The sequence below is a fragment of the Pinus tabuliformis genome, chromosome J, assembly GCF_031772625.1.
Source record: "Pinus tabuliformis cultivar Carrire ecotype Pingquan chromosome J, CPIR1, whole genome shotgun sequence".
Taxonomy (NCBI): Eukaryota; Viridiplantae; Streptophyta; class Pinopsida; order Pinales; family Pinaceae; genus Pinus; species Pinus tabuliformis.
Window position 1 is genome coordinate 777,303,466 of NC_142295.1, and position 72,089 is coordinate 777,375,554.

Consider the following 72,089-nt stretch of genomic DNA (forward strand, 5'->3'; position numbering starts at 1 on the left):
ATTGAGATTGGAATCAAAATTCATGTATTGTTATGCTGTCAAGATCTTTTTTGAGAGAGATTTTGAAGAGCTAGGAGATGGAGGAGGTAATGTTGTAGCTATTCATGGTTGTAATCTTCCTTCATTTACTTAATATATAAATATACCATGGTTTCTTCTAGATTATTCTCTAATATTTATGCATCTTGTGTTTATTTTACAATGATTTGGATTATGGTCGCTTGATGATTAATTTAATAATGTTTGTTGCTGAGTTGTTGATGATTTGAATTGATAAAGTTTATATGTTGTCAGGATTGTACTTGTTCACTTTGTGTATAAGATTCACCCTTGGAGTTGGCTGGGAACACTTATCAACCACACTGATTTCTCTAGTTGATATTTGTGAAGGGATAAGTAGGTTATCTCTCACCTCCACTTTGTCAATTTACACTTATTTCTTACATTGTTAAATATATCTAACCATAGTATAGTAAATATCTTGATTTTTCCACGTTAGGTTCTGGGAAAACCTCAAAGGTTTTCTTGTTTGTTCATCCGAGCATAAATCCCTATAGCAAAATTGATGACCCCACTAGGGATCGTTTTGATTCTTGTTTTTGTTTTTATCTCCTAGATCCTAAATCTCTTGATCCATATTTATGCAGGAATGGAATAAAATACATATTCAAACCAAAATGGAGAGATACAATGAGATAAATTTTCAATTAATAAAATAATAACTACTGAAAATTGTTTACATACATAAGAGAAACAAGCTAGCTCGAGATATGGTAGCTTATCTCTAAGAAGAGATGTGATGGCTACATGTAATTTTAACTATGTTACAATGAGGCTTAGAGGCCTTTTTATTATTTATAAACAATGAAAATACCTAAAAATCCAAAAACATAACCCTAGGAGATGAAAAGCCAAATGTTTGTGGGCCCAGTTGGGGTTAGTTGGCACATCAACTTCCCAGGGTCGCAACTGTGGCATACGATCTCCATTTGCCACGCACAATACCTTATTAGAAATGTATATTCAAGGAAAAAAATTTCCAGTGAAAACCTATGCCACAAGTTATTAATCTTCCCGTTTTCCAAAAAATGTCGTTTAGGGCCTCAAAATGGCTCAGAAAGTTCAGGACCCGAAAAATTGCCAAAAATAATAAATTGTGCTAGAAATTAGGAAAATGAAAAGAAATAGTGTTGGGGTTCTAAGTGGAATAAGATGGTGGCCACCAATATCCACCTAGGTTATTCTTTCCCCCTTAGGAAGCACTAGTCACCATTGCATTGAGTGCTTCCATGAGATGGGGAATGTTCTGCTGAACTTGGTCCCCTGGGAGCCACTTGCCTTGGTGCAAGATATGGATGACTTTGATGATCTAATACAATTGGATCCTATATTGGTGAGTGTTATTAATCTATGTGTCCATGATCTGGCCAATCATGGTATGTTCAATGTAATCTGGTTTGAGCTCTGTTGGTGTCAGCTTCTCAACCATGTTTGATGTGTCCAACAATGGTGGAAAGTATGGCAGAAGCATTCCACATTGAACACTAGGTGTGGTCCAAGGAATGGGGGAATGTTGAGCTCGAAATAATTGTTACCCATGACCTTGGTGATGGTGTAAGGTCCATGTCAGAGTGGTGTAAGTTTTTGATGGGCTCCAGTAAGGTGTTCCCTCTACAAAGGCAACCAAACTTTGTCGCCCACTTGAAACTTATGTGGCACTCAATGCTAATCATGATGTTGTTTATACTTGGAATTGGATTTATCCAGGATGTCATGGACATGCTAGCGGATGTGTTGGATGCATTCAATAAACTCGCTAGCTTTATCAACTTTGGACTAAACATGTGTAGATTTTATCTATGTAGTCGCAAGAGGCATTGCAACATCAATGGGACACAATGACACAAGGGATTCACTCAATGAACCTATGACATAGCATGTGTGTTCGTGGCATACTAAAAAAAACTGTTAATTTGACGATATATTGGAAAATACCTATAAATATAACTTTGTTTAACCCCCTACCAATACAAACCCAATAAACCTTCCCAATTTATAAAAACCCCACTTTCACTAGATATTGTAGGTATCCATTTTTTCATTAACATTTTTTTATACCCCTTTATATTTATATCCCTAGTATAGTGACATGTTGTCTCTCTTATGGCCCCACATGCATTCGACAATGCACCTTTCCTATTTTTATATACATTGTAGCTGCATATTAGTTCTCCCACAAAGAAATTACTCAACCCATAGGCAACCACATTGCAATATGATTTGTGGAATTTAATGGTGTAAGGAACACAAAGATAAACTATGTTTTAGGAAAATTGATTATGTGCATGTATATAAAATGACATATAAATTGATCTATATGGTGATGAAAAATCAATTTATGAATCTTTATGAATACATTTGCACCAAATAAGTTGTTCAAGCACAAGTCTAGACCCTCTAGATGAAAAAACACTACCTACAACCAAGGTTGGGGCCCCAAACTCAAATCCATATAAAGCAATGGGTTATACCGACATCACTCAATTAATCATTCACTCACTATCTCTCAAGAAATGGAACTTATTATAACCTATTTGGGTCTCTAGAGAGGAATAAAGAGAGCAACCTCCTTATGTGTTATTGCAATGCATATCTAAGAATCTTGTTATACTCATGCATTCATGGTGAATTATGATGGACATGAAAAACCACCCTTATTTATAAGTAACAACCTTTCTTTTTATAGTATTTACAAATTACAAGATATAGACAAGAGAAATTCACTATTTTTGGCAAATGTTGTATATACAAACTATGGTATAGGAACACTAAACTAGATGAAATATTGTCTAGTCTCTACAATGATGTGGTGTGCTCCTTTGTAAATTCTCAATAAGATAAATATTTTATTTTATTTACCAAAAAAAATTAATGGGGTCCAAGTTGCTAAGTCAAATAATTGTGTTGTATTCATAAGCATGTGTGCTTGATTAAGTATTGTATTTTATGTTGTGATTTTCCTAGTTCACTTATAAACTAATGCAAAATATCTAGCACATATTGAATGTGAAATCACACTCCAACAACATATAAAAATGAAAACTCTATCAAATTCTAATGACAAATGGAATTCACATAGAGAATACCTTATTGGAAGTTACACTCCAACCTTCAATTATTACCCTCCCTTCTTGAATCCTCTAGCATGGATTATTCCTTCTTCAATGTGAAATCTTGCTCTAACATTGATCTATAGATGATGTGACCATGACCTATCCATCTCATAAACACGATCACTTTCATGGAATTAATTAAAAAAGTGTGTTCTTAATCAAGTTAAGTTCAAGGATTCTTTTCCTACAAGGATGAATGAGTGGCTCTAATTGGTCAAGAATAGTTGGCTTGGTTCACTACTTTTATTTCCAAGGTCGAGGATTATTCAAGAAATGAAAGAACCATATATTTAATGGTCAACAACTAAACAACTCTATTGTGTTAAGTTAATAAATGTAGTCTAATTTTTAATGTACGTTCATAACACTTCACTCCATCATTCCTCTCCTCATTCACAATATAATTAATTGATGAACAACTGCATGGCATTGAATTTATGGCATTACTCAAACAATTGTTTTCCCAAAACATGTGGTTGTATCTTGATATGATGCAACAAAATCGTGATCTAATGTTCTAGGAAATAAACCAACATTGATGTAATTGAAGAGACCACTTGGAAACTTGGGTGATTTCTAATTTATGGGAAATGTGTAGCCTTGAGGGAAAATTTCTTAGTTTCATCTCACATACACAAGTACATTGTCATGACCAACATCATGATAAGCAAGGAAAACAAATCAAGCACCATAAGCATATCCATCTACCATCGCCAAGGGCATCAAATCACATGAAAAATCTCTCATCAATACATCCAAGCTCATCCAACAACTACTCCAATCTATGAAATCTCATACAAGCTAAGGGGTAATAGGGTCTATTATCTATAATGTGTTTATTGTCAGCAATTTCAAGCCATGTGAGCCATTTCACTTGGAGTAATCTATTCCATTCACACATTTAGAGGCTTCCATTTCATAATTTTAGCCTTCTCTTTCTAAAGATGTTTTTCATGATGTCCATATCAAGACTAGTAGGTGACATCAAATTAAAATCTCTCCCTTTTGATTAAAAGCTACAATTGATGGAGTTGTTCATGCACCTTCTAAATTTTCAATGACTTTGGGGTTCTACAACCATTCAAACATGAAATCAAAGAAATAATTTTCACTATATAATACATTGAAGATACAATAATAATATCTTTATCTTAATCACAAACTAATTTTAATTTTAATTTTTATAATATAAATATATTATTTTTTATTTATTTTTAAATTATATATATATAAACTCAGATTTATACTTCTCAAAGAACTTCAATGCACAATTATTATTTTTTTGAATACATTATTATATATGTGTGTTATTTTAACAATTGAAAACATCACAGTAAGATTTATACCTTCTCAAAACACTTTTATGAACAATGATTACTTTGTTGAACACGGTAAGGGATTAAAGTGTCTACATGAACCTAGTAATGATGAAGAGTAAGGGATTAAAGTGTCTACATGAACATAGTAATGATGAAAACTATTGAAAGAGGGAACAAAACAATTGTGCATGAGCTTAAAAAAAAAATGGCAAATGTATCCATACATAAACAAATACAAAAATAAAAAAATGTGGTGCCATATCTTCAATGGAGTAGAAATGGAATTGTTTTTTTACTCTCCATCTCAATTTAAGGGATTAAACCCATTTTTTTTTTTTTATCATTTTTACTATGTAGCTTTAACGGCTGAGATGTTAATGAATTTTTTTTAAATGTTATAAAATTTATTATAACATATTTATTAATGCTTAATTAAAAAATCATTATTTTTAAAATTTACTAAATTAAATATTTTTAACAAGGAAACCAATATCACCTGAAATACTTTTTATTCTATATTTTAATTTAAAAGGGACAGAAAATAAACTTATTAATTATAAAATAAATTAATTATATATATATATATATATATATTCTTTAAATACAACTAGGGAAGCATGATCTAACCAAAAAGTAATAAAGCTTGGAAACAAAATATTTACATTTGCCTTGTTGTTTATAGAACACTCACTCATGAGCAATCCTTAGGCTTCAAATGTTTTAAATTGTGAACTCTCTAAAAGAAAATGTAATATTTAATAAAATGAACCCATACTCACATTAAACATGAGAAAAAAAAATGGATTCGTCCACATTAAACATAAAATAACTAATTGTACTCGAATCTTGTAGATGAGTGGTTTCAGAATGCCACCAGAGGAGGCCTGACAAAATGGATACTGATACCACTTGGAAAATTCTTAACCCCGCAAAGGACTCATATATTCTCTCCTTCAAACCTCAACACCAACCCATTGTCCATTCAATCTTATCCTTAGATCCGATTAGAAAGAAAAATTAAAAAAGCACCAACAAATTAATTCAAGTTTCCAAACAAGTGAAATTATGGATAAGCACAGAAATGAAAACTGAAGTTTAAACCAGGAAATCATCCATGAGAATCTTACTTTACATTTTGTGTCTATAGTATTCTACTCAATATTGACCTCAACTTTTAGATTTGTAGCTAGGTTCTTCTGGTATGATGTGATCAGAGTTTGTTTACCAAATTGCTCATGTTCTATTCAAGACTCTAATTCTGCCTGCTTTGAGGATGAGTACACAAGCCTGATATCAGATGTAACCCCTGTAGAAGTAAGATTATATAAGTTACAGTAAATGATTGGATATTGTTAGAAACAAAAGAACTAGACTCAATTTCTACTTAAATAATTATATTATTGCAATTATACTTCCTCTATTTACAAGTCTCTAGAACTCACCATTGGCAAGACCAAGCATAAAATCAACAGGATTCATAGCTAAAGAAGGTGGGTACCCAATGGAAAAAAAATAATTAATAGCTTCAAAAACTTGCCCATAATATATAGGGCTCCCCTCTGAAAGAAAAATGACTTTGTTGAACATGTGATATAATATACCAGAGGGTTGGTGTATTATAGTAATCACAGTCCTAGAGGGTTGGTGTATTGTGGTAATCAAAGTCCTAGAGGTTTGGTGTATTGTGGTAATAACAATCCTCCCTCTAACAAGATTTTGCAACATTGATATAATTATGTGTATTAGTTGAATACAAACGAGAAGTTGGATCATTTAGCAGAAGGCGGTTGGGATTTATTAACATCTCTTGACCAATGCTAACTATTTTTCTTTTTACTCCAGAAACTCCTCTAAGCAGAGGTCCTCCAATTATAGTGTTTCTGCATCTAGTTAACCCTAGTTCTACTATGACAGAATCTACCTGCTCTACCTTCTATGATTTGGATAAGGTTTTAGGAAACTTGAGAAGAGCATCACATGTCATTGCTTCTATGATAGTTAGATGATTCTCCTTTTATGGAATTTTTGAAATTTTGTCCGTTGAAAAGGAATTTTTCGGAGATTTTGGCTTGAAGCCTTCCACCCAATTCACTGAGAAGAGTGAATTTTCCATTCCCAAAGGGTCCTAATATGGGTAAGATTTCTCCAAGACACATAATTCCTGTTATGCATGTTAGCTCTGCTACATGTTGCTGATTTTCAGAGAGTGGAAGTAAGCTTGGTCCCAGGTTTCTTGCTCAGAAGAGGTCTGCACTGGTTTTTGTCCTCCTCCTTCACCTCGCTTACTCCCTTTTGTTGGAAATAATACTGAGAGGGGGGGGGTGAATCAGTATTATCAGATCAATAAAACCTTTTCAATTTCACACTCAGAAACATATACGCGACTTCAGTTAAGTGAACCCGCGTGTACACGCGACTGTGTCTAAAGCAACTAGCGTATATGCAGATATCTTATGATTCAGTTAATCTTATCTTCAGTAAATGCATCAGAACATTATTAAGCAATTTAGCAGTAAACAGGTGCAGTATAACAGAACAGAACATCACACAAGAGCCACACACATGAACACCATGATATAAGGTGGAAACCCAATGTGGGTGAAAACCACCTGCTGCAATTCGTCTCTTTCTTCTTTAATGAGAAACTTCTTTTACATTATACTGGTGCAGTCCTTTACCAGTATGCAGGCTACAACCTGCAGAGGGCTACAACCCTCTCTCTCGTTTTCCAACTACTTTTGGAAGGGAGCTACAACCCCCTCAGCTCTTGTACTAGCTGATCCATTTACTAGTACGTAGGTGCTGACCCTACAACCTTCAGGGACCACGTTTCATCAATTTTCAGACTGGATCCAAGAGTACAAAGCAAACATTACCGCAATACAGTCATCAACTTATACTTGCATCAAAATTCATTAAACAACCCAATACCGAATCACTGAAACCCTGTCATCAAGAACACAGAACCCAAACCAGAATCTAGAACTCTGAAACAACCACCAGAATCAGCAACAACCTGAAATATCAACCCTTATCATGCATACGCTACTTCACTGTACCAAAACCGCGTGTATACGCGCTTTCTCCAAAGGCAACCCGCGTGCAGATCTAGAAATGATTACTTCTGCCTTTGCTGTCAGATCCGACCCTTGCCAAGCGTCCCGAACAGATAACCAGCAATACCAGATCCTCTCACTGCGTCAGACACCCACACACACTTATCTTTGCCTAGTGATCTTCTCCTTATATAGCCTTAGGCCTTGTTCAATACCAAGAGCCAAAACCATAGAAACACAATACCATCAACTTCAAAACTAGGGATCGACACGCCCGTCGAGACACAATGGTCCAAAACCATAGGCACAACTTCCAAGGACTAACCGCCATGGACCAAAGGTACTTTTCCACATACACGCGCTTTTTCTGAAGTCAACCTGCGTGTACACGCGACTTGGGCTTAACAAACCTGCGTGTATGAACTTCCTTGGTAAGCTGTACTAGAATCTGTCTTCTGATTAAGTTGCCATTACCTGTACCAACTTCTGAGCATCTGTACCAACCTCTGAGTGAGTTGCCATCAAGGACAACACTTGAATCATAATGCCAACAATCTCCCCCTTTGGACTTGATGGCAACCACTACACCAAGTCACTCTCCCCCTTTGACATCAAGGGCAAAGGGCGGACCAAGATATTCTCTTCTTTGGTATACCTTCTGCTGTCCATACTCCCCCTGAGTACTTGCTGAAATCTCCAACTATGCTCCCCCTTTGTGTATGCCAAAGTGTACCAATCTATCCATCCTGCTCTTGCTGAATTGTGCTGTTCATGCTCCCCTTGACTGTAGGCAAGATCTGCAAAAGATGTTCTTCAAGAAGAACAAGGACTTATACATTATAGAAGACCTTCCTATCACCAAAAGACTCAACATACATTCATTATTCATCCCAGGCATAGTGGGGAAACCAACATAGGCCGTTACATGACCTTGACACCATAAAAGAGATATCACAAGAGATACATGACATAGAGACGAAATATCTAGACCAAGACTTATGAAAGCCACCAACAGCATCATGATATAAGCATCAGCCTGCAATACCATTCCTAAACAGTAAGATGTATCACTTATCTTCATAGACTTTATCAACAACTTCTAACCATAATGCCAACAATGCATTATTTGAAGAATATTCTCCCCCTGAGTGTGAGCCAACCATGTCTGAACCATTTCCTGAGTCTGTTCTGCTCCCCCTGAGCCTGAGCCAACCATGACTGAACCTGGGTCTGTTCTGCTGCCCTTTCTCCATATAACCATCTGTTCTGCTGCCCTTTCTCCATATACGCGACTTTGCAGCATGTAACTCGCGTATATACGCGACTTGTCTTCATTATCTCAGCGTATGCAGGATGGAATACTGAATCTCATCACTTTCAGATTCCCCTGTGTCTGTTATGTCAGCTGACTGAGTTGTCCCACACCTTTCTGTCTCTGTCTTCTTCAATTCCTGCAACTGTGATGATGTATGGTCCCCTTGTCTTGAATTTTGAAATCTGCTTCTGCATTCCCTTGCTTTATGCCCATAGTTGTTGCATGTATAACACCTTATATTTTTCATGTTCCTTCTATCACAATCAATTGCTTTGTGTCCATATGCATTACAGGCAAAGCAATACCCTCTGAAATACCTGGGATGAGATGATCTTTCTTGAACCATTCTACTTCTGCATCTGGCTGCAACATGTCCAAGATTATGACATACATAACATTCAACTTTATTCAGCGGAGGAAATAATCGTCTATCACGTCCATAGTTAGGAGTAAAGGATCTTCCTTGAGGAATTTCTTTTCTTGGTTGTTCCTTGAGCATTTCAGATTTCTCATTAGAGTTTCTTGTCTCACCTTGTGAACTAGATTCACCTTCAACATATTCATGAAAACCAAGACCAGTCTTGATAGCAGGAGATCTTTGACTATTAAGAATATCATCCAAGACTTTAGAACTATCTTGAAATCGTAAAAGCTTATCCTTTTCTTCTAGTTTACCTTTCAAGATATTTACCTCAACTTGATGTTGTTCTTCCTTTTTCAGATACTGCTTCCTTAGGTCTTCTTCAACTTTTCTCCCTTCTTCTACTTGTCGCTTTAGTTTGATCACTTCATGTTCTTGATCTTCAAGATCTTCTTTTAGAGAGAGGATCTTTGATTCAAGTCTCTGAATAGTTGTGCTCTGATCTTTTGCTATATCCTGCAATTTCTCCCTTACCCTGGTTTCTGTTTCCAATAGTTCTTTTAATTTGGCAGCTTCTTCAGTTTCTGCATTCTTCTCTTCATGTGCCATGAGACTTTTAATATCCTCGCTATCATTGGATGAAGCATTCTTCTTCTTGTGCGCCATGAGACTTCTAATATCTTTACTATCATTAAATGAACTTTTAATATGGGAATAATAGCTTCTACCATCTTCTTCATATATCCCTTCTTTGTTATGAGGACATCTAGCAGCATAGTGACCAACTCTACCACATAGAAAACATTTGAAAGGCAGCTTATCTTTGAATCGTCCAGTTCCCCGTTCAAGATTCTTGACAAAATTTACCTCATCTTCTTCCTCTGACACTTCGAATGCGGCCTCTGGTGGTACCTCTAGTCGCATTTCAAAAGCAGTTAAGATCCCGTGAAGCTGTGACATGGTAATTTTTCGCACATTCTCCTTTTCTTCTATGGCAGATACTTTAGAATCAAATTTAGTAGACAGAGATCTCAAAACCTTTTGAACTAAGACAACTTCCTCAAATTCTTCACCCAGATCCCTCATACAATTCACAATCTCATCCATACGCAGGAAATAATTAGCTACGCTTTCATTACTTCGCATCTTAAGAGTTTCATACCGGATTCTGAGAGTTTGAAGCTTTGCTATTTTTACCAGATCATCTCCTTCGTAGCTTGTAACGATTTTGTCCCATATTTCCTTAGCTGATTTGAGATGCATGATCTTCATAAATTCTGATTGAGTCAAAGTACCCAATAGGACATTAACTACTTTGGCATTGAGCTCATATTGCTTTTTCTCTGCTGGATCTGTAGGAGTTGCTGATGGGAATTTGTATCCTCCTTCTATGAGTCCCCAAACTTCTGCTCCAAGAGACTGTAAATATGCAGTGGTTCTTATCTTCCAGTGAGTAAAATTGTTCCCGTCAAAGACTGGTGGCCTGATGTGTGCCTTTCTTTCTGGATTAGCCATTTTGATGGATCTTTTCCTTCAAGCGATCAAGCTTCCTCTGAAGGACCGGCTCCGATACCAATTGTTGGAAATAATACTGAGAGGGGGGGGGTGAATCAGTATTATCAGATCAATAAAACCTTTTCAATTTCACACTCAGAAACATATACGCGACTTCAGTTAAGTGAACCCGCGTGTACACGCGACTGTGTCTAAAGCAACTAGCGTATATGCAGATATCTTATGATTCAGTTAATCTTATCTTCAGTAAATGCATCAGAACATTATTAAGCAATTTAGCAGTAAACAGGTGCAGTATAACAGAACAGAACATCACACAAGAGCCACACACATGAACACCATGATATAAGGTGGAAACCCAATGTGGGTGAAAACCACCTGCTGCAATTCGTCTCTTTCTTCTTTAATGAGAAACTTCTTTTACATTATACTGGTGCAGTCCTTTACCAGTATGCAGGCTACAACCTGCAGAGGGCTACAACCCTCTCTCTCGTTTTCCAACTACTTTTGGAAGGGAGCTACAACCCCCTCAGCTCTTGTACTAGCTGATCCATTTACTAGTACGTAGGTGCTGACCCTACAACCTTCAGGGACCACGTTTCATCAATTTTCAGACTGGATCCAAGAGTACAAAGCAAACATTACCGCAATACAGTCATCAACTTATACTTGCATCAAAATTCATTAAACAACCCAATACCGAATCACTGAAACCCTGTCATCAAGAACACAGAACCCAAACCAGAATCTAGAACTCTGAAACAACCACCAGAATCAGCAACAACCTGAAATATCAACCCTTATCATGCATACGCTACTTCATTGTACCAAAACCGCGTGTATACGCGCTTTCTCCAAAGGCAACCCGCGTGCAGATCTAGAAATGATTACTTCTGCCTTTGCTGTCAGATCCGACCCTTGCCAAGCGTCCCGAACAGATAACCAACAATACCAGATCCTCTCACTGCGTCAGACACCCACACACACTTATCTTTGCCTAGTGATCTTCTCCTTATATAGCCTTAGGCCTTGTTCAATACCAAGAGCCAAAACCATAGAAACACAATACCATCAACTTCAAAACTAGGGATCGACACGCCCGTCGAGACACAATGGTCCGAAACCATAGGCACAACTTCCAAGGACTAACCGCCATGGACCAAAGGTACTTTTCCACATACACGCGCTTTTTCTGAAGTCAACCTGCGTGTACACGCGACTTGGGCTTAACAAACCTGCGTGTATGAACTTCCTTGGTAAGCTGTACTAGAATCTGTCTTCTGATTAAGTTGCCATTACCTGTACCAACTTCTGAGCATCTGTACCAACCTCTGAGTGAGTTGCCATCAAGGACAACACTTGAATCATAATGCCAACACCTTTCACCCCGCTACCTTCGTCTTTTCCCTTGACGTCCTCTGATGCGATATTGCGATGTGATCTAATCGCAATCCCACATCGCTCGCTGCCTCCATTTTTCCCCTTGACGTCCTCCAATGCGATATTGTGATGCGATCTGATCGCATTCGCACATCGCCTGCTGGCTCCATTTTCCCCCTTAATGTCCTCCGATGTGATATTGCGATGTGATCTGATCGCAATCGCACAGCGCCCGCTGCCTTTGTCTTTCCCCTTGTCTTCCAACCGATGCGATATTGCGATCACTCCTCTGCCATCCAATCAGTCCCGACAAAATCCAATGGCATTCACTTCCCCCATTCTTGCAAACCAACCACACATTAACTCGCGTTCAAAGTGGTTTCATTCCGCCACACGTCGCACGATGATTGTGATCACTAGCCTTTATACGTTTACCACCCATTTCCGAAAAGCGGTGCGAGCAATACTGCTTACCGCTCGTCCTCCGTCCCCACCCTTCAAACTCCCCACATCTCTTCCGCCCTATGACCGTTGGATCTACTTGCCTGCGATCCAATAACTATTTTCCACTCCACTGCTATATTTCCCGATACTTCCGCTGACCAGATCTTCCACCCGCCATGTAGTACACCACTTTTGATTATTCTGTGCTCCCGAAGGACAAAGTGGTCATCTGCCAATACTCAACGCATTTCATCTCCAACCACTGCATTAAAAAAATAGAATGGCCGAGAACGAGAAGGACCAGCCTCGAGCAGATCAGAGCATTTATCAGTTATGGAGCTTCATCCATATTACATTCCACCTGTTCAGGAAGGACAACAGAGCACCAGAGAACGTCAAATTCATTCATTAAAGCAAGCAGATTGTAGCAGAGACTCCATTAGAGAGTTAAAGCGGTTGGTGGTCCATTATGACCCCTCCATGCATAGACCAACAGAATATCTTTGTAACCAAACTCTATATATACCCAGAAAATAGATGTAATCTGGGGGATGGGTTGATAGTTGTGTATTGATGTAAGGTTCAACTTCTAGAGACTGTAACTACCTTTATACTTGCAGCGCCTGGTCTTCATTTTCAGCTAATACAAGTTTCTTTTGTTGTTAATTGCTCACTTTCCATTTCTACTCTGTTCTAGGCTATGCCTGTTATGCATTTGTTCATGTGCTCTTGATGTTTAGCATTAGAGGGGTTGTCATCCCACCTCTGTGTTAAAATCTTGTATGTATCATTGAAGGTGTTATTCAGGTTTTTTTTACTTAGTGCCAGAGAGTTGTCATCCTGTCTGTGCATTAGGAAATAGATTCGCAGACCTTTTTACTAGTTGTCGCCGGCCATCACAGGGCCCTGTGCATTTGCTGGGGTGGTCAGTATTCTCCGTATTCACCCAATCCTCAAACTGTGAGTAATTGGTGGTCTAAAGCCTTGTAGTCTGGGGGTGTTCACCCATGTCTGGAGTTAAGCATAGTAGAAGTGGTTATCTGGCTTGGACAAGCATTATTCCTTCCATTCATCCATTCCCCAACATTTTGTTGAGTTTTTGTAATGTTCCCCAGCATCTCCGAGATACAACCTAGGAGAGTTTCTTGGGGTGATAACAATGCCATTCAATATGATATTTTAAAATTATTTATGCTTTTAATTATGTGCAACATAAAACAACATTGATGCAATATTAATCTCCCATGCAACTAGAAATGTCAACCTGCAAGTTTAATTTTAAACAACATCACTATTTATTTTTCCAATGGAACAACGATATCTCAAACAAAAAGGAGAATACTTGATTTACATCCTAACTTGTAAATGCATTACCTGTATCTCTTTCAATCTCTTTATAAAATCGCTTGAATGCAAAAGCAATAGAGAAGTGAAATGGAAATTTACATGTAGAAGTTTTCCTTTGAATTATTAGTCCCACATATCACATCTATATCCAAACTCTGTTTTACATTTTTCATCACTTTATAACCTACAATTTTTGTTTTTATTTTTGAATAGAAGAACATTTCATATCATTCTGCTTTGGGCTGTAATTTTAGCCTGTAATATAATCTTGAAACTACAAAACAAAAATCCAACTGAAAACATCAGAATTTATACCAATTGTAAACATCAAAATTTATAGGATCATAAATTGTAACAATCATTGCTAGCCACCATGTAAAATAACAAAGAAAGCTTTCCAAAATTAACCCACAATGATAATGGAAAATAAATAAAAATTATTTATTGCTAGACAAGTTTCTACAAAACCCAGATAGAAGCAAATATGCAAACATAGATTTTGCAGATGATAATTCTATATAGGGAGCTCTGATGCAGGAGCATCCAGCTCAGGGAAGGACATGGCGGGAGTTTGTCTTGTTCAAAATAGTTTGATTTTCATTAGTTTTTTTTATTTTCTAGGAATGGCTATCTTAGCCAATGACAATGGTTGCTTAGGTAATTGTTTTTTTTCTCTTAGTTTTATTTAGAATTTGTTTTAATTTACAAAGCAAGAAAACATAGTTATTCAAGAACCGTTTTAATGTAAGGACTGGCAGTTCTTCTAATTGCTTCTCTACAAAACAAAATGAAAAAGCAACAGATGTAATTTTTTTTTTTGCCATCATAGAAGACATACAGAGAAAACACAGAAATATTTTCTGAATACAAGAATGTCTGAAACCATGCATGCTACAGTCCTAAATTCATTCCTATTTTATACTTTTGAAATTATTTCTTTTTTCCCATCAACAAAGCTAAAAATACACAGGTGAACAACAAGCATAAAGGAAAAGAGAGCTATCGGACAAACCACAGTGCCAACAGAGTGAAAATACGAAGGGGTCGAGCAAGCTATTGTTACAGAGACAAGCTTCAGCTACAGAAACCAAACACATTCCAAATTTCCATTGCAGAATGTAAGCAAATGAATTTCTAGTAAAAATACAATCATATATATATATATTTGTCAAGAATTCGAAACATTACAGTGCATTGGTCAAGGACCAACAAATAGTGTCAAAATAACCAGATTACAAAACCCTCGCAAGTCCATTACAGGGCCATTTATGATGGGGCCAACCCACGTGGTCCCGCCTTGCCTCAGCTGATGTGGACTTACGTTATTGAACTGGTTAGATGCGCGTTAATTGGAAATTGATTATTGTTTAATTTGCAGTCAACTTGGCATGTACTCTCATTACTCCTCCGTTGGACACCTGTTCTCCTTGGGATCCTGGCAAACCCTACCTTGTTTCTGTTACCCGGTTCGCGCCCTTACGGTCATTTCTACCTTCGGTGCTTGGTCTCGGTGGCCTCTGTGTTGTTTGGTTCCGCCTCTGGTTATTTGTCTGTGATGAAACCCTTTGGGTTTCCGCCTGTTCTGTGGTGATATGATGAGGGCCCAGCTATACTCTGTCGTTCCTGTGTTGGTTTGTCTGTCCGGCGCTTGGTTTCTGTGGTAAGTTATTACGGTTCCATCATATGCTCGTTTCATTTTTCATGGCTGTGAACACTCTCCTTTGTTTGGTTACGTGGGTTCTGTCTGGTCTGGTCTTCTTGACAATTCTTTGGTTAACTGCTATGGCGTAATGGTGCTCGGTCCGCTCAGCTCGACAGTTACCCAGGTCGATGGAATTCCGGGTTCTTTCTTCTCCGGCGCTCGGCTATTTTGACAAGGTATGTCACAGTTCTATGCTGGAGTTTCTTTACCTTTATTTGCACAGAGACTAACGTTCTTCGGCCCCTCTGTGGGCAGGGGTCTCTGGTTCGGGTTCTTTTGGCCTACGGTTCCGGCTCACTATAAGGTATGGTCACTCTCTTATATCCATGCTCAGGGTTTTCGTTTCCAGGCTTTACGGCTTCACTTCTTATGCAAGGGTTTTATTTAAAAGAAACCCTGACCTTCCGCCTTTTGTGTCTTTTGCAGGTGTGGCCGTCCTCTGTGTCGTGGCAGTGGCACTCGTCGACTCCTTCCGGGTAGTCCTGTTCTTGTTTTGCTTTTCTGTAATGAGTCTTGGTCCTGGTCACGGATTATGGTCGCTTGTTATGTGGAATACCTGTTTAGTTGTCGTGTTTGGAATTTCTGGGTTTGTCAAACCCTTGGCCGTAACTTAGAAGGGTTTGTGGTGTCGGTTGCAACGCTGTTAGGTTGCACTATGATGAACTGTTCTATGTAATTTTTATGCTGAGAAGATACATTGTAAAATTAAGTAGAAGATAGACTCATTCACTGCCAGTTCTGGTCGCTTACCTGGTGACTGTGTTTGTTTGGTTTGAACCCGTAGTGGGTGCTGGTCCTTCCCGCCTCTTGTTCGCTTTCTTCTCTGCCAGTTCGTAACTCTTCGAATACTGTAAAGAATTTTTGATATATGTAAATAAAAGTGAAGTATTTATACAGCACTGTACATACAGGCTTTTGTTACTGAGGACACATATATGAATAATCTGTTTGCTTGTGCACTGAAATAAAATGAAGGAAATGTATATTGATTTTCTGTTATTCTCTTGTGTGTGCTCCGCTGCTGAACCCCATTGGGTTTGCTTGCTTGTCTTTTTATACAATGTTTCCAGGCAATTTGATAACTGCTGGTAGTTGCTCAATTAGAGTTTTAGCAGTTACTACAGACATGACTCTCTTTGACTATTAACTAGTTTACTTAGTCTGCTCTTTACAATAGGAATTTATTGTTAACTGTCTAATGACCCTAACCTACTATTATCGTTTCTAATTAGAACCTATTACAGTAATTCAGACATAATGAACAGAAACCAAAATAACAACGGTTAACAATGTAGCTGACAAAGAAAGAAAGAGAAAAAAAAAACATAAGAACGTGACAGACTTGCTGTCCGTTCAGTGAACTATTTCTCGTCCCCAATCTTTTTCAGAAACTTTGTCCGCCCTCCCTCGGTCTTCACCCTGTTGACCAGATGCTCCTGCATCAGGCTTCCGGGGTAAAAGAGAACTCATGGCTCCGTCCCATGAGCTCCTCCACCGAGTAACCAGCCTTCTGAATCTGCGCCGCGTCGAGCCATGAGCTGTCCTCCATTGGACGGTCTCTCCACTTGACGAGGTAACGCAGATACTCCTTCCTGCGCGTCTTCTTGGCTACCTGGGTGCTGAGGATTCCTTCAATTTCATGGGTCCGGACCGAAGGCATCTGCTTCTTCCAAAGACTGCTCTCTAACTGGGTGTCCCGTTGTGGCTGTACCATCCTATCATCTTCCGCCTGGGCATGATATGGGAACAGGTCTGCCACGTTGAATATAGGTGATATGCCTATATCAGGTGGCAGCTGAATTTCATACGCATTAGCCGAAAACTTCCGCAGAATTTTGCATGGACCGATTTTCTTGTATTTCAACTTGTTATATGTGCCCTTAGGAAACCGTTCCCGGCGCAGATGCGCAAGGACTTCGTCTCCAACATCAAAATGTACCTCTCGTCGCTTTGTGTCTGCGTGCTGTTTGTATTTCTGCGTGCTGTCCTGCAATCTTAATTTGACCTTTTCATGAAGTTCACTCATTGCTTCAGCAAAATCTTCTCCATCTGCACTTCTCCGTTCTAGCTGTCCCAAATCTCGTAGTTCATGTACCCCTCGAGGATGCATACCATACAAAATCTGAAATGGGCTAAATCCGGTGCTCCGATTGGGCGAATCGTTATAAGCGAATTCTGCCTGGGCAAGAGCTCGATCCCATAATCGTGAATTTTCTCCTGTCAAACTTCGTAATAAGTTTCCTAAGCTCCTGTTCACCACCTCTGTCTGTCCATCAGTCTGCGGGTGATACGCAGAGCTGAAATTTAACTGCGTGCCCAACTTTTTCCACAGGGTGCGCCAAAAATGTCCCGTGAACTTCACATCCCTGTCTGAAACAATAGTTCTAGGTAAGCCATGTAATCGAACTACTTCTGTAAAAAACAGGTGTGCCACATTTGTGGCGTCACTAGTTTTTCGGCAAGGAATGAAATGAACCATCTTTGAGAACCTATCTACCACCACCATCACTGAATCATATCCCCGCTGCGTTCTGGGCAATCCTAGGACAAAATCAATACTAACTGAATCCCACGACCTACTTGGAACAGGTAGGGGTGTGTACAGTCCAGTGTTCTGGCTGTGTCCTTTCGCCAGTTGGCAGATTTTACACCTGGTTACATACCTCTGCACGTCCCGGCTCATTTTTGGCCAATAATAAAAATGCCCGAGCTACTCCAACATTTTATCGATGCCAAAATGTCCCGCTAGTCTGCCACTGTGTTTCTCTCTTACTAAATTTTCCCTCATCGAACAATCCGGAATACATAGCTGTCCACCTCGAAACAATAATCCTTCCTGTAAATTGAAATCTAGCCATGGGCTTGTATTCCTTAATACGGGATTTTGGCATGCTTCAAAAGCTTCCTTGAAGTCCGCGTCCATCTGGTACAAATCCTTCAGATACTCAAATCCCATCACCTGTATGCCACTTTCTTGTAAGAGCAAGGCTCTTCTGCTTAAAGCATCCGCCACTTTGTTGGCTTGCCCACTTATGTGTTTTAACACAAAAGTAAAACTCTGCAAGTATTCTACCCACTTGGCATGCTTATGGTTCAATTTGTGCTACTGCGTTACATATTGTAATGCTGAATTATCAGAGAACAAGACGAACTCATTGCCCAGTAAGTAGTGCCTCCAATGTTTCAAAGCTTGGACCACTGCATAGAACTCTTTGTCATATGACGAATACTTCTGCCGACTCTCATTCAGTTTTTCACTAAAAAACGCCACTGGTCTGTCCTCTTGACTGAGCACAGCGCCAATAGCTGTCCCGCTTGCATCACAACGAACCTGAAAAGGTTTACTAAAATCGGGCAGTCTCAAGATCGGCCTCTCCGTTATTTTCCGCTTCAGAAGTTGGAAACTGTTTTCTGCCGCCTTGGTCCAACAAAAAGGTTGGCTGGCCTTTTTGATGGTCTCTAGCATTGGTGCGCAGATCTCACTGAAATTCTTAATGAATTTTCGATAAAAACTTGCTAAACCGTGAAAGCTACGTACCTCAAACAAATTCTTAGGTGACGGCCAACTTATGATTGCCGCAATCTTTTCTGGGTCCATCTTTAACTCGTTCTCTGCAACTACAAATCCCATATAGATCAACTCCTTCTGCAAGAAAGTGCATTTCTTCAAATTTATCAACAGTTTGTTCTGCTGCAGCTTCTTGAATACCCTTCGAATATGCTGAAGGTGCTCTCTTTTCGTCCTGCTGAAAATTAAAATATCGTCCAGATAGACTATCATGAATTTTCCAATAAATTCCTTTAACATTTCATTCATCAATCTCATAAAAGTACTCGGAGCGTTACTCAACCCAAATGGCATGACCAGCCATTCGTACAGTCCTTCGTTGGTCTTGAAAGCTGTCTTCCATTCGTCTCCCTCCCTAATTCTGATCTGATGGTACCCACTCTTTAGATCTATTTTTGTAAAGTAAGCTGCCCCACTAAGACAGTCTGTCATGGCGTCCATTCTAGGCAAGGGAAACCTGTATCGAATCGTAATTTTGTTTATAGCCCGCGAATCCGTGCACATTCGCAATTCGCCACCTTTCTTGGGTGTAAGTACTGTTGGTACTGCACAGGGGCTCAGACTTTCTCTGATCAGTCCCTTATCCAACAACTCCTGCACTTGTTTGCGTACTTCTTCATTGTCCTTTGGACTCATCCTGTACGCTGCCTTGTTCGGCAAGCTTGCCCCTGGTATAAAATCAATGTGATGGCTGATACTCCTTTTGGGAGGCAACTTATCAGGTAACTCTTCAGCCGCAATGTCTTGGAACTCTTCCAACAGCTCCTGTATTTCTTTGGGCAGTTCTAATTTCTCCAAGTTCACCAATAATGGCTTCATCCTCCTCACAACTGCAAAATTAACTTCATTTTCCTCAACCTGTTTTACAAACTGTTTTCCTCCAATTAACAGCGCCTTTGTTTCGCTTGATTCTGCTGTGTCTTCCTCTTTGATGGGTACAAGTGTGTGTTTGACCCCATCCTTTGTAAATTTATAACAATTGGTCTTTCCATCGTGTGTCACCTTCCGATCATACTGCCATGGTCTTCCAAGCAGTATATGGCACACGTCCATTGGCATAATATCGCAGACCACTGTGTCGTGGTACTTGCCAATGTGAAACTCTACCTCGCATTGTTCATCAACTAACAGCTGGTGGCCTTTCTGTAGCCACGACACCTTGTAAGGTGTGGGGTGCTTCAGCCGCTTCAACCCCAGCTTTTCCACCATCTCAGTGGCAACCAAGTTATCCGTACTTCCGCTGTCTATTATCAATTTGCAGCATTTTCCATGCGATTTACAGACTGTCCGGAACAGTGCTTTCCGCTGTGTTGGTTCAGCCACCTCCTTGGCTGGTTTTAACAGCACTTTATTCAAAATCAAAGCTTCTCCCGTTTCCGCCATGTCTTCCACCTCCCGGGGTTGTGCTTCAGCTTCTTCAGGCTATGCCATAAGTGTTCCCCTCTGACCTGCCTGTTCAACTTCTGGACATTCAAAGGATCTGTGCCCCCATTTATGGCACCTGTAGCACTGGACACTAGTCCCTCTTCCGCGGCCATTCCCTCGTCCTCGCTGATATGACCGACCTCCTCTGGTGCTTTCTCCTTTCTCTGCTGTCCCCGAAGTTTTAGAACTGCTGCCTTCTTCGCTGTTCGCAGCAGTCCTTCCTCTGCCGTAGGACTGTCCCCGTCCTCTGCCATTCCCTCTCCCTCTCCTGTTGTTCTGTTTTCTGTTGATTTTCTCCTCAGCCTTTACAGCACTCTGAAAGGCTTCTTCAATATTCCGGGGAGAAAGAATACTGATTTCATCCAATATTTCCATCCTCAAGCCATTTACGTACCTTGCTGTTTTTTCTGGGGTATCATCCGTATAACCAGCACGTAAATTCACTCGGTAAAACTCTTCCGTGTACTCCTTGACAGTCATACCCTTCTGCCTTAAATTCTGTACTCGCCGATATAATTCCACCTGGTAGTCTTTTGGCAGAAATCTGCCCTTCAATTTTGCCACCATCCTTGACCATTTTCGTATCGGCAACTTATTCATTCGTTTTCTGTCCGCTTGGACACTGTCCCACCACAAGAGGGCGTGTCCCTTTAACTTAGTTGCAGCGAACCTAACTCTTCTATCCTCACTGACTTCCTCATTTTCGAAATATTTATCTAGTTCGCTTATCCAGTCCAACAGGACATCTGCGGACAGACTGCCATCGTAATTAGAAATCTCTGTTTTGGGTTTGCTGCTGGCCAATAGAATTGAACGCAGCAGTCTCAATTCCGGAGCTTCTTCGTCTGACCCGTCTGTAGCAGTTACCGCTTCCTCCTCACTGTCATCTCCAAGTTCCGGGTCTCTTCGCCTACCCGCCTCCACTGCTTCCAAACGAGCTGTAAGAACTCTAATCTGCTCCCTCAATCCTTCATCTGCTCCCCTACGTGCACCTCTTCCACGTCCTCGTCTTGGTACTTCCATCCTCTTCTATTTCTAAAAAAAACTGCTCTGATACCACTTGATGGGGCCAACCCACGTGGTCCCGCCTTGCCTCAGCTGATGTGGACTTACGTTATTGAACTGGTTAGATGCGCGTTAATTGGAAATTGATTATTGTTTAATTTGCAATCAACTTGGCATGTACTCTCATTACTCCTCCGTTGGACACCTGTTCTCCTCGGGATCCTGGCAAACCCTACCTTGTTTTTGTTACCCGGTTCGTGCCCTTGCGGTCATTTCTACCTTCGGTGCTTGGTCTCGGTGGCCTCTGTGTTGTTTGGTTCCGCCTCTGGTTATTTGTCTGTGATGAAACCCTTTGGGTTTCCGCCTGTTCCGTGGTGATATGATGAGGGCTCAGCTATACTCTGTCGTTCCTGTGTTGGTTTGTCTGTCTGGCGCTTGGTTTCTGTGGTAAGTTATTACGGTGCCATCATATGCTCGTTTCATTTTTCATGGCTGTGAACACTCTCCTTTGTTTGGTTACGTGGGTTCTGTTTGGTCTGGTCTTCTTGACAATTCTTTGGTTAACTGCTATGGCGTAATGGTGCTCGGTCCACTCAGCTCGACAGTTACCCAGGTCGATGGAATTCCGAATTCTTTCTTCTCCGGCGCTCGGCTATTTTGACAAGGTATGTCACAGTTCTATGCTGGAGTTTCTTTACCTTTATTTGCACAGAGACTAACGTTCTTCGGCCCCTCTGTGGGCAGGGGTCTCTGGTTCGGGTTATTTTGGCCTACGGTTCCGGCTCACTATAAGGTATGGTCACTCTCTTATATCCATGCTCAGGGTTTTCGTTTCCAGAATTTACGACTTCACTTCTTATGCAAGGGTTTTATTTAAAAGAAACCCTAACCTTCCGCCTTTTGTGTCTTTTGCAGGTGTGGCCGTCCTCTGTGTCGTGGCAGTGGCACTCATCGACTCCTTCCGGGTAGTCCTGTTCTTATTTTGCTTTTCTATAATGAGTCTTGGTCCTGGTCACGGATTATGGTCGCTTGTTATGTGGAATACCTGTTTAGTTGTCGTGTTTGGAATTTCTGGGTTTGTCAAACCTTTGGCCGTAACTTAGAAGGGTTTGTGGTGTCGGTTGCAACGCTGTTAGGTTGCACTATGATGAACTGTTCTATGTAATTTTTATTCTGAGAAGATACATTGTAAAATTAAGTAGAAGATAGACTCATTCACTGCCAGTTCTGGTCGCTTACCTGGTGACTGTGTTTGTTTGGTTTGAACCCGTAGTGGGTGCTGGTCCTTCCCGCCTCTTGTTCGCTTTCTTCTCTGCCAGTTCGTAACTCTTCGAATACTGTAAAGAATTTTTGATATATGTAAATAAAAGTGAAGTATTTATACAGCACTGTACATACAGGCTTTTGTTACTGAGGACACATATATGAATAATCTGTTTGCTTGTGCACTGAAATAAAATGAAGGAAATGTATATTGATTTTCTGTTATTCTCTTGTGTGTGCTCCGCTGCTGAACCCCACTGGGTTTGCTTGCTTGTCTTTTTATACAATGTTTCCAGGCAGTTTGATAACTGCTGGTAGTTGCTCAATTACAGTTTTAGCAGTTACTACAGACATGACTCTCTTTGACTATTAACTAGTTTACTTAGTCTGCTCTTTACAATAGGAATTTATTGTTAACTGTCTAATGACCCTAACCTACTATTATCGTTTCTAATTAGAACCTATTACAGTAATTCAGACATAATGAACAGAAACCAAAATAACAACGGTTAACAATGTAGCTGACAAAGAAAGAAAGAGAAAAAAAAAAACATAAGAACGTGACAGACTTGCTGTCCGTTCAGTGAACTATTTCTCGTCCCCAATCTTTTTCAGAAACTTTGTCCACCCTCCCTCGGTCTTCACCCTATTGACCAGATGCTCCTGCATCAATTTAAATACATGTATAAGTTATAAACAACAAAGTTGCACGCATATGGTGGAGCCACAAGCGCATTGCCCAGAACCGCAGAAACCAAGCCTGACTACACGCTCAACTCATAAAACCCTATGAATAGTAAATCCTCGAACAAACAACAAATAGATATCAAGGGACGACCCTACTCGTTTCAGGTGTAGGAGACCGGCGCAAGAACCACGAGCAAGCCATCGTCCACCTGCACAAGCCACCCATTAGGCCATTAGTAGTTGACACAGAGGGAGCCACAACTATAACAACGAAAAACAACTAAAATAGAGTGCAGAGCTGTGGAAACTTACCAGGGCAGAGTCTAACTTTGGCAAGCCACCAGTGGAGCCACGGAGCCGAGGTCGCAGCCATAGAGTCACCCACTGCCGTAGAGGAGTAGAGGCCGTCAGCGCCTGAGTGAAATGGAGTAAAGAGAAACAGCAAGGAAGGAGAAGATACCTTCAGAAAATTGTTGAAAGGGAACTGGAAACGGAGCGACCCCATAGTTGCAACCTGTAGCAAAAACACACAACCATTAACCTGTGAAGACAGTGCATGGAGAAGAAACGAATGACCTGAAACTGAAACTGTGAAAACAAGCAAAGCCGAGTAGAAGTCGAGAGAGGGAACTGGTACCGAAGGTTTCACACCCCGTAACCAGCATAGAACGAGCACAGAATGAGCAAGGAATCACTCACAAGTGGAGACCCACATCATACAGCAGACTAGGCATAGCTAGAACGAAAATGAAGACAAGACAGAGTAGACCCTTGCACAGCAGACCCCAGAACCACACCAGTAGCATAGCAGCATAGGAAAAGCAAACAACGCCAAATGAAATGAACAACTAATGTTTCGAGGCATAGAAGGAGCGGGAAGGAGCAGAGCCTGAGACCTGGACACATGTCCTATCTCCACACGCCAACATTACACCGCATTAAAGTCAACCAACCACCATATAATAAAACAAACCAATCAACGCATATATCATTAACCATCATAGTTAACACTTAGCCGAAGGTCGTAGGGGCTGGTCCCATCAATTTTGGTATCAAAGCAGGAACAGTTAACTGATAAAATGGAAGCTGGAAGAAGAGGTCGTGGCAGAGCTATTCAGAGAGTAGTAGATGAGGGGTTGAGGGAAGAGATTAGGATCCTGAATGCCCGTTTGGCGGCAGTAGAAGCAGGAAGAAGAAGGGATCCGGAAGTAGGAGATGATAGTGAGGAGGAGGCTGTAGTTACAACAGATGGATCAGATGAAGAAGGACCTGAGATCAAATTGTTAAGGTCAGTCTTATTGGCTAGTAGTAAGCCAAAGCCAGAAATTCCAAATTATGATGGCAGTTTGTCCATAGAAGTGTTGTTGGACTAGATTAGTGAGCTGGACAAGTATTTTGAATGTGAGGAGGTCAACGAAGATATGAGAGTTAAATTCGCTGCTACTAAGTTGAAAGGACACGCAACCTTATGGTGGGACAATGTCCAAGCAGAGAGGAGAAGATTGAATAAGTTACCAATTAAAAAGTGGACCAGAATGGTCGCCAAGATGAAGGGCAGGTTTCTGCCCAAAGATTACTAGATTGCTCTACATCGACACGTACAGAATTTGAAACAGAGACGAATGATGGTGAATATACCGAAGAATTTTATCAGGTGAACTTGAGAGCTAGTTATACTGAAGACACCCCAGAAAAAACAACAATATTTGTGAATGGCCTAAGGCTGGAAATATTGGACGAAATAAGTATTCTTTCTCTGAAAACCATAGAAGAAGCATACCAGAGTGCCTTAAAAGTGGAAGAAAATATCACAAGAAAGTAGAATGCCAAGAGAGGATGAGGAGCAGGCAGAGGAAAAGGACAATCCTTTGGCAGAGGAAGGACTGCCAATAGCAGTGAAGAGGGTAGCAGTTCAAAAACCTCAGGGACAACGGAAAAGGAGGGCAGCACTAAAGGAGGAAGGCCATACCAGAGAGGAAGGGGAAATGGCAAAGGTAGAGGAGTTGTCTACCAATGCTACAAGTGCCGCAAGTGGGGGCACAGATCCTTTGAGTGTCCTGAAGGAGAACAGGTTGGTCAAAGAGGAGCATATGTTGCTCAGATAGAAGAAGCAGAGGCACTGCCTCAGGAGGTAGAAAATGCACCAAAGACAGGAGAGGCCTTAGTCTTGAATAAGGTCTTGCTGAAACCAGCAAAAGAAACAACTGAACAAACCCAAAGAAAGGCATTATTCCAGACTGTGTGCAAGTCACATGGCAAATGCTGCAAACTGATTATAGACAGTGGAAGCACTGATAATATGGTTGCAACAGAAATGGTGGAGAAATTGGGTTTAAAACGACTAAAGCATCCATATCCCTATAAGGTGTCGTGGTTACAGAAGGGTCATGAACTGCTGGTTGATGAGCAGTGTGAGATGGAATTCCATATTGGCAAGTATAGGGACAAAGTTATTTGTGACATCATGCCCATGGATGTGTGTCATATTCTACTAGGTAGACCGTGGCAATATGACCAAAAAGTTTTTCATGATTGGGAGACAAACTATTACAAGTTTGTTAAAGATGGGATTAAGCATACACTAGTGCCCATCAAGGAGGAGGAAACAACAGAGACTAGTGGAACAAAAGTACTATTGGTGGGTGGAAAACAATTTTTAAAACAGATTGAAGATGACGAAGTGAAATATGCTATTGTAAGGAGACCAAGAACAGTGCTGTTGCACACCGAAATTTCTGATTTACCTGCAGAAATCCAGGAAATGTTGCAGGAATTCAGCGACATTGTGGTGGACGATTTACTAGATAAATTGCCACCGAAGCGGAGTATCAGTCATCACATAGATTTCATTCCTGGAGCTAGTTTACTGAACAAAGCTGCTTACCGGATGAGCCCCAAAGAAAATGAGGAGATTAGAAAGCAGGTACAAGAATTGTTGGATAAGGGGCTGATTCGAGAGATCTTGAGCCCATGTGCAGTTCCGACAGTTCTTGCTCCCAAGAAAGGAGGCAAATGGCAGATGTGCACAGATTCACGTGCAATAAACAAGATTATGATAAGGTACAGGTTTCCATTGCCACGAATGGACAATATGATGGACTGTTTGAGCGGGGCAGCATATTTTTCGAAGATAGATCTGAAGAGTGGATATCACCATATTAGAATCCAGGAAGGGGATGAATGGAAAACAAATTTCAAGACTAATGAAGGGTTGTATGAATGGCTGGTGATGCCATTTGGGTTAAGTAATGCACCTAGTACTTTTATGTGCCTGATGAATGAAATGTTGAAGGAGTTCATTGGGAAATTTGTGATTGTGTATCTTGACGATATACTGATTTTCAACAAAACCAAGGAGAAGCATTTTCGACATGTTCGATATGTTCTGGGAAAGTTGCAGTAAAACAAGTTGCTGATAAATCTGAAGAAATGCACTTTCATTCAGAAGGAGTTGGTCTATTTGGGTTTCGTGATTGCAGAGAATGAGCTGAAAATGGACCCAGAAAAAGTTGCAACTATACTTAGCTGGCCATCCCCTAAGAGCCTATTCAAAGTTCGAATTTTTCATGGGTTGGCCAGTTTTTATCATAATTTTATAAGGGATTTTAGTGGAATCTGTGCACCTATGTTGGATACAATCAAGAAGGCAAGTCAACCTTTTCAGTGGACTCAAGCCGTGGAAAAAAGCTTCCAGATATTGAAAAAGAAGATCACTAAGAGGCCAATTTTGAGGCGACCTGACTTCAACAAACTTTTTCAAGTTTGTTGTGATGCCAGTAGTACGACCATTGGGTCCATACTCAACCAGGAAGACAAACCTATTGCTTATTTCAGTGAAAATTTGAATGAAAGCAGGCAAAAGTACTCGTCTTATGACAAGGAGTTCTATGCTTCCATCCAAGCATTGAAGCATTGGAGGCACTACTTGCTGGGTAATGAGTTTGTTTTATTTTCTGATAATTCTGCATTGCAGTACGTTATGCAGCAGCACAAGTTGAACCACAAGCATGCAAAGTGGGTTGAATACTTGCAAAGTTACACGTTTGTGTTGAAACATATTAGTGGACAGGCCAACAAGGTAGCAGATGCATTGAGTAGGAGGGTTTTGCTCTTGTAGGAGAGCACGATACAAGTGTTGGGTTTTGAAAACCTGAAAGACTTGTATCAGATGGATGCAGATTTTAAGGAGGCTTATGAAGCCTGCCAAAACTCTTTGATGAGGAACAATAGTCCATGGTTGGAATATAACCTACAGGAGAAGCTGCTGTTTAAGGGAGGATAGTTGTGTATTCCTGACTGTTTGATGAGGGAGAACATCATCTCGGAGAAACACAATGGAGGTCTTGCTAGGAATTTCGGCATTGATAAGACCTTAGATCAGCTCAATCACTTTTATTATTGGCCAAGGATGCAAAGGGATGTGCAATGATTTGTAACCAGGTGTAAAGTGTGTCAGTTGGCAAAAGGACACAGTTAGAATATGGGACTCTACACACCACTGCCTATTCTAGGTAGAACGTGGGACTCAGTCAGCTTGGACTTTGTCTTGGGTTTGCCAAGAACACAACATGGTCATGACTCTGTGATGGTGGTAGTGGACCAGTTCTCAAAAATGGCACATTTCATTCCTTGCAGGAAAACCAGTGATGCCACTCACGTAGCACACTTGTTTTTCACAGAGATTGTCAGGTTGCATGGCTTACCTAAGTCCATTGTCTCTGACAAGGATGTGAAATTCACAGGACATTTCTGGCGCACCCTGTGGAAGAAGCTGGACACACAGTTGAACTTCAGCTCCGCTTATCATCCACAGATAGATGGACAAACGAAGGTGGTGAACAGAAGTTTAGGAAACCTGCTGAGGAGTCTAGTGGGAGAAAATTCACATGTGTGGGATTGGGTACTTGCCCAAGGAGAATTCACTTACAACGATTCCCAAACTGAAACATAGGAAGAAATCCTTTTTAGATTGTGTACGAAATGCATCCCTGAGGAGTGCATGAACTGCGAGATTTGGGACAAATAGAGAAAAGAAGTGCTGACGAGGAAGACTTTGCAAGGGCAATTAACGACCTACATGAGCAGGTGAAAATGAAATTATAGGACAACAGTCAAAAGTACAAGAAGAAAGCAGATCTGAAGTGACGTGAGGTACAATTTAATGTTGGAGATCAGGTTCTAGTGCATCTGCACAGGGAAAGATTTCCTAAGGGCACATACAATAAGTTGAAATTCAAAAAAATTGGACCTTGTAAAATTCTGTGCAAATTTTCTGCCAATGCTTATGAACTGCAATTACCTCCAGGTATAGGAATATCGCCCATTTTTAATGTGGCAAATTTATTCCCATACATTGCCAATCTGGAAGAGGACAATTCAGCACAGCCGAAGCAAGACACCCAAGAAGGAAGTGATTCGTGGATAAGACAAATGCCTACAGCTCAGCCACTCGAAATCGAAGAAATTCTTGACACACAAGTGGCCAAGCAGACTCGGAGAAAGGAGTACCTAAAGTACCTCGTCTAGTGGAAGAACCACCCTATTGAGGACAGTTCGTGGCTTGATGCCGGAAAGATACAACGTGCAGGGTATTCTATCGAGGGACTCATGAACTGGAGCCATGTGTTAGAGTCAATCTTTACATCCCTCCGTCAGAGATTAGTTCTCTTATTGCATTTCATTTTTAGGTGTCTCGCACGATTCACTTAGTTTCATTCCACTAGGAGCATGCCATAATATGACGGGAGGGTCTTGTCATTCATTACCCCTCATGCCTTATCATTTCTGGCTCAGGTCTGTCCATCAAAATCAAGTTTTAAAATCACTTACAGTCTTGTTTTAGTCTTTTGATCAGCAGAGTCATTTCAGTCACTAGGTCTAGGGTTTCATAAATTGTGTCTTCAAAGTGTCCAATAATTCCAGCATGACTCATGAGGGAGGTCCTTAATAAGTTTTCAGTTTCAATATTTTCATCATCATATGCTCAACTATGACTTTTCTTCAAAACTCTGTTTTGAAGAAAATTCGTCATTCTGTTTTGTAATAAATTGTCATGTAATTTTCAGAATTTTTAAGTTGTTGAAATCTCCAGGCGCAGCCTTGGTCTTCCTTTGTCAAAACATGCCATTATCCCTGCAAAAATCGCCAAAAGATTCATTACTCAAGTCAAAAATCAGAAGGACATTTGAAAAGACAGAAGTTGTATTAAATGCAAAAAGTGCCAAAGTTAAAAACATTACAAAATGGGTTATTGAGAAGCAAAAATTTAATCCATCTCTATATAAGATATTTCTCAAGTTATTGATCCATTTGCATCAAGAGACATTTAAAAATCCAAGAGAGAAGTCAATGTTGAAGTTTGGAAGGCCGACTGTGTGTTGGAATACAGAGCGCGACGCATTGGGATAGGTCACGACGCATAGAGCCAAAATACACTGTGCATTTTCCAAAGAGCGCGGCGCATCCAAACTGCGCAACGCACAAAACCTCCAACACAAAAACTCATTGTGGCCTCAATAAAAATCAAACCCATTACTCCATGAGCCATGTTCATTGCTTGAAACATATTTTTCTGTGCCAAGAGGTCAAAGGATATCAACTAGAGGTTTGGAGGAGCGAGTTTCTTGTTTGAAGAGCTGAGACTGTGTTTGAAGGGCCGCGCGGCGCATTGGAGGAGGTCGCGGTGCACACAGGCCGCGCGGCGCATTGGGCGAAATTCCGCAGTGTAAAATTACAATGTCGTGGCGCATCCAGGAGGCGCGACGCACAGAGCCTACAGGTCAGTTTCATGCAACTTCGGTCATCAAAACTCACAATTTCTTCTACTCCAAGTAAGTTCAAGAGCTCCTCTAGTGAATTTAACTTGTGTAGGGTGTTGTTTAGAGGGAAGATTTAAAGGTTCAAGGTGTGAGAATACAAACCCTATATATTAAAAGTTGCTCATTTGGTGATGAGAAATTGGTGTTTTCAAATTATAATTTTGGTGCCAAGTTTATTTTCCCACTTGTGATCCCTTCCCTTTTCATAATCCTGTCATTGTAATTAATCCCTTATCCTCTAACCTCCCATCCCTGCTTCCCATTTTCCATATCCTAAGATCCTATCATTCCCAATCATTCTCCCTTTCCCATATCACTTTCAAAATCCCTAAATTCCCACATCTCTCAAAGTGATTGTTGCACATTTTAAATTTCATTTGGCAAGCTTCACTTTTCCCACTGTCCCATATTCTTCCTCACAGTCCCGTTTACCTTTGGCACATTCGGCATTGAAAAACACATCACCTATTTCTCTTTGTCAAACCAGTCAAACATACACATTGCAGCACCATGACAGAGACAGATTCATCATATGAGCAAGAATATGAGCAAAGCAGTGACTCAACCACTAAGGTTAATGTGCTAAGAAGGCCTCAAAAAGGTGGCAGACATGTCAGAGAAGAGCCTACTTCCTTAACTCAATTGCAGGCCTGCCCGCTTGCAATGACATGCTTTCAGCAAATGTCATGCTTTCAGTATTGTGAGATGATCGCTCAAATCCAACATAATCAGGAGTTAGTTCGGTTGTTTGTTTTACATTTGCATGATAGTCATGTTACTCTTGCTGGAGTAAACTTTACCTTGACACCAGAAACCATCTCTTAGGCCACCGGGATACCGAATATAGGGGAAGAGTGGAACAAGAGGCCGCAGCTGGATAGATCGTATTATGAACCTTACATCAGGCCTAGCTATTTGAGACAGCTCAGGAGAGTATTCCCATTTCAGTTTCTGAAGGAATCTTATGTGCCATTAATGAGACTCATTATCAGATACTTCAATTGTGAAGGCCGCTTCTCACGCCTCTATGCATACCATATCAGGTTATTGATGCATTTCATGAGAGTGAGGTTCATGAACATTCCATATTTCATGTGCCAAAACATCAAGAGGATGACAACTCTTGTGTAGAAGAAGACTCCGAAATAACAGTACAACAACATTTACCACTATGCGCTCATCAAGATCATTGTTGTGCATTAGCTTGGTTTGCAGGGTATCACATGGGATGATTTCATTTCCCATGATTTTTTTAGAGCTTCACAGGGGTTTTCAGAAGTTGGGCATGAGATAGGTGGACCTTCTCATCAGTATGAGCGCCATGAGACCGTTAGTGTGCCGGTATTCATCACATATCAGAGGGCCACTAGACGTTTGTTTGCAATAGCAAAGCGAGTGTTATCTCCACCCGGTGTGGAAGGGGCCTCGCTTCCGTCATCAGCACCACAGGTATAGGACAAAGGCAAGAGTCCCATGTAGGATGAGGGGCCTTCAGGTGAATGAGAAACCGACTTAGTTCTCATTCATGATGATGATACAGATACGGGCCCACAAAGTGCACATCTTAGAGAGATCATCCAGGAGCAGCAAACAAAGATCAAAGCCTTATCCATTGACTTGGAGAGGGCTAAGTGGACTATGAAATACTTGGAGTAGAGGAACAAACAACTTGAAGATCAGCAAGCTATCATGGAGTTACAAAACATTCGCGAGAATCGCCAAGCTGCACAAAGGAGGAGGATTGAGCTCACTTCATTGGAGCAAGAGATTAATGAGGATCAAGAATCTTGGCTCGAAAGAATCAACATCCACTTGGAGAGACTACTAGACAAGGCCGATAAAGATAAAACATTGTTGAGACACGTGGTTTTCCATTACAGGGCATGAAATATGAGTTCCAAGGCATGAATAAGGAATCTAAAGGCAAAATTGAAGAAGGCGACAAAGAAGCAAAAGAGGCAAAAGGAGCATGATCGTCTTTAGATCTTGGCCGAATCTTCTTTGGCTGAGCATGGCACTTGATGAGGCACCTTCAGCCCAAATTTCAAGGAATTTGGAGAAAATTTTGTCAATTTTGAATTTTTTGGCTTTAAAAACAGGTTTTTCTGCCCAACGCCTAGCGCCACTTGGCGCACGCTTATAATCGGGAGATCTCTAGGAGGAAAACTTTACATTTTTGGATTTGTCATCAAAAGTTTTGCATGCTCATGGATTACCTAAGGATTTCATCATGGGTTGCCTAAAGGGTCAAAAACACCCTAAAAATGACCTCACTGCCCCTATTTTGACACATAGGAAGCAGTCTTGGGCGATTGAGGTTTTGGAGGGGAAAATGACATCCAAATCTAGAAATTCCACTTGGGTTGGAAAGTAGACAGGCAGGGCTTTCCAGCAATCACACTTGGGATCAATTTGGACTCTAGGAAGTGCCTCAAAATCAGCTCCAAAGTGGCGCTACACATACAGATTTTGGCGCGGTGCATAGAGAATTTTGGCCTATTTTTCACTCAGCAGCTCAGAATTTCGCCCAGTTTTGACCAGTTTTACTTTTTGATGTAATTGTTGATCTATATTGATGTAAATTGATGACTATGATGTAATTTTGGCACATTTTTACTTGTTCTAGATTATTCATTCACTAAAAGGTGAAAATTAAATGAATGAATCAGTTTCCTAGCATATAGGGGTAAGTTGTAAGACTACCTAGACTTCAGTTCCTTGTTTAGAATTAGTTCAAACAACTCATAGAATGATGAGCTCGACCCCTAGAGGCAAGGGAATGGGTTGGGCTAGTCTATATCATGTATTTTTTGAGTCATTTTTAGGGTTGGACACTTGGGATTGCTTGGCACTCTATTGTACTTTTCATTTCTGCAATTTTGGCAAAGGAAAGACTAGGGTTTTGCAGCACCTATTGGGATCCATGTGGCTCTATGTTTTGATGGTGTGTTTCTTTATGTATTTGTAAGTTCATTGATGTTATTGTGTATCATTTTCCCTTCTCTTGTCTTCTGCAATTAAACAAATGAGAAATTAAGGTAGAATTCATTGGACTGTTGTGCTTTGCCTGGATATTTTGTTTAATTCTTCATGTTTTCATCTGTTTGAGGAGGACTCTTGAGACATTCTTTCCCTCCTTAGCCCCTCACCGGTCTGATCCATCCATTCATTCAATCCAAAGCATCAAAACGATTGCCTTCCTTGCCCCAATCAGAACTCTGCAAAAACTAGGCCTCATCCCCAGACCCAAAATTTGCATGTCCCTTTTTTCCAACAAAACCCCCAAAGAACTTCATACCTAGCCTAAGATCAGTTGTTAAATCAGTCATCTCAGGCCCTATTTGATTATCTTTCACTGAGACTGACCAGGAGAGAGCCCTTTCCTGTCCTCGTAGGGCTAGCTACGAGGCTGAGCGTGGTTTGATGTGGACCTAGTACCTTGTCTTTCAGCCTGAGGCAAATCTAGGCTCTAACACCATGATTTTTCACCTACCCCGGGAGCTTGATGCAGGAGCATCTAGCTCAGGGAAGGACAAGGAGGGAGTTTGTTTTGTTCAAAACAGTTTGAGTTTCATTAGTTTTTTTATTTTCTAGAAATGGTTGTCTCAGCCAATGACAATGGTTGCTTACGTAATTGTTTTTTTTCTCTTATTTTTATTTAGAATTTGTTTTAATTTACAAAGTAAGAAAAGACAGTTATTCAAGAACCATTTTAATGTAACCACTAGCAGTTTTGCTGACTGCCCAGTGTTCTCTAGAAAACTGAGGGAAAAAGCAACGAATGTAAATTTTTTTTTTCCATCATAGAAGAAATACAGAGAAAACACAGAAATCTTTTCTGAATACAAGAACGTCTGAAACCATTCATGCTACAGTCCTAAATTCATTCCTATTTTATACTGTTGAAATTATTTCTTTTTTCCCATCAACAAAGCTAAAATTACACAGGTGAACAGCAAGCATAAAGGCGAGGAGAGCTATCGGACAAACCACAGTGCCAACAGAGCGAAGATACGAAGGGGCCGAGCAAGCTATTGTTACAGAGACAAGCTTCAGGTACCGAAATCAAACACATTCCAAATTTCCATTGCAGAATGTAAACAAATGAATTTCTAGTAAAAATACAATCATAAATATATATATATATATATATATATATATATATATATATATATATATATATATATATATATATATATATATATATATATATATATTTGTCAAGAAGTCGAAACATTACAGCGCATTGGTCAAGGACCAGCAAACAATGTCAAAATAACCAGATTACAAAACCCTTGCAAGGCCATTACAGGGCCATTTAAATACATGTATAAGTTATAAACAACAGAGTTGCACGCATACGGTGGAGCCACAGGCGCATTGCCCAGAACCGCAGAAACCAAGCCCGACTACAACTTCAACTCATAAAACCCTATGAACAGTAAACCCTCGAACAAACAACAAACAAATATCAAGGGACAACCCTACCCATTTTAGGTGTAGGAGACTGGCGCAAGAACCACAAGTAGGCCATCGTCCACCTGCACAGGCCACCCATCAGGCCATTAGTAGTTGACACAGAGGGAGCCACAACTATAACAACAAAAAATGATTGAAACAGAGTGTGGAGCTGTGGAAACTTACCGGCGCAGAGTCTAACTTGAGCAAGGCACCAGTGGAGCCATGGAGCAGAGGTCGCTGCCATAGAGTCATCCACTGCCACAGAGGAGCAGAGGTCGTCAGCGCCTGAGTGAAATGGAGTAAAGAGAAACAACAGGGAAGGAAAACATACCTTCAGAAAACTATTGAAAGGGAACCAGAAATGGAACGACCCCATAGTTGCAACTTGTAGCAAAAACACACAACCATTAACTTGTGAAGACAGTGCACGGAGAAGAAACGAATGACCTAAAACTGAAACTATGAAAACAAGCAAAGCCGAGTAGAAGTCGAGAGAGGGGACTGATACTGAGGGTTCACACCTCGTAACCAGCATAGAATGAGCACAGAATGAGCGAGGCATCGCTGACAAGTGGAGACCCACATCATATAGCAGACTAGGCACAACCAGAATGAAAATGAAGACAAGATAGAGTAAACCCTCGCACATCAAACCCTAGAACCACACCAGCAGTGTAGTAGCACAGGAAAACCAAACAATGCCAAATGAAATGAACAACTAGTGTTTCGAGGCATAGAAGGAGCGGGAAGGAGTAGAGCCTGAGACCTGGACACATGTCCTCATCTCCACATGCCAACAGTACACTGCATTAAAGTCAACCAACCACCATATAATAAAACAAAGTTACAAACCAATCAATGCATGTATCATTAATCATCATAGTTAACATTTAGCCGAAGGTCGTAGGGGCTGGTCCCATCAGCTCCTATTCCATCCTCACCTTCATCTAGATTTTTTGACAATAAATCATATGTAGAAAGTAGGTGGACCAGATCAAGGTTAAGTAATCATAGAGTTTGATGCTGAAAATAAGTAAGATAGTCACTGAATATTGCTAACTACACGAAAAGGGTCCAATATTTCACCATATTTGGCATGTTGTTGTCAATCTACACCCATTATGGGCTGGATCATATATGTTTCTCTAAAATTCCATAAACATACATAACTTTCATAATGTTAACATATGAAGCAACAACAATTGGACTCATGAACCCATTTGACACCCCTGACAAGGCTTTCTCTGTAACTAAAACTGGATTTCTCCAAATATAGAGCTAGCTAATTCATATATACTTCCCATAAAAGATAAAATACACTACTATAATCCATATAAAAACCTGCAAGCCATTTTCTATTAAGAGAAGAGGAAAAGATAAATTATAATAATAGAAGCAATTCCAAGAGGTCATACACACCCATATAACAAGAGATTAGGCAAAAAGATATTTTAGTAAATATAGAGATAGCTAATTAACATATACCAAACTGGAAAATTAAGAATTCACTTATAAGTTATATGCTACTAAGAGAAAACTCATGACAATAAAGGCATTAGATATTATGAATTGAATCAATGGCATAAAACAGAGTAACATCTTATAATCCAAGCTGCAGCAGAAAGTAGCAATATGGATGTTCTAGTCTGATGGAGTAACGTCACTAGCTGTAATGGCTGATACAAAATTGATTGGGAATTAGAGGCTCGTATACTCTAAGACTGCTGAACAGGAGGATCCATGTCAGCTGGTAGTGTTTGAGAATTATCATCATCATGACTGCAATCTCCATCTAGGTCATGGTGAACCAGAACATTTTCTGATCCACCAACTCTTGGATTCATAGGGGGAGCCATTCTAGGCTGAATGATGCTATTGCCCTGCTGAAATGGATCCTTTGGAGGAAACACAATCCCTGAGGTAGCTTTATTGCAGTCAACCACATATCATAACTTAAGATTTGTTGTCTTGTCCATAGGTTCACTGGCACCTAGATGTTTAGTTAATGGCTCATTATTTATCATTACTCTAATAAAATACATCTATCCAGGCCCTATGGTCTGATTATCTAAGGGTTTTAACTGTTATGCATTATCACCCTGAGGAAACCCTACCACAGTCATTTGGTCCAATTGCATAGATCTGTAGGGCTGTCACATCTCACACTGCTTTGGGGGTACAAATGGTTGTCTCATGGTTTCCAAACTACCATACAACACTATGTTTTCTACTGGAAAGAGGCCATCGAATTTACAATACTTTGCTAAAATTCACTGTAGGGTACCTCATGGTCTTAGGGCTCTTCAAAATCTGCTGCAAAATTCACATAACAACCTTAAATTTTAGTCCAATTTGGCTTTAGAATCTGCCCTCATCTTGTACAAAAACATTATACAACTAAGCTCACAAAATAAACCCCAAAAGCGAGTATGAACTTAAAATGCAAGCAAAGGCACAAGAGAATTCATTTTACCCCTATGGAAAGCTTTGACCTAAAGCTGGATACATGCCATTGAAAAAGAGGAAAACTTGTGGAAAAAAATCTTTGTAAATTAATTGTGTATGCAGATTTCAGACAGAAAAGAATAATCAAAGGAGCTTTCTTCAATTGGCTATGACACTAGTATACACTATACATCCCAACAATGGAAAGATGGTGCTTGAAACTTTGATAGAGACAAAACATTATTGTCAATCACAACTCATAAGGGAAAGGAAGTACATACAACATTGGTACACACATTTGCATATCAAGAAAGGTGAAACTGGAGAACAAATTCTCCATTCTCTATTTAGAGACAGAGTCATTGCAACCTGAAGTAGGACAGAAAAGGCCAAAGGAATTGTATTGGAAACTATATGAAGGAAACATTTGATATGCCTCAAAAACTTCACATAACAAGCTCCCAACTTTTGTTAGTGATGGAATATGAAATTTTATAAGCATTATAGAGATATAGATTCAGAAGAAAAAAGCATACCAAATGCTGCATTCACTTCCATTCTGTCCAGAATCCAGAGTCTAAGATGGAAATGATTAACCCTAATACGAGCATTTATTTTGATCACTACTACTTGTGCAAAGAAAAGTTAGGCCAAAAAGCAATGTTATTTCGAGAAAACACAACTGTCTTACAGAAATATTCACAGCAAGTACAGGGTGGTCAATATAATTTACTGTGTTACTTAGGAAAGAGACAAGATTCCTAATGTCACTATTTGGATTTGGTTCAACACTAAGAAGAAGAGGAATTGGAAGAGAAAAATCATCAAAGTGTCTATCAGAAAATGATTGACTTAAACAAATGGAAATTCATATTAATTTCAACAAAATAATCACCTTCTAAGGACTTTAAAAAAAAATAAAAAATCTTTTGGAATGTGCTTCTTGGGACATTGAATACCTTGAATTTGAAATATAACTTGGGATAAAAAATCACAATGGTGAACTAACATGTAAATGATGATTTCACTGAGTTTCATAGTCTCGAGCTGACCCTGGTGTAGGACCTTTCAGCACCACCAACAAATCCATGGTTAGGTAATTTGTCAATTTTGTGAGTAACATTGGGTGTCATAAGCCATGGTTAATGGTCATGATAGTGTGCTGATCCCTGGTTGATATGGTCAGATGGTTGAATGGACTCCAAGACCTCCTACATGCCACACCACTCAACCACTAGCTAACCCACCAAGCTAAAATTTTCTTGAATTAGACACCAAATGTGAACCTTTTTTCATTTTAGTTTATTATCATGATACATGCACAGGTCACATATATTTTACCATAGGCTATAAGAACACCTCACTTTCCTCTATGCAAATAGAGTGAATGACACGAACTATAATGTTATGAACTCACATCATATTTACTATAGAAGGTTCATAGCAAGCCATCACAATGTTGAAAGAAGCTGGATATTAACAAGAAATTAAAATTCCTTTTGCAGAAAAATTAAAATATTACATAAAAGCAAATAACAATCCCACAAGGACCATAGAGCTCATCAATATTGGCTATCTTCAAAGAAAAAAGAGAAAACAAGAAAAAAGAAGCATGGATTATCATCTTACAAGCATAATCCAAAGCAATTTGTTTTTTAAGTCTTCATTAAAGGAAAAGCATCTACAGTCAATTGCATCAGAGAAAAATAAACATCGACTTCATACGCCTGTAGTTGACCATTCTACTGGAGAATCCTCTCCCTACGTAATTGTGGCGCAGGTTTCTAGTTATAAAATTACTTGTAAAGAATTACACCCAACATAATATTTTAGACATGCGTGGTCCAATAAATGTTATATCAGGTAAACGACTATGACTACAGGTCATGGAGTGTTCAAATGATATGGATTCTATGATTGATGCAACCGAATCTATTGGATTTGTCTTGCTTCTCATAGATGGATGTTACGGTTTTGAGACGGAAAACATTGAGCTCTTGAGCATTCTTCAAGTTCATGGATTTCCCAAAGTTATGAGTGTTCTTACATATTTTGATTTAAATGATGTTAAAAAAAAGGGACTGCGTGAAAAGATAAAGTTATTTATGCACCAACAAATAATTGGGTGATCTCTTATATGACAAGGATGTTGTTTAAATAAAGACAATGTTTATATGGTTCAATTCTCCAAACCAAACAATGAATATGAAGAACCAGAACAAAAAAAGAGAGAAGAATCCTGATGTGGGTGAAATCCTTAAAAAAACACTTCAGAGTATAAGGTACTTTGGTTGGGAAAAATTGGAGCAAAGTTTTATCCGATTGTTTAAAGGAAAATCTACTGAATGGTCTATGCTCCATTCTGTTTGTTAGTCAGTGGTTTCCTGGTAATTATTTATGGTTACCTTCTCAAAGTTTAGATTACCACTTCATTGAAGTTCTTTTCAAACTTTTTGCAGTTATATATGATTCTCAGTGTCCTTTCTGAGACTTTTCATTTCCTTATAAGTATAAATTGCTCAAGGGGAAAGCTAGAGAGAGATAAGAGAAAGTGTGGGGTCGAGTTGTACAATAATACATAGAAAAATGGCAAGGAATTAGTTCTTATTGCTCATATATCTGAGTGTATTGTCTCCTATTTAATGTAATCTTCAATCTTTGAGAAAAGTGGCCACCTGGTGGCCTTCTTTTTTGTTTTTTGAGGTGATATGGCATGCTATAAACACTTTACTATTTATTTTCGTTTTCCAAACTATGAAATAGAAACTTATGCATTCTTTCTTTGGAAAAATAAAATTAATTAAAATTTTCATACCATTCACCATATCAAATTCTTGTCAATCCAAAAGTTGCAAAATATCAGATACGATTAACCTTAAAATACCCTTTGGACTAGACACACATGTTGCAAGGCCCATCAAACACATATATATCAATGTAGGCAAAAATAAGAAAAAAAAGTGCCATGACCCTTCCAATCTACTAGAAGCACATATCTCAATAAAGTTGCAAACAATTAAAAAAAAAACTACCATCACATGTCCAAAAGCCTTTACAAATAGTAATTAATGATAATGTCGTTTAGTGAAAGAACTAAAAGGAAATTCTCAAAATATGATTGAGGACTCAATTGTTAATAATAACCAAGTGCAATTTAACTGTTGTAGACCCCATGTGTATGGCCAAAATATAAATACTTCCAAAAAGAATCTGATGACACATTTGAACTACAAACTCTGATTTATATGTCCAATTTAAAAAATAGGAAAGCAAACTACCACATAAACATTCAAAATAAATTCACTTCATGTGTTAGATGTTTCTCTAGTGTAAATTTGTTGACTTGAGTGAGTAGAGACCATTATTTTTGAAGCTCGTGCCATCAAATCCTTGATATAATTTCTAGCAAGTGAACCATTAATCTAAAAATTCAAGGAAAACATTAACATTAGTGAGAATAACCACGTACTTATCCACAAAACATATTCATGAAAAAGGAACCACCTATTCTTGATTTTCATGATTAAATGGAGCAACTTCAGAGGAACCGCAGTAGAAGGCATCCAACACAAGTGTTGAGGTAAGGGGTACCCTTATCTCCAACTTGTATATATATGCTAAGGTAAGAGGTACATATAGCTATATAGGTATGTAATTCTATTGTTTTTATGGAGGAAATACTAAATTAATGTTTGAATGAAAAGCAACTACAAAAAGATTAATGGCTAGTGAAAGAAACTTACACCAAAAAGAAGGTAGCAAAAAAAGGTTGAGTTATCCCGAAGATTCACCATTTGAACTATTCACTAGACCTAAAACTAAAAAGTACAAAATTAACATCAGATTCATACAAAAAAGCAACAAAAGTACAACCAATAATTATCTATAAATGATCCAACATATGGAAATACATAAGGAAAGTGAAAGTAGAATGTTTTGAAAATCAACCTTGTTCAATTTTTTCACAAAATTTGAAAAAACTTTGTAATCACTTTCTTCTAATTTGTATGTATCATTCTTAGCATTGTATGATGAGTTTATGATTACTATAACAAATACAAGTTGTACAAAAGAATGATCTATCAAATCATACTTATACATGCGTTGCCCCTTTATTCTACTATACCAACATAATTGAAGCTCAATGCCTTCTAATCTATCCACAATGTTGATATCATTATGGTAATCAAACACCTTATTACCATCCTTATTCCTTATTCTTTGAACCCTCCAATGTACCACGTTCCACAAGAAATACCTTGGTTTGTACTTCGAGGAACACCTTTTCTAGTAGTACGTCCAGTGGGGGGAATTGAGTTGCTTTCAAACAACACCCCACAATCTGATCCAATTCCAAAGCCAATTGAGACACCCTTTTGTGGAGCCTTCCCATCTCACCTAAAGTATGTCCCATTTCTCACTTTCATCAACCTACCTTTGGATAATGTCAAACTTACATTCAACTAACTAACCAAACATGCTTTTAACATATCTTTACCATTAAGATCCACCACTGGTTTTATCATTTTTCTTACATTCTCATCAATGGAATTTAAAATTTCATCCAACTTGTGTCTCCACTCACTTTCCATTATTTGTAATTCACTTTCATTCTGTACCAATGATGATGAAGATTGGAATATAGAGTTGGAACAAATTGGTGGAGAATCATCAACTACTTCATCCACAATTTGGAAAGTTGGATAATTTTGATCCTCTGTCCATGATTTAACCCACCAAGAATGTTGAGTGTAATTTTCTACTTGCATTCCAAGAGTTGATAAAATGTCTTGTGCATCCTTCAATCCAATCTTAAGGGCTTCTACAACTTTAGTGTCTGTGGATATTGAATCATATTGCGAAAATATGTCAATGATTTTTATTGTTCTTGGTGCAATCTATTCCAAATTCTTTCTTTCTTCTTATGAGATTTATTAAAATGAATCCCTTCGGGATTTGATTCTTCTTAAGAAACTCTATTAAGGGTTCCAACAACATGAAGTAACTCAGTGAAATCATAGAATCTCTCCACTCCAACCATCCCACCAACTTTACTAAAGAGGTTCAAACATACATCCAACCCAGTTAGGTGAAAAACACATGGCAAGTTAGAGTAATGATCTCGAAACAATCTCATAAAAAAAACTGCAATATGGAAAGAAATTTTCACATCTTGATATGCCTCTCTATTGATGAAATTTATGTTGACATTAGTATGATATTTTTTCTGTACCCAACATAACCATAATGTGAATAAATGATGAACTCATGAAGCATTTCACACCCTTTCCCAAAGGCTCAAACTATGAGACATAAATATGTCAGTGTAGTCAACAACAATCATTAGATAAGTCTTTGTAGCTAGTGTCCTCTCTAACTTTCCACTTGGTGTACTTCTCAACTCTTTCAAACACCTTTGAACATATCTTGAAGAAATGCATTGTGCAGAACCCCAATTTTATAGATCCATCCTCTCTATATCTTCACCCTTAAGCTTGTGATCATCCACTTTAAAAGTGTTATAAACCATTATTACATGAAAAAAACTTATGTACTCATTTCCTAAAACCAATTCTCATCGACTGCTAAACAAAGGATTGATTAGCTTTTTTCCGTTGTGGATGTAATCTTGGTCATGCAATCCTGTTACATTGTAACCATTGTACAACTTGGTTAGCCTCCAACCTTCCCAAATAATTTGATACCGAAGACCTGATGTTGAAGAATAATCCTTCAACATAAGTTGTCTTTTTCTACTATCCCCATCCGAGGAATGACCAATAATAGGTCCCAAATTGCTTTCCACGTGTTTCTTCCACAAAGATTCTACCTTTTCCCATTGTTGATAAACAAAATTTGCATTGAACCTATTGCATGTTGGATGAACAACCAAAACCAAACGAGGAATATTTTCATGTAAAGGGTTTGCAATAATAACATGTGCATAATGGCAAATAACATTGTTCTTAACATAATTTGTTATAATCTCATAGCCTGCAACTCCCTCACCAACTCTCACCAAGAAATGTGACTGGTATTGATGTTCTTCTTTCGTACCACAAAACCCCACCAGTGTATCACTTTTTTCTACCTACCTAACTTATTTTTTCACAATTGTTTCACCTTCAACAAACAATACATGAATTGGGACATCTATATAATGCTTGACTCTATAAGAAGCATAAAATTTTCTGACTGCCTCAAAAATGTGCTCGTGCTTCCCTTAGATATATGATAATGACTTTCTAACTTGCCTTAACGTCACAGATATTTAAGGACCATCCAAATTCAAGCTAATAAAGCTATGTAATCTAGGACCTCCCCATAACTCGATCATCTCATAAAGGGATTTTGTGAATGTACTATACTTCTCCTTGCTCTTATGTGCATCAAGTTATGAAAGATGTCATTGACAAATTTCCATACTACACCTTTTCCTTTTAATTTTCATTGCTTATGTGCCTCACACACATCCTTCCAAAACCTAAAGATATCCTTCCTTTTTGCTAATTCAAACAAGTTTTCCTTTATGGATCTCACTCTAATAGAGAGTGTATCAACCCTTGTCCTCTCCCACAAAAGAGCTCGCATTATTGATCTATGGTTAGCATTTGTAACCCTTGCAACATTCTTTAGTGCATTTTGAGTTAAATAGTCTAGTCTTCTACATTTTCCTATATTTCGTTCACTTATTTTATTGGTGCACATTGATTCACGATATAATTGCATCCTGAAGTCATCACATTGTGGAACCAAATTACAAAATTTGCATGTTAATGAATCAAATGGGATCCCCGTTTCAAAAGACCTTTGGAAATGAATATGCCTATATGTACCATCAATACGACATTCAATAGCCTCATAACATAACATGATCTTGGTATGATTCTCTATGGCCCATAATTTTCCAGCCCTTTGATTATCCATTAAGACCTTTGTTTCCAATATCTCCCCATTTCTATCAATATAAGGATGCCAATACCCCCAACATTGTAGTAACAAGGGAGTTAATTCAGTTATAATAAGATGACAAAACAATAAAAAGCAAATAAATTTGAAGTAAGATAAATAAAATAATATACAAATTCATATTAAAGTTTAGTCTAAGCTGTTAATTAAAAAACCTAAAGTAGAAAGATTTGCACTTGTAGAACCCCTATGTAATACTCATGATGATGATGGGACCAAGAACCTAGTCAAAATTTGTTGGGACTTATCATTGATGGGCTTTTTGGGTCTCCCAACCATGCCAGTCCTCAACCCAATATCCTCATGTGAAGCCTCATTTGTAGTATTAGTAGTGTGCTTCATTAATTTCATGTGTTCATTTAGAGAACTGACAATATTACCACTTGTCGGCACTAAACAAAACCATTTATTGCATCATGTGCATTCCACTCTTACTTCATGTCCTTATAGTATGCAAGTGTTGCTTCCACCACCTTGAAAATATTGGGGTCTTGTGTCTTGTTGAAATCATCTAGAATTTTGATTACTTGATCAATATGAAATTGATATCCAACCATCATTGTCTGTTGTACTTCGTTATATGAAGGATTTTCACTACCATTTGGCATTTCAAGGCATTATTGAAAGGCCCCTATTCTCATATGATTATTTTTGAAGTTTCACATTGTTCACGCAAACAATGATACATCACCTATTCCATAATCAATGCCACAAATTTCACAATGGATCTTTCTTTAGATTCTCCCTTTTTTTAATATACTTTGAGAGTAATTTTCTCATTGACAAACTCTTCCATTAAACTTTTCACTTCTTCTTTTTCCCAAGATGCCAATACACTAAGATCAACAACTATGGCTTATTCCACTCTTGTTTATTTATGCATAGGTCCCTCCACATTCACTTCAATGTTTTCAAAGATTGGTATTGTTTCCAATACATTTGAATCCTTTGTTTCCACATCAAATGTGCCTAGTTTCCTCTTGATTCCTAAAGGTGTTGTATAAATATTTCCATTTTTTCTCTTGCTTTGGATTTAAAGTTAATCCATCCTGGATAAAATAAAAGGGTATCCAACAATTTCATCATCCACATTTTCACCATATATTTCAGCAAATGTGCAACCTTCTCGACACCTGACCATGCCAATGATATAATTATCCACTACTAGAAATTTTATAAAACAATTGCATTTGTTTTTGCACATAAATAAATGACAAAGTAAGTAAAATTCCACAAGCATATTGGTTTATTATAAAACAAAGAGCAAGGAAGAAAGATATGTCCTTTCAATTCAAAGCTCCAAAAAAGACGAAGAAATATTACTATTTGGATGAAACACCTTCATTCAAAATGTACTATCGGTGGATTCCTCAAATGGAACTAAAACCAGAAATAAAACAGACTACTAAAACAAATTTGAGGGCTGATTTATTGAGTCAAACATTGACAAACTTATAGGCAAGCTTAGGCCCTAGAACTGCCTCAATTTTGGCTGTATTTACATCATTTTTTGTGCCCTAAAGAGGCCAAAACCAAACCCTTGTATATTTTACTGTTCACTATTATCAAATGCATTTAATTCATTTTTTTGTTCACTGGTATCTAGGGCTTGTGAGAAATAAAGGACTTTTTTTTTTAATGTTTTTTGAGCTACCAATCGATAAGGATAGTGCTTGATCTCTCATATAAATAAGAGAAGTAATCCTCATTTATAAATCATTGCTACTTGTGGAGAAACATTACTACTTGTCTACTTAGCTATGGACAAATAACCAATGCACCTTATTAAGGAGATGATCTTGTGCATGACTTTGCAACTTTTATGGATTTTCATGGCTAGGGTTTGTGGATGCAAATGAAGTTTTGAGTAATTGTTCTCTCTGAGACTTGGATTTAGTTTATGAATGATTATTAAGTGTAATTTTACTTATGTAGTGGAGGTGGTGCATTCTCTTCATGTTATTATTGGACAAATCCTTCCTTTAAAACCTTAGGAATATTTTTAGTGGAGAGTCTTCCCCTGAATTTTCTTAAGTTTGTAAGGTACTAGGTGGATCTTCTAGGGTTTTTGATGGAAAACCCTAGTCATCACCCTAGATATACTTACATCTCTTCCAGGGAATCCTTAGTTGACCCCATATACCCAAAAAATATAGTAGGCACTATTCTTCTCCTAGTTTTTAATCATAAAACCTAAATTCTAACTTTTAATTTATGTTTAGGATTATATTAGAGTTTAAAACAACTTTACATGCATTCTTAGCCATAAATAGGCTAGACATCTTAGCATATGAAGATATAAATGTAGCCTAGATTGATTGAAAGAAAAATATTCCTATTTTTTTTCTTAAATATTTATTAGTCTTTATTAAAATAGAATTATAATAAATTATTTATTGTTATTAAATTGTTTAATTTTAATTGGAAGTTAATAGGTTCAAATACACATAAAATATACACTTAGTCAACATAATAATTAGGTTTCCAGTGTGTTGGTAGGCCATTAGGCTATTACAGAAACCTATAGAACCAAGGTCTTTGACATAATTTGGTTGGCAAAGGAGGAAGCCTTAATAAAAAGGGAAGTATGGCTAATCTTGAGCATATGAAAAGACTCAACTCCTCCAGCTACTAAGGAAACTAAAACACAAATGCATCTAACTAGTGCTACTATAGAAAATTGCACTGGATGAGGTGGTAGTTTCCTTATAGAAAGCTTAAAAAATGTCATAGGCCACACTCCAAGGGTCAAGTAACAATAATTGTCATAAATGGAAAAAAATAATGATATGCTTCCCTAATATAATTTTTCCAATAGATTTGATCTAGGCATGTCTTTCATTCATCAAAAAACATAAAATAGTAGCATATGTTAGAGATCAGTGTATTAACTGGAATGGTGACAATAGCAATTGATGAGTTTCCAGTAATTGTTATGTTTATTAATGAAAATAAAGCCAGGAGAACTATTGCAGGGTTGTTTCTAGCATATTTCAGAGTTCACAACATGTAAACAACAACCTATTACAGGAAGATTAATTAAGCATGTTTTACCTTCCAACATATGCATGTGTGCTATACCAAACAGAAATTAGTAAATTGGTTTAGGATCTGTGCATTAATGATGTTGTTTCATGGGTTTTTCCATGCTTTTAATGTGACATTGGTTATATTTGTGAAGGATAAGTGATCTAGAGAAGGTTTGGGACTTATGATTGTTGAACAACGATGTTATTGTGGAAGAGAAAATTTAGGGTGGCAACATTTGCATGATAGTTGTGCAATAGTAATCCCATCACTTGCACGCTACAATCTTGCAGAGGGTATGTCTTAGTGTCTTTTGGGCTTGTTTGAGGATCTGAAATAGTAGAAAATACTTTATTCCCAGGTTTATTTTTAGCATATTAGATAACAAGATCAATGGGCATGGGTGTTTTGAGAAGAATTTGTTTACAGTTTGTTGATGATTTATTTTTGGAAAACAACAAGTCACTCAGAGTTAGCACTACATGCATAAGTTATTAGTCCAGTTTGATATTTTTTCACTCATGCAAAACTAAGGCGCGATTACTTTGTTTTGGCTTCTTTAATGACAAAGTTGAGATCTCTATGCAAGGGATAAACATTTTTCTTGGGCAACTTACAACATAAGGTTTTTTTCATTGTTCTTCCATCTAGATCAAACAAATTGCTTCCACCACAACACGTCGAACTTACACAACTTTCAATGTGTTGATCATTATGGTCTGATTTAGTCTCTTGATTAACACATTGAATAGATTCAACTATGTTGTGTCATTAGCTCTTTGAATCCCATTGTTGATTATATGTTCAATTGTGTTGCTAAGGTTTTGGTTTGCTTTTCTGTGCAATTATTTTAAACTCTTGCTTTGTCTTAAGTCACATATTCATTTAATTTCATTTTTCTGATCATGTTGGATTTAGTTTAACAAATATGATATCAACTGTAACAATTCAAATCATGAATTAACTCTTGTTCTTGAGTGATTTTTGTCATCTCAAGGGCAGTTTAGTGTGCTAATCTGATTGGATTGTTATGTAGATTTGTAAATTAGTTAACAACATACATAGGGTTTAGGGACAAACCCCCGAGACTAGAAAATAACCAATCCAAAGAGAGAGATAGTAATGGTGATGTGATTAGTTGTTTAGAGTTATTTTCTAAGTCAATTTGTGTAGATTCACATGATAACACACATCACAGATTCCTAAGTCTCCAAATTGTTGATCTAACCTAGTCTCCTCATCCAATTTTTGATAAAGATATGCTTGAAACTCCAATCACATAGCCTCTGGACCTCTAATACCCAGATACCATGTTGATCAAATAGATTGCAAGAAAGAAACCATGCATTATGTATTGTATATTTTATTAAATAACAAAAATATTAATACATGACTTCAAACATAACAACAATAAATCCCAAATTAAGGGAGTATGTTTGAATGGATTTATTAATTTAGTTAGTACCTCGACTGAATTTATTAATTAATCTAGAAACTAAGTATTTATATAAACTTAAGTTAACGATGGTCATTAATTTCTATCAGAGTTGAGGATCTCCCAAGGAGAAATAACCTTCATCCTGACTATAAAGATGAGAGAGGAAGCCAACTCCTTTTAGAAAGACCCGAAAATGATATTCGAGATGTATATGGGGTTGTGACACACTCAATACAGAAAGAATATAACTAAGAAGGTACTTTCAAAATGACTTCAAATCCTCCATCAGACGTGATAAACTTGTGACCAATGACCAAAAGCTTCTTCAGAAGTAGAGAAAGCAAGTAAAGAGGTTGAAGCTTAATCATGTTTTCAAGTTTAAGGGACTTCTAAAAATACAAGGGAACACAATTTGGGAGGAGAAAAGGGCTATTTGCGGCAATATCCTCTGCCTGATCTAGTGGTAACTACAAACCTACACTTCAAGAATCTAAGGATCTAAATGTATCATAGGTATAGTAGTTTGGCCAAATCGGCAGTCCTAATTTTTGGAAGATGACATAAAAGTTTAGATTATTTCTTCATCTTATGATGGAAATAAAATAGGTAGCATTAGGTTTTGGTTTGCATACAGTGAAGGACTGAAGTAACTACTTTAAATTTAAATAGAATTTTATTTTCCCTTTAACATGTTCTTTCATGTTGATATTATCTGAATGACAAGTCTTCTCATTAATTAATATTATCCCATATAAACTACTTCATGGAAAACTCTACTACTCAATAGCAAATAATAATAAATTTGGTCTTCATTAAATGTTTCAAACTACTAATTAAGTATATTCATTCATGATAAGATAATATAGGTTTATTAGTTTCCAACGAATGATAAAAGGTAGGTTAACAGGGTTGCTCGGTGAAAAAGTAGCAACACATAGTAGGAGTCCAAAGGTTAGTATCTAAGCATAACTAACATAATACCAAAAAGAAGAAATACAATGCTCTAGACACAAGTATAAGGAAAAGAGCCAAAATTCTCTAAATTCCCACTATCAAATGAAGGAGAGGGTGTTCTCCTTTGAAATTGAAAGTGAATCTCTCTTACTGTTTGGGACCAAAAGGAAAGAAAAATTGTGTAGATGACTAGCCAAAGGAGATGGATCTGGAATGGAGATGTGTCTCTCTTTGGAAGAGGTGACCCTATGCCATGTGGTGGTAGGAGGGTGTTTCCTACCAATTTGGCATAAACAAAAACTCCACGTGGGTCTCACTGCATGAGGTTAAGTTGTATCTCGAACTGGAATGGTTCTACAATTTTCTTACCTCTTGTTGCCCCTATCTAGGAGCAATGGGAAGAAAATTGTGATTGTCCTAGTAGTGTCCTATCAACGGGGGTGGGGAGAGGGCAAGAGAATGTGAGTTGTGGACCTAATAGCCTCTCCCAAGTATAAGGCTTGGAATCTCTAGGCCAGGTACCAACAAAAGGTGAAGAGGGAGTTATGATACTCCTTGAATATAATAAAAGCGACCATGTATCTCATTGGAATAGGGACACCTAAAAATGTAGTGCTGCCCTGTCTCTATCTCCTATATATGGCATATCCAACATAACTTATCCTCTTGTGACATTTGGTGCTTAACTTCCACCTAAAGCTTATTAGTGCACACTCAAAACTAACCTAAGGGGATCCTAATTCCATGCATAAAGTGTCAAAGAGTGTAAGTGGATCAACACTGTAAACCTGACTCTAAGAGCCAACAAGTGATCTACATAAAATTCGATTTTGGGTCTCAAATACCCAAGAGGGGAATCCAAGTGACCTAGATATATTACTTGTACATATCCTACCAGATAATCCAATCCATCTCTTTCTTATTAGAGGAAAACTAACCAGGAGAATCCAAAGTGTGTTTGAATGGGGGAATATGATATATCAATATACTGATGGATCAAAAGAAACAAGAAACTTATAAACACCAGCACTATGCTCTCCCAAAAGGGGCCGAAATTAGGCAATGGTCGCCAAAGATAAATAAGCAAGATATGGTTACCAGTTTCTACCTACTATTGAGTAAATCTCTAAAGTAGATAAAGAAACTCTACTAATCTAAAGGTAGTCTAGATACACAAAGGGTCTATTGAAAACTATGTATGGATGATGGACTAGGGGATCATCCTCTTGCATTTGATGATGCAACATAGTAAGTGGGCCTATACTTATGGTCACTATAACCTAACCTAAGGCCCAATCTACACTGAGCAAGCTTGAACTCCATACCTGAGTAAGAATATATGAGGCCCTCCCTTGGAGATATCTTTGGTATTAATCTTGGATATCTTAAGCCACAACCCTAAAGTAGTTACACAAAAGAAAAAAAATAGAGGTGTTGTCTCTATTACATCATATTTGGACCTTTAGCTCGAGGATGCAATCAAGCTTTATAGAAGGGGGAAAAATATAGGGACTTAATTGAAAGCACCTGTAGAAGTGTTTGTAACATATGATTTCTATTTTTGTGCAACAGTGAATTCTGGTGATAACTCAAAGTTTACTGACCCTTGTTTTGATCCTGATTTATGGAATGATTGGCATGAATTTGAAGAGAAACGTGGAAATGAGTATACCTCCATAAATTCAAGATGAAACCCTCTATTTTCCCAATAGAAAAGAGACCAATAGAAATCTCTCTAGAACTACACTCATGCCTTCGCTGCAACCCTCAGTGAAATTTATCACAGGGCTCTCATGCCTTCACTGTAACCCTCCCTGTGATTATAATTCAGTAACCAAGATTACTATGAAGACCAAAGAGAGGATCAGTACTAGTTAGACTCACTTCTAGTTATGAGAAAATGTGGTTATAAGGTTAGGCACAACGACCGGTATTAGGATCTGCCTTTGGGTTGGAGTCAACAAGATGTTCTAAGGTATCAACAAGACCATTGTTTTGAGGTAGGGGCCATTATTTCTTCTTATTCTTGTTGATAAACTGGTTCGTTTGAGCATTGATCTATTGGTTACAGGGTATATGTAAAGTTTCAACCCTTGAAAGATGGAATCACCCTTTCTTTGATGTATCGGATTCCTCTCACACAGATTAGTCTTGAATATTTTGGATTCCTCTCACACAATTCAGTCTTCAAGGAGGCTTCAAGAAAATGTTACTCTAGGTCTTGGCTAAAAATCATAGATAAGCCTTGTTCAGAACCCTAAGCAAAATTTCTCTCAATGCCTTCACTACGAAATAATGCACTCAAGGTAGGTGCAAGATAGTACTAAGATAGTCATCTCTAATTTTTTATTTTTTCTTTACCTGTCCATTTTTTTAATGTGCTTGGCCACAATACTCAATAAAAAATACCCTAAAATACTTATATTCCTATATGGTATATAAAAACACAATATCCCCTTATTGTATAGTCAATATAATGTTTTATGATTTTTTAATTTTTTTTACCGCAATATGAAGGCATGTGATATAGTATTGCTTTGTTAGTGAAGCCCTTGTGCACAATGGTTGATAGCCCATTACCACTTGAAAGGGGTTGTGGCCAGTCGAGCTATGGAGAGCCATGTTATAGCTTTGTTGCACTTAAGGGAGACTCTCATCCCATGTTCATGGATGCTTGGAGTTGTACATGTGTAGTATGTGTACTATCATCCTGTTGACAACTTCTATCTAGCCATCAATGTGAGGATAGAATGTAATTGAGTGAGTGAGCTTAGTGTCGAAAAATGACTAGAGGCTTGAATGGAATGCACTCAAGAAACAACTATCTTGATATGAGATAATAGTCTGTTGGATCACAAAATGTACCCACATTAGTTCAAAGATGTGTTTGGAAGTTTCTTTTGTTGTGATGCTCTTATTGCAAGCCATCAATATAGCCATCTTAGAAAATATATCAACAACCACAAGTACGTAGTTGTTACCATGCTTGGTAGAAGGAAGGCCAGACACATAGTCCATGGAGATAGGTTCCCAGGGTTGAATAGGAGTAGGAAGAGGAGTATACATGCCTTGCTTCTTAATGGTTGGCTGGGTGATGACACAAGCATTCTAGGATATGATATATTTTCCAACATCCTATTGGAGATTTGGCCAATAAAAATACTTTTGTAGTACTACCACTGTCTTTTATATGACAAAGTGTCTTGTGACCCGACTGTAGCGTGCTTCCCAAATCGTCTTGGCTCACTCGCTTAAAGGAACAAAAAGGTGTCCCGGGTGGCATAATGGTGTGCCCTGGAGGTGGAAGTATGGAACTTGATTTCCATCCATCAACATCCAGTATGTTGTGGAAAACTTTGAATATTTTTTATAAAGTTGTGTCCGTCCAAAAAGTCTTTCCCACAACAGTCAAGAACAGTGGTCAGTGCCACCAGTGGCCAACTTAGGTAATGTGCAACATTATTGGTGTTTCCCTTCTTATACTTAATGTTCAAATGAAACTATTGCAGGTAAGTGGACCATTTCGGATGGCAGTCGTTCTGCAACTTCCCTTGTGTCTAAATAAACTAAAGAGGTTAATGATCTATGTGGATGATCATTTCCTTCCTCAGAGTGTAATGTTTCCCCTGCCAGTAAGCATGCATGATGGAATACATCTCTTTAACGTAGTTGGGGTATTTCCAAATTGTATAATATAGTGTCTCATTGTGATAGGCCACTGGATGCCCTTGTTGGTAAAAGCTACAACAATGGTGTTGTTAGAGGCATTTGTCTCAATTTGAAATGGTTGTTGCAGGTCTAGCAGTGTCAGTACTAGTGCAAAGAAAAGGCAGTGCTTCATCTCAACAAATGCCTTCTGTTGTGACTCAAACTAGAAAAACTTTTCATTCACTTTATCTTTAGTAACTTGACTCAAAGACAAGTGATATGAGAGGATCCCAACATGAATCTTTGATAGAAATTGATGTTATAGGACAAAATGACCTCCTCATCAACTCAGAGGTGAAAGACAGGATGACTGAAGCAAAGACCACAATTGCAGGCCTTGATTCCACACTAACGCTCTCTGTACACTGCTAACCTGCTTTATAAAGCTTGTTACCAAGCATAGAGGAGCGTTAGTTACCCTGCTAACTCAAGTTGTTAGACCAGGGGGAGCATTAGTGAACCTAAGGGAAGTTCAGTGGGTCAAGCCAACGAATCTGCTCACAAATATATAAATATTTATCCCTAAATTTGTTCAAGAAAAGCAAGGAAACTCCAAAAATCGAATTATTTGGGAAATTCCAATATGAGAATGAAGGCAAATGGGAAAAAGCTTGAAAACAGGGCAGGTTCATGGCTTTTTCCCTAATGAACTCTAGGAGGAGCTTGGAAACCCTAATTCAATTGCTACATAAGCAGCGAGAGGGCCATTGTGAAAGGGGTCAGAGCATTTGGAAGGATAGCCCATTAAGCTGTTGTGAAATTTTCATACACTTGAAGAAGTGAGATGAAAGAGGGAGAGAGAGAGAGGAAGAAGGGGCAAGGGAAGGCTGATACAATGGATCTTTGTAATCACTCTTCCATTATAAATACAGAACTGCAGTTGTGTTCCCTACTCCATAGTGTCGGTAATGTTGTTCATTAATTTGTTCATTCTGATGCTTGTCGAGATGAGTAGTTAAGTTATACACTAATATATGTTTATTGTGCATTCTTACATTAGTTTTCAAGAGCGTATACTGTGATTGGTTTACTTTGTCCTTTGTGCAAGAATTGTGTTGGAGCCAGCCTTGAAGGAGTTCTTCTTGCTGCATAGAGATCTCCAAACAAATCTAGAAGGAACTAAAGGTGATCCTCTTTCCATTCCTTGTCAATTTATATTTGATAGATGAACATGTGCATAACTTGGTAGCTTCTGCAAATAATCTTACAGTCTGTCAAAGGTCCCGAGAAGGCCTTTGAGGGTAGTTTTCATCCTACATACACAGTGAATTTTACCCCATAGAAGAATTGGTGACTCTGCTAGGGAGTATACATCTAGTTCCTGGTTTACCCGGACTCCTCTCAGTTCTTCTCTTTCTTCTAAGAGCTTCCTACTTCTTCAAATCCTTTTCTAATCCACCAACTATCTTGTTACATCCTACTAGTTTGCATTCTCCTTAGAAACTGATCCTAAAGGCCCTTTGTTTGAGCTATTTCCCTCACTAACGCAGGTTTCCAGGCTAAACAGAGCTTTATAAAGCACTGTGCCTATGTACAGGGAGCGTTAGTGGCCCAACTAACTCTCTGTTTACACTGAAACAGAGCGTTAGTCTCCCATTTCCATGATTTCCAGTAGATTCTGTGGACCAAAAGGGGGTCGGGGGGAATTTTCTCATGGGCTAAAGTAAGATCTGCAACTATATTATGTTAACAAATTTGGTGTCCTGAAAATTTATTTTTAGGAAAATGTTTTAGTTTTTCTCTCTTAAAATACATTTTTTTTGAAAGAAAGACTGATAAATTGTATTCATCCTTCTGTTGAAATAGTTGTAAGCTGCTTCATTTTGGTTTTCAGTAGTTGTTAGGAAATATTGGGAAAAGAATCTTTTGGTTATGCAAGTGTTGAATGGCTTTAGATGCATAGACGAATCCATGAATATGTGAAAAGATGAATATGTAGAATAAGACTTGTTTCCATAAGAAATTGAGAAAAAAATCAGAGCATTGTTTTGCATGATTTATTGAGTCAAGAGTCTCACAATATTCATACGTCAACACCCCTACCGAAGACAAATAATCAAGTACACTTAAAATTTACATTAAAATCAATCAGTTACTCTTTTGAGTAAATCAACATTAGCTAGGCTAGGACCTTGGGATAAACATGTGAGTGAACTGCCCAAGGTTGAAAACCAAAACTAGTGTCGTTAACAAGTGAAAAATCCTTCTGCACTCATATTACCAAGACCATTCCACTAACAACAGAGTGAAATACGAGGCAACATCAGACTGTAATTGAAGGTAGCCCGCCTTCTCTTACAAATCCTTTGGGCATTCTATGTATTTGGGGTCCCTTCGGGGATTTCGGAACTGAGTCGGGGACTCAGGTTTCCTACCCACACAACATGTTGTCTATGACTATGTCCCCCCTGGTAATGTTTGTGATTTGAGGTATCTCTAGTGGTAAAAAATTCTAGGTACTTACACAAGCTGACTCGGACAGCTGTTCTGGTACCTAAAACGGATGGATCTACTCTGTCTTCAGTTTTTGGGAGGGTGCTCATCTTCACGAGAGTACTTGGCCCCTCAATCTGAGGTTCGAGCAAAGCTCTAGAGTAACTGTAATCGTACATTTGGCCATCCTTCTCTATTATTCATTGAGAGAATGGGTTTCATCTCCAGTAATCGGTGCTTATTAGACGAGGTAATTTCCCTTTGTTTGCTGATTGATATATTTAGTGTATTTTTTATTTTTAGGTACCTGAGTGCTATCATTTTTAAGACTTTAAAGAATATCACATTAAAATTTATTTGATAAAACTTAACGATCACTGTGGCTACATCTGGCCCTCGTCGTCACTCCAGACGATTGTTAGGACTTCCTCCACTCATTGTGGAAGATCTGCCGAGTTCCACTGACTCGGATTCCTCATCTTCAAGGAATCAGTATCCTAAATCTCACATGGGATTTGTGTGGACGACCGACGATTCTAGTTTACCGGAGGATTTCTTCATAGAAGGATTCCTTCCTCACTTTAACACTCTGCTCACAAATCCGTCAGACCCTATCATGGTTCCTGTGGTACCTGTACTTCCTTCTTCAGTAGGTGGAACTTTCCCATCTATCTAGTCGACGATTCACGGGTTGTGGAATTTTAGAGACACTGTTGGTCCTCTACCACTTCCCCAGTCGACGGTCATCACAACACTGGTAATGTGGAATCCTGCTATCCCGTTTGTCCCAGGTACGGAAACTCACATAACACCCTCTATAAGTGGAACCCAGCTGATGCTAGGTTCCACTCCTATGGTGCCACAATGCATACCTTCGACTAGCGCCACATATAGTGCTCCATGTAACACTCAATGTGGCACTATGGTTGCTGTTCCCATTTACCAACAACACGGTCAGCCGCAATGTACAGTTCCAACCCCCAGATTTAGATATCTAGGGGGGTTCCCAATATGCACATCCTGGTGGGGAATGTCACAGTTCCCCCTCTGTTCTCAGGCATGCATGGACAGTCACTGATTGACACGAGTTTTCCCTCTATCAATCAAAGCCAAATGGTTAGTTTTGTGTCAGTCAGGAATCCACAAGGGGTTCCCAACCAATCCATGGGGGAACCCTACTCATAGACTCAAATGAGTCAAGGGGGCACCGCTTATATTGGGGGCAATTTCATACCCCAATATCAAGATCCTCATGGAAATCCACTCTACAACACCATCCCACAAAGCAACTGCTACACCATGCAACCCATGTACATTTTGGGGAACCAAATGATGGGAGGAGCACAGAGCTCCTTAGGTCATCCGTCATCACCATGGTCCGAGTCGGGAGCACCCAACTCTCTGCCTTTTTTGGCAACCTTGGATATTCCCGACTTATACAAGCTGACAAATGACCCCATCTACCACAACTTACAATGGCCGTCGATCCTGCACAAAATACCAATGGAAATTCCAAAGTTTGATGGAAAACAAGGGGAGGCTCTGGGCGCCCATATCACCACCTACCATCTTTGGAGTGTTTCAAACTCAATGGTGGATGATAGTGCCCAGTTACGTCTTTTTCCCCACACCCTCACTGGAAATGCCGCGAAATGGTATATTGAGTTACCACACACGTCAGTAAATACCTTTGATGCTTTAGCGATGGAGTTCCTAAAGCACTTTCAGTTACCTATCCACTATGAGACTGGGACAGAGCTCCTTACTTCATTTCGTCAGGATACCGCCACCCACATCTCTGATCATATTCATGAATGGAGACGTAGGCGGAGGTTAGTCAAAGCTCCCATCCCTGATTTTCTCTTAACGGACTGGTTTTGTAAGTCCTTACTCCCACAAATCACTAGAGATGTCGCTCTAGGTGGTGCGGCCATAGAATACCAATCCATACGTCGTGCCCAATGCTTAGATTTGATTTATTCACAGTCTGGCATTGTTTACGACATAATCCCCCATGCTCCTGGTAACCCCAATGCTTCCACCACTCAGCACCCTGGAGTGCATGCCAACGGGATTGTCGGCGCAACCTCTGGGGTCGCTGTAAAACAACTCAGTGGTTCCATTGCCAAGCTAGCAGTGGACCCCTCTACCAAAGTGACTGCTCTTCCTGCCACTACGATAAACTCTGTGCAGTCTACACAAAAATCCGGTGGCAAGAACAAGAAGAATAAGAACAAGACCGCTCCTTCTGAAGAGCAGTCATCTAAGCAGCCCAACCCAAAACATAAGGCCACTGCGCCTACTGATGAGGAAAAGGATAAAGACACTAGATATCCATGCAAACTCTGTCTTGAATACCACGTAACCTGGTGTTGTCCGTGTCTTCAAGAATGCACAGATTACCTTGCCAAAAGGGATTCTGGTAAGGCAGCTGCTGTCCTTAGAAATCATTTTCCTACTCAATAGCAGTAAAATCTCGTTGCCAACCAACTGCAACCCGAGCCAGGGGGCAGTGATGGTTCACAACATCCTTCAGCTGGTGAAGGATCTTCTACCATTTACACATTTGAAACAGTAGAACTCGCCACAAGAGCCAAATCTTATGGAGTTCCTGTCGCTCCAGCAGCAGAACCATCCTCAGGTCAAAGCCCATCGCTACCCAATGATTTGCATATCGAAAGGCCGGTTGAGGACTTTGCAATTCGACCCCCCCCAAGGGGGCACTTCGACGCACAATGCATAATACATATACACGTGCCGCCCAACACTACAATATCGTAGAGGATTTGGCGCAAGTGCCGTCGGCTATGTCGGCGCTCGAAGTATTACAAACATGCCCCAGCCAATGGAAAACTTTGTTTTAGGCTATCAGAGGTATTAACCCTACAGATTCCATGCTTGCTATTTTCGACATGGACAAGTGTAAACCTCCCCTTTCCTACCATCTTGCATTTCAAGTGCATATCACTTCGAAAGGTAAAGGTATACACCGAACTGTCATTGACGAAGGTGCTTCAACCTGCATCATGTCGGCTTCATGTTGGCTCGCCCTAGGTTCCCCAACCTTATCCCTACCATTGAACTCCTTTAAAGCTTTTTACGGCCACACCTTTATCACAAAAGGATACCTAGCTAGTTTCCCCATCACATTGTATGGGAAAACAATAACGGTGGATGTAGAAGTTGTGGACAAGAAACTCAACTATAATCTGTTGCTGGGTCACAATTGGACATATGCCATGATGGCCGTTGTATCCACTGTCTTTCATATCATCCTATTTGCATTGGATGGAAAGGTAATTACAGTGGATCAGTTGTCTTTCTTCACCCCCGATTATTCACCATTAACAAGTGGCTCCGTACCCCTAGAAAGAGGTGGAACTGACAATTATGTCAGTATAGGTATGGGTCTACTAAAGGCTTCTTCCCTTATGGGTTGTTTTCCTCTTCAGCTACCCCAGGTTTCATAATCGGTCAACATGCTTTCATCAATTCCTCATGAATTGACCGATCCCTGGATCCTAACTGCTCCTTCATACCCTGACACATTCGGAGACCAAATACCACTGTCACTAGCTGAATCGGCCTACCAAGGCATTCAATCCACATCCACATCTCCGGTTATGTTGGTTATTGCCGATGGTACCACCACCCTTCCCATAACCACTCCTCCTTTAGATCCATTCAATCAACTCATACCTACAGACGAAGCCATTCAAGAAATTATGAGTTTTGGAGAGAAAAATTGGGAGGATTGGCACCATCGTGTCCTGATATTTGATTCGTACATGATGCCTCTCGAAATCCTGTCCTTTGAATTACCAGAAATTGTTTCCTCACCATACATGATCATCCAAACATTGGATGTAGAAGGAAACATGGGCGACACTTCAAGTCATTTCCCATAGATATTTTAGTCACAACAGGTATCGTGGAAAACACCCAGATACGAGCAGATTGCAGTCCTGAGGAAATTGCGAGCTCCACTTGCCTATATGAGGAATTCCATGATGAATTTGTTTGGTATCACGAGGAAATTCCCGACTTTAATCCGTCATTTGTCATGCATGAGATCCAACTTTACAACGAAGCAAAACAAAATGGGTGGCCAATCCCTTCCCTAGAAATAGCCGTTGAACCCATGCCCGGCCCTACTGCTGAAGAAGAATGCCTACTATACCTTAAACAGCTGGATAAAACCTGTCGAGATGTCGATTTGGCACTCGCATCTCACAAGGAGTGGGTACAATCCCAATTTGTGAAAGAGGTTAGGTTTTGTTCTTTCCAAGAGGGCGACTTCGTATCACTCTATCATCCAAAAGATAACCTCTTGGAGGCATGCATGTTTCAACCCATTTGGCTAGGTCCCTATGTCATAACAAAATTCCTCCCCATAGAGGCATATGAACTGCAAGACCGAGAAGGAATCCCACTCAAGGAGCGAAAATATGGGCTCTATTTGAAAAAGTATTGTGCCTAGTATTGCACTGGGCATGTGCTTTGTAATTTTATGTATTCATAAGTTTTGCATACCTTTTTTGATGTGATTGGATTGTTTTGTTATTTGGTGGAGTACTTGTGTCATGCATTCTTCTCGCAACGCAAATGTCTTCGTTTCCCTTAGCATACGTAGGATACGCGAATGGTGCTAGTTGTCACACATGGCACATTGCATCAGCTGCTTGGGTCATCTACACACCTGAGTCAGAACTATTTTGCTCCGGGGGGGGGGCTTTCTTGGTACCACCACCAATAATATTGCCGAGTACATGTCCGTCGTTTTGCTTCTCACGGAAGCGTCATCAAGGGGCATCTCCAATCTGGTGGTTAGGTTAGACTCCCAACTAGTCGTTATGCGATTGACAAACCATTATCATGTTTGTAATCCAGCCTTGTTAGATAACTATCTAAGGGTGCGACTCTTGGAACGTCGATTTGAAATAATCACATATGAGCATGTTCCTCGAGAATTAAATACAGTCGCTAATTCATTAGCTAACTATGTATTGGATTGGAATTTGTCTCATTCTTTATAGTAGCATGCATGAGAAGTAAAAACATTTACTAAAGTTAAAAATTTGTTACAAAAAACATTTAAAAACACATTTACACCACCAAAATACCAAAAATATCTGTATATATATATATATATCTATATATATATATATATATATATATATATATATATATATATATATATATATATATATATATATATAGAGAGAGAGAGAGAGAGAGAGAGAGAGAGAGAGAGAGAGAGAGAGATCGAAATCTGGTTTTTTACATCAAAATATTCCAAAACTTGGATGATTTAAGTACAAAATGGCTCAAAGCCCAACTACAAGCACTCATATGGCTACACTAGAACACCTGCTAAAAAGAGCCTATTGCTCTAGAAAAGCTAAAACAGCTCTAGCTACCCTCCGAAGAGGAACCAGAAACCGCTCAGGTACACCAACGGTGTGTCGCTGCATATGAGCGGTAATCTCCCTCATAGGAAGGGGGGGACATCCATAGTTAAACCCTCTAGGTTCCTTAGAACCTCGCGGAGACTGTTGGCATCGCCCCCTCCAGCAAGTAGTTGGCCACCACGTCACACATAGCGAGGTTTGCCTGCAGGTCATACTGGTGCCACATCTATGTTAAACATAAAAGTTTCCTGTTAGTTCTTATTTCACTTTTAAAAAAACATTACATATACACTCAAAAGCACAAAAATACTTAAGTACTATCAAAATTATTCACACCTTGAGGACCCTAGTTGTTCCCAGGTGGTAGCATCAAGTCTGGGTCACCGGTAAAGTCCATGCCTTCATAGGCATAGTCATCAACAATCACAATCTGGCTATGGAGCCACTGGAAGAAGTCTTCATCAAAGAAGTGCCAGAGCAGTCCTCCTCCTTGCAAGGATCAAGTGATGACCACCGACCCTGCCTTGGCTCCCTCATATCAAAGGGACCTAAGCTCCCCCGTGGGTGCATGACAAGTACCCTCTCAAGGAAAAATGAGACTATGATAGTACTATACCCAAAATTGTGTTGGGTACAGGTCTTGCATGCTGTCAATTTTGCCTTCAACTGGCAAAGCACTACTTCACACCAGTTGAACATTTTTGGCTGGACACAGTCAACAACAAGCAACTGTTGGGCCTTTGTGGCTATGTGGGGACTTTTTGATCCCGCCAACCACACAATCAACCATAAAGCTGCCCTCATAGACCAATATCGAATCCTCTCTATAGGGACTCTGTTGCTGACTAGTCCACTCTCAGGGATGCAGTAGATCTATACCAGCTTTGAGGTGGATTGTGGATCTGACCTGCCACCGGTGAGGTTTTCTTGTGCCCCACGGCATGACAAACCAGTCAAAAAGTAAATGTCATCTCGGTCAATCGCCAACTCGTGATCTCCAATCCTAAACACTTGCTCGTGTTCATCCCAGCACTGAATGATCCATCTGAGTAAATCCTCATGTCCTTTCATCAGCTCTAGCTTTGCATACTTCAAAAAACTGCAGCGACGCAACGCAAGTATGCATGCTGGATCATTTCACATCAGCAATTCCTCATTGTCATGGGCCCGTTCTCTCCATAGGTGAGTCATTTTAGCCTGAAACCTGCACAAAATAACCTTAAAAACAGTTAAAATGTGGAAAAAACACTTAGTGAATCCATGCATGAGGGTTTTGACTGCACCCTACAACCCTAACGCTACCACCAGTGCTACCCAGGGAGGATTAATGCCCTCAAGTGGCTCGTACAAAGCGTTTAACACTCCCTACTGGCCATCTAGAGGGCGTTAGTGCGCAAATAAGGCTTTAGGGCACCTCAAATCTGCAAAATTCCACCCATAAAATTGTTAAGAAAGGTTTAGTAAGGCATAGAGCAAGGCTTTAGCTCTCACCTGGGACTAACGACACGTCGAATGGTTCCCCGGATCTCCTGCAATGATCCGCGGAAAATCTGCTCCTCTTTAGCTCCAGCAAAGCTCTCACAAACTTCAAAATAGTGAAAATGATGCATGTGAAAGCTCAAAGCATCTCCTTATATAAATTTGAGAGACATGACTTTTTGAAAATCATTAAAGAGGAAGTAGTCCATTCTCCATGATTTTTTATCATGCATGAACCCAGATAATAGGAATTGCTACTTTTTATACTTTTTACCGCTTTTGATGAAAGTACTTTCAGGAATGAAAAGCAATAAAAGTTGCATGGAATTCTCAATAGAGCACTTTTAGGGATATTTTATTGCTCTTTAAAAAATATAAACATCTCCAAGTTTTCATCGTTAAGCTCGTTAAATCTTTGCGATGATGGTCAGAGCACTTTTTGTGATATTTTATTGCTCTTTAAAAAATATAAACATCTCTGAGTTTTCATCATTACGCTCGTTAAATACATGTAACAATGCTCTGAGCAACTCTTTTTTGATCTTTTTCCAGCTCATAAACTGAAAAAGACCAAAGGAGCATTCTTTTTAGGCGCTTTTTTCTCGCTCTTTAAACTAAAAAAATCTCGAGCTATGTCTTGCTGCTCATTAAAATTGCTAAAGATAACTCGAGCATTCTTTTAGGTACTTTTTCTTGCTCGTTAAAACTGAAAAATCCCAAGTTTTTGTTACTGGGCTCGTTAAAAATAGACGGCAGTAGCAAGAGCACTTTCTTTTTTGGGACAGTTTCTCGCTCTTAAATCGAAAAATCCCCAATTTTTTCCCCTCCTTCGAGCTTGTAAAACTATGAAGAAGGGATGAGCCATTCTTTTCTCTCTTTTTCTCGCTCATTAGACTGAAAAAGATACCCTAAGTTTTCTTCATCTACTCATTAAAATTTTTGATGAATGTGTTGAGTTTGTTGTCACGTGACTCATTAAAAATTCACAACGAAACACAAGTTTAGTTCGTCGCCTCGTACTCGTAACAAAATGAGGTCGACATCTATTGGAAGAAGGTTTCTCTTTATCCGGGTTCAATAGATTAAAATACGGAAAAGTAACCGATCCAGGTATACTATTAACCTTTTGTCACACCTGGTTAACAACTATGATAAAGGGACCACCATGGAGTCTCTCTTTATGATATTTTCAGACTCTCTAAATATGAAAAGACCACCGAGTTGTCTAGTCTGGACCCTTTAAATCACACAGACAAGATATAGAGTCTTTCTTGTTACGATACTTTTCAGACTCTTAAAACATGAAAAAATCAATGAGTTTTCCTATCTAGATTCATTAAACTGATCAGATAGGGCAAAGAGTCGTTCTTTTTGTGATCCTTTTCAGACTCTTTAAACATGAAAAGATCGATGGGTTTACCCATCTGGACTCATTAAAAAATCAGATGGGGAAAGTGGACAATACAACTATATTCCGTATTTGAAAGCATGGTTTGGCAGCAATCGTTCCCTTGAACATGGCACTCCCCAGATAAACCTTCATTTTGATAGCCTCTCAATATGAACCCTACCAACCCATGAGTTTTAGCCTATATACCCTGATGTAATTGCATCTTCGTATTCTAACACTCTGTAGTGTTCATGAGTCTAGTGTTGTCTGGTTAAAACCGTTGTCGTGCCTTCTATTGTTCAAGGGTTCCCATTTGTTTCCTCTATCAACTGATCATACATATCCTTTCATCATGCCCTCTATTGTTTAGAACCAAATGCTCAAAAGATTCCTCAAAAAACAAAATCATTCTTGTCCGGTTTCATGTCGACTAATGTAGGACATGTCATTGCCTACCTTTCAACATTTTTCTTCCTATCGACTTCAACACTCTATCTAGGAAGATAACCCAGAAACACATTTAGTGCCTTGGTACTTGCAGACATTAGTGGCAGGTTACCTTGTGTTTGATCATGGGTTTTCATTATTGGCTCCTGGTTAAGCGATTCTACGAGTGTTCGATGACAAAGAAATCTTTCACACTCGCTAGTTTGCATTGTGCATCTTGGAGACCATCACCATTATCGGTGGCCTTCCTCACATCTGTTAATGGTCTCCATTATTGACTGGTAATTAGATGATTTTGTGCATGTTCAACGTCAACACATCTTATCACATGTACCGATCTATGCTGTTCGGTGAAGCGGAAATCAAGACCTTGGGTAGAGGCTTGCATCATTCAGCCTTGTTTCCTCTCCCAAGCTGCAGATATTGTTCTTTGGAGACAGCTATTTCAGGATGATCTATTATGACATTGGATCCACTATGTGCTTATCAGTGGCTAGAATTGTTATATCTTAGAAGAGAAAATCACTCTGAAATAGCTACTAAGCATGGGAATTCCCAACTCAGGACATGATTTTAGTAGTTTATATATATGTATGTGTTGTATCAGGTTTTCCTTGCCGCTCGAAATTTCTCTCTCTCTACAAAATTTTGACAGAAAAACTACAGTTTTAGTAAAGTATTTCGGCCATCGTCTCTACCTCTGATCTCATACTTTAGGGGGGATTCTGTTATAGGACAAAATGACCTCCTCATCAACTCAGAGGTGAAAGACAGGATGACTAAAGCAAAGACCACAATTGCAGGCCTTGATTCCACACTAACGCTCTCTACAGACTGCTAACTTGCTTTATAAAGCTTGTTACCAAGCATAGAGGAGCGTTAGTCACCCTACTAACTCAAGTTGTTATAGCAGGGGGAGATTTAGTGAACCTAAGGGAAGTTTAGTGGGTCAAGCCAACGAATCTGCTCACAAATATCTAGATATTTATCCCTAAATTTGCTCAAGAAAAGTAAGGAAACTCCAAAAATCGAATTATTTTGGGAAATTCCAATCTGAGAATGAAGGAAAATGGGAAAAAGCTTCAAAACAGGGTAGGTTCATGGCTTTTTACCTAATGAACTCTAGGAGGAGCTTGGCAGCCCTAACTCAATTGCTACATAAGCAGCGAGAGGGCCATTGTGAAAGGGGTCAGAACATTTGGAAAGATAGCCCATTAAGCTGTTGTGAAATTGTCATACACTTTAAGAAGTGAGTTGAAAGAGGGAGAGAGAGAGAGGAAGAAGGGGCAAGGGAAGGTTGATACAACAGATGGTTGTAATCACTCTTCCATTATAAATACAAAACTGCAGTTGTGTTCCCTACTCCATAGTGTCGGTAATGTTATTCATTAATTTGTTCATTTTGATGCTTGTCGAGATGAGTAGTTAAGTTATACAATAATATATGTTTATTGTGCATTCTTACATTAGTTTTCAAGAGCGTATGCTATGATTGGTTTACTTTGTCCTTTGTGTAGGAATTGTCTTGGAGCCGGCCTTGAAGGAGTTCTTCTTGCCACATAGAGATCTCCAAACAAATCTAGAAGGAGCTAAAGGTGATCCTCTTTCCATACCTTGTTAATTTATGTTTGATAGATGAACATGTGCATAACTTGGTAGCTTCTGCAAATAATCTTACAGTCTGTCAAAGGTCCTGAGAAGGCCTTTGAGGGTAGTTTTCATCCTACATACACCGTGCATTTTACCCCATAGGAATTGACAAGCCACATAAAACTATGAAGCTCTGTTAGAGTGGTCGGGGCTGACCAATCCTTTCTCATCAATGATGTAACCCAAATATTGGACCTGGTTCATGCCAAAGGTGCATTTCTATAGGTTGGCACATAGTTAGTGTTTCTATAGGGCTTGAAGGACTTGTCTAATATGTTGCAAGTTCACTTCTCAAAACTTGTTTAAGATGAGGATGTAATCTAGATATAAAACCAAAAACAAGTTGGTAAAGCGCTACAAGATGTCATCCATTAGCCTCATAAAAGTTGTAGGAGAATTTTTCAACCCGAAGGGCATGACCAACAACTCAAAAGATCCCTCCTTGGATTTGAAAGTGGACCTCCATACATCTATGAGTTTTATTAGAACCCGGTGATAGCCAAACTACAAATCAATCTTGCTAAAGTACTTGGCCCCCTTGAGCTGGTCAAGAAGGACATCAATCCATGGGATTGGATACCTATTCTTAATAGTGATTTTATTCAATACTTGATAATCAATGCAAAGTCTCTAGGTCCCATCCTTCTTCTGTACAAGTACAATTGGGCTCCCACAAGGTGGGGAACTTGGTTGGGTGTGCCCTTTTTGTAACAACTCCTACATCTGCCGCTTGGTTTCTTAATTTTCTAGAAGAGAGTGGAAGTATATCATCCCATTCGGTAGAGGTGCTCCAAGAGTCATATTGATTGAATGCTTGACATGATAATGCATAGGTACCCCTATGGATCAGGAGAAGATGCCCATGTTTTCTTCCATGACCTTATCCACCTGCTTTTTCTATGTGGACGAACCCTTCCTGGGGGCCATGGACATAGCCACAATATTCCCCTTTATTTGAGAGCAAATAAAAAAGGAAAATAACTTTGATTTTGGGAGATGATCTTACTATGTTTCTTAGTATAGAGCAAATAATGGTAGTAGGCGGGGTTACCTCTGGTATCCTATATAGATTACTTCCCAAAGTAATAATAACATTATGAGGCCTAGACTCATACTTAGTGTTGTAACCCTAGAGAAAACCTCTGGCTGAGAAGATCTCAGTGCCTAGGACATATAAACAAAAAGATAATAAATATTGCTTGATGTCCCATTATGATTATTCAGAGATGAATTTCATTGGTAATGTGGAGGAAAACTTCTTGAAATAGAAATACTTCTCAGGATGGCCTCACTGACTATGAAAATGAATTAAAAGTTGTAGTAGGGTGAGAGATAGAAAAATGGAAGGTTCAGAACAAAATGCTACAACTATATAATCTTTTATTTAAACCTTAGTAGAATGCATGAGAGACTTAGAGAATGTATATATGTGTGGAAAAATGGAGCAAAATTTCAAGGTTATTTGATTAAAATTTATAGGTACTGTGAGCAAAGTAAATCTGTATTATAAAAATAACTAGCAACTTCATAACATTTTTCCAAAAGAAGAGGAAACAATAAATGACTTACAATAGCGGGTGTTAGAGCCTAGATTTGCCTCAGGCTGAAAATACAAGGTTCTAGGTCCACATCAAACCACGCTCAGCCTCGTAGCTATCCCTACGAGGACAGGAGAGGGCTCTCTCCAGGTCAGTCTCGGCAAAAGGTAATTGATGAGGCTCAATATGTCTAAATTTGCAACCGATCTTAGGCTAGGTATTAAGTGCAAGTATTTGATTTGTTTTTTGGTAATTTTTATTGAAAAAATGGGAAAGGCAAATTGGGCTCTAGGATAAGGCACAATTTCTGCAGAATTCCGATTGGGGCAAGGAAGGCAATCGCTTTGATGCTTTAAAGTGAGTGAATGGATAGATCAGATCGGTGAAGAGTTAAGGAGAGCAAGAGAGTCTCAAGAATTCTCCTTAAACAGATGAAAACATGAAAATTTAAACAAATTCAAAGGCAGAGCATAACAGTTATGGATTCTACCTTAATCACTCTTTTGTTCAAATTCCGAAGAAGAAGCAGGAAAATGATACACATTACACTAATGAACTTACAATTACTCAGAGAAGCACACCATCAAAACATAAAGCCATATGGATCCCAAACAGTGCTGCAAAACCCTGGTCTTTCCTTTGCCAAAAATGCAGAAATGAATGTACAATAGAGCACCAAACTTTTCCCCAAGAGTCCAACCCTGAAAATGGCTTAGAAATTACATAACATAGGCAAGACAAACCTATTTTCTTGCCTCTAGGGGTCGAGCTCATCATTCTAGGAGCTGTTTCAACCAATTATAAACAAAGCACTAAAATCTAGGCAGTCAAAACAACTTGCCTCTATAAGGTAGGAAACTAATTCATTCATTAAATGTTCACTTTTTAGTGAATGAATCCTCTAGAACAAGTAAATAAGTGCCAAAATTACATCATTTTCATCCAATTACATCAATATAGATAAAAAATTACATCACAAAGAAAAACTAGTCAAATTGGCCGAATTTCTGAGCTGGAAGGTGAAAAATTGGGCAAAAAACCTTTGTGCGCCGCACCAATTTCTTTGTGCATCGTGACACTTTGAGACTGCGTTTGAGGCACTTCCTGAAGTCCAAATTGAGTCCAAGTGTGCTTGTTGGAAAGCCCTGCCCGTCTACTTTTCAACTCAAGTGGAATTTTTGAATTTGGTGCAAATTTTTCCCTCCAAAACCTCAATCTCCCAAGACTACTTCCTGTGTTTCAAAATAGGGGCAGAGAGGTCATGTTTTGAGTGTTTTCGACCTCCTGAGGACTCAAAACTTGCCCAAACTTCTTGGCCATGCACCAGAAGTCATGATTTTTCATGAAAAATTCAAAAATATAAATTTTTTTCCATTTGGAGCTTCCTATCATAAGCGCGCGCCACGTGGCGCGACGCACAGGGAGAAAAACCCTGTTTTTTGTACAAAAATTTGCCAAAATTCCAAAAATGCCCCAAATTTCTTGAAATTTGGGTTGGAGCTTCCTCATTAAGTGTTATGATGGGCTAAAGAGGCTTCAGCCAATATCTAAAGACGATCAAGCTCCCTTTGCCTCTTTTGCTTCCTTATTGCCTTCCTCAATTTTGCCTTTAAATGCATGATTCGTGCCTTGCAGACCTTGTTTCGCGCCATGTAGTGGAAAGCCATGTGTCTCAGCAATGCATGGTCCTTGTTAGCCTTATCCAGCAATCTCTCCAAGTGCATGTTGACTCTCTCAAGATTAGATTCCCGATCCTCATTAATCTCTTGCTCCAATGACGTGAGCTCAATTCTTCTCCTTTGTGCAGCTTGGCGATTCTCGCGGATGTTTTGTAGCTCCATGATTGCCTACTGATCTTCAAGCTGTTTGTTCCTTTGATCCAAGTATTTCATGGTCCACTTAGCCCTCTCCAAGTCAAGGGATAAGGCTTCGATCTCTGTTTGCTGCTCTTGGATGATCTCTCTAAGATTGGCGCTTTGTGGACCCGTATCTGTATCATCATCATGAAGGAGAATGAAGTCGGTCTCTCGTTCACCTGATGGCCCCTCATCCTGCATTGGCCTCTTGCCTTTGTCCTGTACCTATGGTGCTGATGGAGGAGGCGAGGCCCCTTCCATCCCAGGTGGAGATAACACTAGCTTTGCTGCTGCAAACAAATGTCTGGTGCCTCTCTGATATGTGATGAATACCAGCACACTAGCGGTCTCATGGCGCTCATACTGATGAGAAGGTCCACCTTCATGCTTAACCTCTGATAATCCCCGTGAAGCTCTGAAGAAGTCACGAGAGATGAAATCATCCCAGGTGATGCCCTGTACTCCAAGCTAATGAACCACAAAAATCTTAATAAGAGCAAAATGATAGACACTGTTAAGTTGCTGCTGAGGGGTTTTATATTGCATAAGGGTGGTCATCCCCTCTATGTTCCGGCAAATGAAATACGGAATGTTCATCATCCATGCCCTGGTGAAATGCATGAGAAACTTGATGTGATAATCATATAAACGAGAGAACCATCCCTCATAGCTGAAATATTTCATGATCAACTTCATTAGTGGAGCATATTCATCTTTTAGATATCGGAACGGGAACACTCTCTTGAGTTACCTCAAGAAACTGGTTTTAATGTATGGCTCGTAATGCTGCCGGTCAATCTTCTGTTTCTTGTGCCATGGTTCACCAATGTTTGGTATACCGGTTGCTAATGAGACAGATTCTTGTGTAAGTGTGAAGGTGACACCGGCTAAGATATCTTTATCTCCATGTAAGTGTAGCACGAATAGACGAGCCAGCTCATGATGAAACTGAACACTAGCCACCTTTTGACAAAACTCACAGCATGACTGATGCTGAAAACACAACATGGCAAGAGGATAGGCCTGCAATTTTGTAAGGGTGGTCGGTTCTTCCCTAACATGTTTGCCACCTTTATGAGGCCTCCGGGGTGCCTATTCTTCCAAGGGTGAGTCACTTTGGGTTTCTACTTCATAGTCCGATGAATGCTCAGATGCCATGATTGCTGTACAAAATACCTTGAACAAAAGATGTTGCTGTATATGAACTGTGCTTGGACTGGTCTTTGATGATGTATGAAACTGCTATGTTGTAATGCAATATAGTTGGATTCTGCCACCAAGGGGAAAAAATGCAACAAGGGAATGTTAGGAAGGGGAAAACAGTAAGGGATTAGGGAATATTAGAATAAATTTTATTAGGGAAAGGAGGAGGGTTTGAGGGGTTTTGTATAGGGTTGGGAGATTTTTATAAGGGCTAGGGTTTTGGGGTTTTGGGATTTGAATGTAGGAAAGAAAATGTAGGATTGATGAGCTTAGTGGGGGGGTAGGAAATGATGAAACAAGGGAGAAATGGGGAAGGAGGGGAGTTCTTGGTGACAAATCAAAGATTTAAGAACCCACAACAATCTTCGTTTGAAGGCACTTTAGAGGTAGGGTTTGGATTTTGTTTCAACCGTTATCACCCATAAACCACCATCACTTATCACAAAATTTGATGTAACATCAAGAAGAAGGCTCTACCTAGCAAATCCACGCAAGGAATGAGCAACTTGGAGAAATTTAAGCGAATTCGGGCTGTGGATTGTATGCACCGCGCCAAGAACCCAGTGCGCCGTGCCCGTTCAGAATAACACTGGACAATTTCTCCCAGTGCACCACGCCACCTGTTCTGTGCGCCGCGTCGACTAGTTGCAAGCAATTTCACCCCAAAACATGCACTTGCTCACCCAATTCACTTTGAAATGCTTCTATTTGACCTTGGCATGCAGAATGACATTGATATTCATGGCAAAACCTTTATAAAGACATTGATTTGATTTTTGGTTCTTCAAAACCCATTTTTGTAATGTTTTGAAATTGGAACTTTTTCACAATTAATACAACTCTGTTTTTTTGTTTCCCCCTTGTTTTTGGTTTGAATGATGAATTTATTGGTAATTTTTTGCAGGGATAGTTGTCATGGAATTTGGCAAAGGAGACTAGGGCTGCGCCTGAAGAAATCAATAGCTGAAGAACATTTGAAAATATTACTCAAATGAAATGTTGACCTTTCTTCAAAACATAATTTTGAAGAAGAGTCATAATCCATCCATATGATGATAAAAATGTTTGAAATAACAACTTATTAAGAACCTCCCTCTGGCCTGCTGGCTTTATTAGGCCTTGTTGAAGACCAAATTGACTAACCCTAGACCTAATGACTAAAATGACTGTTATGATCTAGAAACTGAAACAGGACTGCAAATGACTTTTAAAACTTGATTTTGATGGATAGACCTGAGCCAGCAGTGCAAAGCATGAGGGGTAGTGAACGAAAAAGTCCTTCCGTCAGATTTATGGCATGCT

The 72,089-nt window shown here is 39.1% G+C and overlaps 1 pseudogene; it reads right to left on the bottom strand.

The window, feature by feature from the left end:
• Positions 1-5,736: 5,736 nt before the first annotated feature.
• LOC149229027 (ABC transporter G family member 14-like) lies at positions 5,737-24,065 on the bottom strand (annotated as a pseudogene).
• Positions 24,066-72,089: the final 48,024 nt, after the last annotated feature.